The sequence below is a fragment of the Ranitomeya imitator genome, chromosome 2, assembly GCF_032444005.1.
Source record: "Ranitomeya imitator isolate aRanImi1 chromosome 2, aRanImi1.pri, whole genome shotgun sequence".
Taxonomy (NCBI): Eukaryota; Metazoa; Chordata; class Amphibia; order Anura; family Dendrobatidae; genus Ranitomeya; species Ranitomeya imitator.
The window spans coordinates 279,294,933-279,360,817 of record NC_091283.1 but is presented as its reverse complement, the minus strand read 5'-3'; the positions used below and the strand labels follow the sequence as shown (position 1 = coordinate 279,360,817).

The 65,885-nt window shown below is 45.6% G+C and overlaps 1 protein-coding gene across 1 annotated transcript; it reads right to left on the bottom strand.

The window, feature by feature from the left end:
* Positions 1-28,623: 28,623 nt before the first annotated feature.
* LOC138663138 (oocyte zinc finger protein XlCOF22-like) lies at positions 28,624-65,504 on the bottom strand. The gene is made up of 7 exons (XM_069749277.1): positions 65,450-65,504; positions 61,754-61,888; positions 61,448-61,624; positions 61,242-61,365; positions 61,069-61,166; positions 60,780-60,870; positions 28,624-31,229 (listed from the first exon to the last, which is right to left on the bottom strand). The coding sequence occupies exons 2-7, from the start codon at positions 61,829-61,831 to the stop codon at positions 29,836-29,838; spliced, it is 1,962 nt and encodes a 653-aa protein (XP_069605378.1). The 5' UTR covers positions 61,832-61,888; positions 65,450-65,504; the 3' UTR covers positions 28,624-29,835.
* Between the last annotated feature and the right edge of the window lie 381 nt (positions 65,505-65,885).

Genomic DNA, 65,885 nt, shown 5'->3' with positions numbered 1-65,885 from the left:
TTCAAAAGTCGCCGACTTTTGGCGAAGTCGAGTTTCATGAAACCCGATCCGACCCTTGTGCGTGGTCGGCCATGCGGTACGCGACTTTCGCGCCAAAGTCGCGTTTCAATGACGCGAAAAGCGCCATTTCTCAGCCAATGAAGGTAAACGCAGAGTGTGGGCAGCGTGATGACATAGGTCCTGGTCCCCACCATCTTAGAGAAGGGCATTGCAGTGATTGGCTTGCTGTCTGCGGCGTCACAGGGGCTATAAAGGGGAGTTCCCGCCGACCGCCATGTTACTGCTGCTGATCTGAGCTTAGGGAGAGGTTGCTGCCGCTTCGTCAGAAGCAGGGATAGCGTTAGGCAGGGTCCATTAACCACAAAACCGCTTGTGCTGTAGCGATTTCCACTGCCCAACACCACCTTCGGTGTGCAGGGACAGTGGAAGCTCCTTTTTTTTTTTTTTTTCCTCAGCGCTGTAGCTCATTGGGCTGCCCTAGAAGGCTCCCTGATAGCTGCATTGCTGTGTGTACGCCGCTGTGCAAACCAACTGCTTTTTTCAAAGCACAAATCCTCTTGTTCCTTCCTTTCTGCACAGCTATCTTGTTTGTTTGTCCACACTTTTTATTTAATTTGTGCATCAGTCCACTCCTTATTGCTGCCTGCCATACCTGGCTGAGATTACTGCAGGGAGATAGTAATTGAAGGACAGTTCCTTTTTTTTTTTTTTTTGGTGGGAGATTAAGATTGACATTTCTGCTAGAGTGCCATCTCTGTCTGTGTCATCTCTCACTCAGTGGGCCATAGAAAGCCTATTTATTTTTTTGCTTGATTTGGGTTCCAAAATCTACCAGAAAAAATCACAACATCAATCAGTGGGAGAAAAATATTGGCCTCAGGGCTTGTGTGCCACTCCTTACTCCTGTGTGTGCCATCTCTCACTCAGTGGGCCATAGAAAGCCTATTAATTTTTTTGCTTGATTTGGGTTCTAAATTCTACCTGAAAAAATCAATAAATCAATCAGTGGGAGATTAATATTGGCCTTTGGGCTTGTGTGCCAGTCCTAAGCGTGCCATCTCTCTCTCTCTCAGATAGTGGGCCATAGAAAGCCTATTTTTTTATTATTTTATTGGGTTTATAAATTTTCCCTGGAAAAAAAAAAAAAGTGGGAGATTAATATTGGCCTCTGGGCTTGTGTGCCAGTCCTGAGCGTGCCATCTCTCTCACAAATAGTGGGCCATAGAAAGCCTATTTATTTTTTTGGTTGATTTGGGTTCATAATTCTACCTTAAAAAATCAATCAATCAATCAGTGGGAGATTAGTATTGGCCTTTGGGCTTGTGTGCCAGTCCTAAGTGTGCCATCTCTCTCTCTCAGATAGTGGGCCATAGAAAGCCTATTTATTATTATTTTTTTTATTGGGTTTATAAATTTTCCCTGGAAAAAAAAAATGGGAGATTAATATTGGCCTCTGGGCTTGTGTGCCAGTCCTGAGCGTGCCATCTCTCTCACAAATAGTGGGCCATAGAAAGCCTATTAATTTTTTTGCTTGATTTGGGTTCCAAAATCTACCTGAAAAAAATCACTAAATCAATCAGTGGGAGATTAATATTGGCCTCTGGGCTTGTGTGCCACTCCTGACTCCTGTGTGCGTCATCTGTCACTCAGTGGGCCCTAGAAAGCCTATTTTTTGTTTTATTTGTTTTCTAAATTCTCCCTGAAACAATCATTTTATTTTCTTTGGTTTCTAAATTATTCCTGAAAAAAATAATTTTTTTTGTATTTTTTTTTCTCTCAAGTCTCCCTGAAAAAAAAAAAAAAAAAAAAAATCTGTGGGAGATTCATATTGCCCCTTCTGCTTGTGTGCCAGTCTTGACTCCTGGGTGTGCCATCTCTCTCTCTCTCCCCAATTGTGGGCCATAGAAAGCCTATTAATTTTTTTGCTTGATTTGGGTTCCAAAATCTACCAAAAAAAATCACTAAATCAATCAGTGGGAGATTAATATTGGCCTCTGGGCTTGTGTGCCACTCCTGACTCCTGTGTGCGTCATCTGTCACTCAGTGGGCCCTAGAAAGCCTATTTTTTGTTTTATTTGTTTTCTAAATTCTCCCTGAAACAATCATTTTATTTTCTTTGGTTTCTAAATTATTCCTGAAAAAAAATCATTTTTTTTGTATTTTTTTTTCTCTCAAGTCTCCCTGAAAAAAAAAAAAAAAATCTGTGGGAGATTCATATTGCCCCTTCTGCTTGTGTGCCAGTCTTGACTCCTGGGTGTGCCATCTCTCTCTCTCTCCCCAATTGTGGGCCATAGAAAGCCTATTAATTTTTTTGCTTGATTTGGGTTCCAAAATCTACCTGAAAAAAATCACTAAATCAATCAGTGGGAGATTAATATTGGCCTCTGGGCTTGTGTGCCACTCCTGACTCCTGTGTGCGTCATCTGTCACTCAGTGGGCCCTAGAAAGCCTTTTTTTTTTTTTTTTCTCCTAAATTCTCCCTGAAACAATCATTTCATTTTATTTGTTTTATAAATTCTTCTGTAAAAAATAATTTTTTTTTAATTTTTTTTTTTCTGAAGTCTCCCTTTTAAAAAAAACAAACACAAATCAGTGGGAGATAAATATTTACATTTGCGCTTCAGTGACAGTCCTGCGTGTGTGCCATCTCATTTGTTGCCAACAACAACAGAGTGTGTAACATTGTGGCTGATTTTCGTTGTGGTCTCACCCACCTGTAAAGGGGTAGCTAAATCATACTGAAGTTATAGCTCACCGTGTAAGTTGTGTGACAGCAACAAATACCGTTCGTTTGTTAACGTTTTTAAAACAATGAGGAAGTCTGGTGGAAGAGGTCGTGGCCGGGGGCGTTCATTGTCAGCTGGTAATGAGGGTAGTGGTAGTGGTGGAGCATCAGCTGGTCGTGGGAAAAAAAATATTGCACCTAAGTCTGGAGCTGTGGAGCCAGGTTCGTCGTCTGGCTACACAAGGCCTCGAACGCTCCCTTTTCTGGGAGTAGGAAAACCGCTTTTAAAGCCGGAGCAGCAAGAGCAAGTTTTGGCTTATCTTGCTGACTCAGCCTCTAGCTCTTTTGCCTCCTCTCGTGAAACTGGTAAATGTCAAAGCAGCGCGTCGTTAGTGGATGTTCACGGTCAGGGACAAGTCGCTTCCTTGTCCTCTTCAGCAAAAACAACAACAGAGAAGAATGCAGCAGGCGACACAACGGGTTACTCCATGGAGCTCTTTACACATACCGTCCCTGGCTTAGAAAGTGAAGCAGTTAACAGTCCATGCCCATTACAAGTTGAATCTGACATGGAGTGCACTGATGCACAGCCACAGCCAGACTACTATCCTGGTCCTTTGACTCAGACCACAACATTGCCATCGCAGGGTGCTGATCAAGAATCAGACCCTGATGAGACTATGTTGCCCCATCACGAACGCTATACCACCGACCGCCACGGTGACACAGACGAAGTTGCACACGAGCTACAAGAAGAGGTAATAGATGACCCAGTTCTTGACCCCGATTGGCAGCCATTGGGGGAACAGGGTGCAGTTCTGAAGCGGAGGAGGAGGGGCCGCAGCAGGCATCAACATCGCAACAGGTTCCATCTGCCGGGCCCGTATCTTGCCCAAAACGCGTGGCAAAGCTAAAACCTGTTGGAGGACAGCGTGGCCATCCGGTTAAAGCTCAGTCTGCAATGCCTGAAAAGGTATCCGATGCTAGAAAGAGTGCAGTCTGGCATTTTTTTAAACAACATCCAATTGATCAGCGCAAAGTCATCTGTCAAAAATGTTCAACTACCTTAAGCAGAGGACAGAATCTGAAAAGTCTCAATACAAGTTGCATGCATAGACATTTAACCACCATGCATTTGCAAGCCTGGACTAACTACCAAACGTCCCTTAAGGTTGTAGCACCCTCGGCCAATGAAGCTAGTCAGCAACGCAACATCCCTTCCGGCAGTGTAGGGCCACCATTTTCCGCACCACCTGCAGTATCTGTGCAGGTTTCTTTGCCAGGCCAAAGCCTTCAGGGTCAGGGAATCACCAGTTTCGTAGTAGGAAACACTGCATCTAGGGCACCGGTGGCAACAATACCATCTCCCACCGTCTCTCAGTCTGCCATGTCCACCGGCACCCCCGCTAGTTCCACGATCTGCAGCTCTCCAGTCCAGCTCACCCTACATGAGACTATGGTTAGAAAAAGGAAGTACTTAGCCTCGCATCCGCGTACACAGGGTTTGAACGCACACATAGCTAGACTAATCTCGTTAGAGATGATGCCCTACCGGTTAGTTGAAAGCGAAGCTTTCAAAGCCCTGATGGACTACGCTGTACCACGCTACGAGCTACCCAGTCGACACTTTTTTTCCAGAAAAGCCATCCCAGCCCTCCACCAGCATGTTAAAGAGCGCATCGTCCATGCACTCAGGCAATCTGTGAGCACAAAGGTGCACCTGACAACAGATGCATGGACCAGTAGGCATGGCCAGGGACGTTACGTGTCCATCACGGCACACTGGTTAAATGTGGTGGATGCAGGGTCCACAGGGGACAGCAAGTTTGGGACAGTTCTGCCTAGCCCACGGTCTAGGAAACAATTGGCTGTAGCCGTTCGCACCCCCTCCTCCTCCTCTTCGTCCTCCTGCAGAAGCGAGAGCTCGTCCACAGACCGCAGTCGCACAACCACTCCATCCGCAGCTGCCACTGTTGCACACCAGGTCTCCCATTATGGGGCAGCTACTGGCAAACGTCAGCAGGCTGTATTGGCTATGAAGTGTTTGGGCGACAACAGACACACCGCGGAAGTTCTGTCCGAGTTCTTGCAGAAAGAAACGCAGTCGTGGCTGGGCACTGTAGATCTTGAGGCAGGCAAGGTAGTGAGTGATAACGGAAGGAATTTCATGGCTGCCATCTCCCTTTCCCAACTGAAACACATTCCTTGCCTGGCTCACACCTTAAACCTGGTGGTGCAGTGCTTCCTGAAAAGTTATCCGGGGTTATCCGACCTGCTCCTCAAAGTGCGTGGACTTTGCTCACATATCCGCCGTTCGCCCGTACACTCCAGCCGTATGCAGACCTATCAGCGTTCTTTGAACCTTCCCCAGCATCGCCTAATCATAGACGTTGCAACAAGGTGGAACTCAACACTGCACATGCTTCAGAGACTGTGTGAACAGAGGCGGGCTGTTATGTTTTTGTGGGAGGATACACATACACGGGCAGGCAGTAGGATGGCAGACATGGAGTTGTCAGGTGTGCAGTGGTCGAAGATTCAAGACATGTGTCAAGTCCTTCAGTGTTTTGAGGAATGCACACGGCTGGTTAGTGCAGACAACGCCATAATAAGCATGAGCATCCCCCTAATGCGTCTGCTGATGCAAAGTTTGACGCACATAAAGGATCAGGCGTCTGCAGCTGAGGAAGAGGAAAGCCTTGATGACAGTCAGCCATTGTCTGGCCAGGGCAGTGTACAGGACGAGGTAGCGGGCGAAGAGGAGGAGGAGGACGAGGAGGATGATGGGGATGGTTATATTTTTAATGAGGAAGCTTTTCCGGGGCCACTGGAAATTGGTGGCGCGGCAAGGCCGGGTTCTGGTTTTTTGAGGGACACAAGTGACGTGGATTTGCCTGAAACTGCCCCTCAACCAAGCACAACCGCAGATTTGAGAACTGGAACTTTGGCCCACATGGCGGATTATGCCTTACGTATCCTCAAAAGGGACACACGCATAACTAAAATGATGAATGATGACGATTACTGGTTGGCCTGCCTCCTTGATCCTCGCTATAAAGGCAAATTGCAAAATATAATGCCACATGAGAACTTGGAACTAATATTAGCAACCAAACAATCAACTCTTGTTGACCGTTTGCTTCTGGCATTCCCTGCACACAGCGCCCGTGATCGTTCTCACACGAGCTGCAGGGGCCAGCAGACCAGAGGAGTTAGAGGGGCAGAAATCAGAAGTGGCGTTGGCCAGAGGGGTTTTCTGACCAGGTTGTGGAGTGATTTTGCTATGACCGCAGACAGGACAGGTACTGCAGCATCAATTCAAAGTGACAGGAGACAACATTTGTCCAGTATGGTTACAAACTATTTTTCATCCCTTATCGATGTTCTCCCTCAACCGTCATTCCCATTTGATTACTGGGCATCAAAATTAGACACCTGGCCAGAATTGGCAGAATATGCATTGCAGGAGCTTGCTTGCCCGGCAGCTAGTGTCCTATCAGAAAGAGTATTCAGTGCTGCAGGTTCAATACTAACAGAAAAAAGGACTCGTCTGGCTACCCAAAATGTAGATGATCTAACCTTCATTAAAATGAACCACAACTGGATTTCGAAATCTTTTGCCCCACCTTGCCCGGCTGACACCTAGCTTTCCTATGAAAAGGTCTTGCCTGTGGACTATTCTGAATGCCTTTTCCAATCTCGTAATTTTCTGCACCTGATTGTCCAGCATACGACATGTTTACACCTCACTAAATGGCCAAACTCCCCACACGGGGCCGTGGTATCGACACTTGGCGACAGCACCCGTGAGAGTGCAGTTTGTCTGAAGAGGTGGGTGAGCCCGCTTTTGGTCGACGGCACTGCCACTGGGTCCCTCCTAGTACAATAAAGAGTCTCTGGCGGTGGTGGTGCGCACCCAACGTCAGACACACCGTTGTAATATGAGGGGCCCTGGGCCTGTACCGCCGGCCACAAGACAGTTTCCCCCCACCCCAGCTCAAACAGTGCTCTACCACTTGCAAAATTATCTCACAGCTCCACCAATGTTTAGTCTATGCGCTGACATCCTTCAATGCCTGCCACTGACAATACCATTGTATTGACATTTTTGTTATGTTAGGCCTTCGATGCCTGTCTGTGGTCACTCCTTCCACTAGGCCTCCACTGACCACACCACTGCTGCCCGTGTACCCCTGGAACCAATTTAAAATTGCCTACAGCCATGTGTTATTATTTTAGGCCTTCGATGCCTGTCTGCGGTGACTCCTTCCACTAGGCCTCCACTGACCACACCACTGCTGCCCGTGTACCCCTGGAACCAATTTAAAATTGCCTACAGCCATGTGTTATTATTTTAGGCCTTCGATGCCTGTCTGCGGTGACTCCTTCCACTAGGCCTCCACTGACCACACCACTGCTGCCCGTGTACCCCTGGAACCAATTTAAAATTGCCTACAGCCATGTGTTATTATTTTAGGCCTTCGATGCCTGTCTGCGGTGACTCCTTCCACTAGGCCTCCACTGACCACACCACTGCTGCCCGTGTACCCCTGGAACCAATTTAAAATTGCCTACAGCCATGTGTTATTATTTTAGGCCTTCGATGCCTGTCTGCGGTGACTCCTTCCACTAGGCCTCCACTGACCACACCACTGCTGCCCGTGTACCCCTGGAACCAATTTAAAATTGCCTACAGCCATGTGTTATTATTTTAGGCCTTCGATGCCTGTCTGCGGTGACTCCTTCCACTAGGCCTCCACTGACCACACCACTGCTGCCCGTGTACCCCTGGAACCAATTTAAAATTGCCTACAGCCAGCCCAATTTTTTTATTTTAGGCCTTCGATGCCTGTCTGCGGTCCATTTTTTCAACTACTACTACACTGACCAGGGCACTGCTGCCCGTGTACCCCTGGAACCAACATCAGAAAATATAAAAATAAGTATTTTGCTTACAAAAAAGAAAATACTGGAGAGATATCAAATGCAGACATTTTAACATTAAAAACAAACACACAACTAAAATCTGGTACAGTACTAAAAATGGCCACCAGCTACAATTACTTTCTCCTACAAGTAGTTAACTGAAAGGTTTTTTCAATTGAAAACACACATATGGCATCCACCGAGTGTTGTCCTGTCGCGTCTTCTTTATATTATTGCCGAGAAGATGCAAAACAATGAAAATAATAAAATCATTAATTACCAAAATAATAGAGAAAGTCAACACCACATTGCAAATAAACATTCACTCCAAATAAAGAAGCAGGGCGCGTCCGAGGGTGAGTATATACCTAATAAGAATATAATCACCCTCGGATGCGCAATGCTTATTTCCAACAGCCTTCCTTCCTAAGAATCAGCCCTTCCGTGGTGTAGAGAGACGTTGTGTTACACTCCAAGGTGTTCCCCAGGTTGCCTTTCCTGAGCTTCGATCTTCCGGCTCTCGTTTAGTAGTTCTTGGAAACTACACTGCATTAGGCCTTCAAATTGGGTATGGGGTGTAGAGAGAGGGTGTGTTCCACTCCAAGGTGTTCCCCAGGTTGCCTTTCCTGAGCTTCGATCTTCCGGCTCTCGTTTAGTAGTTGTTGGAAACTACGCTGCATTAGGCCTTCAAATTGGGTATGGGGTGTAGAGAGATGGTGTGTTCCACTCCAAGGTGTTCCCCAGGTTGCCTTTCCTGAGCTTCGATCTTCCGGCTCTCGTTTAGTAGTTGTTGGAAACTACGCTGCATTAGGCCTTCAAATTGGGTATGGGGTGTAGAGAGATGGTGTGTTCCACTCCAAGGTGTTCCCCAGGTTGCCTTTCCTGAGCTTCGATCTTCCGGCTCTCGTTTAGTAGTTCTTGGAAACTACACTGCATTAGGCCTTCAAATTGGGTATGGGGTGTAGAGAGAGGGTGTGTTACACTCCAAGGTGTTCCCCAGGTTGCCTTTCCTGAGCTTCGATCTTCCGGCTCTCGTTTAGTAGTTCTTGGAAACTACACTGCATTAGGCCTTCAAATTGGGTATGGGGTGTAGAGAGAGGGTGTGTTACACTCCAAGGTGTTCCCCAGGTTGCCTTTCCTGAGCTTCGATATTCCGGCTCTCGTTTAGTAGTTGTTGGAAACTACACTGCATTAGGCCTACAAATTGGGTATGGGGGAAACATTGGCGCATCTGCGGTCCCTCCTTCCTCTAGGCCTCCACTGACCTGTCTACTGCTGCCCGTGTTCCCCTGGAACCAATTTTAAATTGCCTACAGGCAGCCCAATTTATTATGTTAGGGCTTCGAAGCCTGTCTGCGGTCCCTCCTTCCACTAGGCCTCCACTGACCTGTCTACTGCTGCCCGTGTACCCCTTGAACCAACATCATAAAATAAAAAAAAAAGTATTTTGCTTATAAAAAAGAAAATACTGGTGAGATATCAAATGCAGACATTTTAACATTAAAAACAAACACACAACTAAAATCTGGTACAGTACTAAAAATGGCCACCAGCTACAATTACTTTCTCCTGCAAGTAGTTAACTGAAAGGTTTTTTCAATTGAAAACACACATATGGCATCCACCGAGTGTTGTCCTGTCACGTCTTCTTTATATTATTGCCGAGAAGATGCAAAACAATGAAAATAATAAAATCATTAATTACCAAAATAATAGAGAAAGTCAACACCACATTGCAAATAAACATTCATTCCAAATAAAGAAGCAGGGCGCGTCCGAGGGTGAGTATATACCTAATAAGAATATAATCACCCTCGGACGCGCAATGCTTATTTCCAACAGCCTTCCTTCCTAAGAATCAGCCCTTCCGTGGTGTAGAGAGACGTTGTGTTACACTCCAAGGTGTTCCCCAGGTTGCCTTTCCTGAGCTTAGATCTTCCGGCTCTCGTTTAGTAGTTCTTGGAAACTACACTGCATTAGGCCTTCAAATTGGGTATGGGGCGTAGAGAGAGGGTGTGTTCCACTCCAAGGTGTTCCCCAGGTTGCCTTTCCTGAGCTTCGATCTTCCGGCTCTCGTTTAGTAGTTGTTGGAAACTACGCTGCATTAGGCCTTCAAATTGGGTATGGGGTGTAGAGAGAGGGTGTGTTACACTCCAAGGTGTTCCCCAGGTTGCCTTTCCTGAGCTTCGATCTTCCGGCTCTCGTTTAGTAGTTCTTGGAAACTACACTGCATTAGGCCTACAAATTGGGTATGGGGTGGAGAGAGATGGTGTGTTACACTCCAAGGTGTTCCCCAGGTTTCCTTGCCATTGCTTCGGTCTTCCGACTCTCGTTTAGTGGTTGTAGAAAAGTACACTGCATTAGGCCTACAAAATGGGTATGGGGTGGAGAGAGATGGTGTGTTACACTCCAAGGTGTTCCCCAGGTTGCCTTTCCTGAGCTTCTATCTTCAGGCTCTCATTAAATTGTGGTTAAATGGAACAACTGCATTTGGCGTACTAGTTGGTTTGGGGCCTACTATCGGTGTCTGCCACTCCTTGCTGTTCTCCTGGTTTCCTGTCCTGAAATTCCATTTTCAGGCTCTCGTTAAGTAGTTGTTAATGTTAGACTGCATTTGGCCTACTAGTTGGGTTGGGGCCTACTATCGGTGTCTGCCACTCCTTGCTGTTCTCCTCCACTGAACAAAGCTGTGCCGCCTGTTTACTACGGTTGCCAATTTTGAACTGCATTTCGACTACTTACTGATTTGGCCCTACTCTCTGTGTCAGCCTCTCATTCCAGTTGTCCTCCACTGCAATGCCCCCTGGTTATTCCTGTGTTACCAATTTTGAACTGCATTTAGCCCACTTTATTCTTTGGGCCTATATCTGTGTTTCCACTTCATCGTGCCCATTGCCCAGCCAGTGATAGATGAGTCTGCTGGTACATTGACCCATAACGCAACATTCCCCGTGCATGCTACACAACAACATTGTGACCCTGCTGAAAGTCAGGTTGCTCTTCCCGCATACCATACCACCTTACACGGGGACAAAGAGGAAGGTGCCGATGAAAGTGCAGGTTCCGTCATCAGGTGGGGGGAGGAATACTAGTTGGCGACGTCACTGGCACAGGGCCTCTCATAGTACGCAAAAGTGTTGCTGCCGGTGGGAGGCGCCCCCGCCGTGCAAACACACCGCTGTACTTTGAGGGGCCCTGTGCCAGTGCCAATGCCAACAAGTGGGCCCCCCCTGCTTGCTCAGGATCACAGCACTTGCAAAGTTGAAATACTTACCTCTCCCTGCTCCACTGCCGTGACGTGGTCCAGATTTCCTGGGCCCACTAATTACTTGAACCAGCCCTACCCCACACAACTTTAGCCAAATGACCCCCAATTTCAAATGCCTTCCAATTATTATAAGGTAAATTACGCTTGACAAGCTTCATTAAGAAGAATGGATGGTTTTTACATTAAAATGGGCACTCTAGGTGTTTTCCTGGCCCCAACTCACTGCCGACTATGCTGCCCCATTGACTTGCATTGGGTTTCGTGTTTCGGTCGATCCTGACTTTACGTCATAATCGGCCGATTTCACTCGACCCGACTTTTGAGATAGTCGGGTTTCGCGAAACCCGGCTCGACTCTAAAAAGGTCAAGGTCGCTCAACTCTAACTGCTATCATATTTTAGAGGTTGTAGCGTATTTAACCATATCTCTACTGATGCCTCACATTTTGTGGCCTTAGGCCTAACTATGCTTGCATAGTTTTCAATGTGTTAACTCAATGATTAAATTGTAAAAAAAGGTTCACACAAAGTGTATATGACATTATAAAACGTAAAATATGGCAAACGTTGATTTTTTTACATGTCATGACCAGCATATGCTGACTGCTATTATTAACCCGGCACCCACAAAATATTCAGGCATAGTCCCCCCTTGGAGTGTTTGTGTTTCACATTTTGTGGTGGCCACACCACTGTTTCTGTAAAGACTCTGCGAAATCCAATATTTATTATTAACACCCAGAAAATTAAGAATTCAAGAAGAGAGGAAGTGACGACGTGATGGGAAATTATGTTTTTATTGTGGAGATCCGGGACCCGGGTGGAACTGTGTTATGCAGGTGGTTTTGCATCCATTTCAGCTTTTATGGACTGTGGATCTTCCATGAACTTCATTGACTCAGGCTTCAAGCTTCAGGAGGCTAATTTGCATATTCCAGGTGCCTTCTGGGAGAAGCGAAGTCTCCCTAAGCTAGAAGATCGTTGGGTACAGCCGGGACCAGCTGCTTCGAAAGCATCACCAAACCAGGGATTCAAGCTTCAGGAGGCTAATTTGCATATTCCAGGTGCCTTCTGGGAGAAGCGAAGTCTCCCTAAGCTAGAAGATCGTTGGGTACAGCCGGGACCAGCTGCTTCGAAAGCATCACCAAACCAGGGATTCAAGCTTCAGGAGGCTAATTTGCATATTCCAGGTGCCTTCTGGGAGAAGCAAAGTCTCCCTAAGCTAGAAGATCGTTGGGTACAGCCGGGACCAGCTGCTTTGAAAGCATCACCAAACCAGGGATTCAAGCTTCAGGAGGCTAATTTGCATATTCCAGGTGCCTTCTGGGAAAAGCGAAGTCTCCCTAAGCTAGAAGATCGTTGGGTACAGCCGGGACCAGCTGCTTCGAAAGCATCACCAAACCAGGGATTCAAGCTTCAGGAGGCTAATTTGCATATTCCAGGTGCCTTCTGGGAGAAGCGAAGTCTCCCTAAGCTAGAAGATCGTTGGGTACAGCCGGGACCAGCTGCTTCGAAAGCATCACCAAACCAGGGATTCAAGCTTCAGGAGGCTAATTTGCATATTCCAGGTGCCTTCTGGGAGAAGCGAAGTCTCCCTAAGCTAGAAGATCGTTGGGTACAGCCGGGAACGGGAATTTTTGCCTGTAGGACATTATTGCAAGAGAGCTTGGCTGAGTAGATTACACAAGAAGGAAAACACACAGCAAGTCAGCAGGATCTAGGAGCAACATGGCAGATGTGACAACCTACATGGTGAGCTGCAGCATGTGCTACATGTTCACAGATCGACCAGAAGAAGAATCCAATTTTACCTGTCAGAAGTGTAGACTAGTGGCCCTTTTAGAAGAAAAGGTGCGGGGTCTGGAAGAAAGAATAGCAACTTTGAAACTCATCAAAGAGAATGAAGACTTTCTAGACAGAACAGAAGCATCTCTACTGGTCACAGAAGGTGCAAAAAGTGTCAGAGAACCTCCAAAAGCAGATGAGTGGAAGCATGTGACCAAAAGAAGCAAGAAGACCATGGAGAAATCACCAACCACACAACTGAAGAACCGATATCAAATCTTTGTAGAGGATGAAGATGGCACACCTAAGAATGAAGCAATACCAGCAAGCAAAAAAGAAAAGGGCACACAGCAACAAGTGACAGCAAAAAGTACAGCCAAGAAGCAACGAAGAGTGGTGGTGGTGGGAGACTCACTACTGAGAGGCACCGAAGCAGCCATCTGCAGACCGGACATAACTGCAAGAGAAGTATGCTGCCTTCCAGGTGCGATGATCAAGGATGTTACCGATAGGATACCAAAGCTCTTCAGCTCCAAGGACGTCCACCCATTTCTTCTGATACATGTTGGCACCAATGACACGGCAAGGAAGGACCTACCGACAATCTGCAAGGACTTTGAAGAGTTGGGGAAGAAAGTAAAGGAACTGGATGCACAGGTAGTTTTTTCTTCTATCCTTCCAGTAGACGGGCATGGCACCAGGAGATGGAACAGGATCCTTGATGCAAACAACTGGCTAAGACGATGGTGCAGACAACAAGGATTTGGATTCCTGGACCACGGTGTGAATTACTGGTATGATGGACTCCTCGCCAGAGACTGACTACACCTCAACAAACCTGGGAAACACACATTCGCCAGAAGACTCGCTACACTCATCAGGAGGGCGTTAAACTAGAAGAAGAGGGGACGGGAAGAAAAACATTAGACTCGAACAAAGACGACCCAGGAAAACATACTCAGAAGGGAGGTAAGAACATTTCTAAAACAATCCACAGTGAGGAGATTGGAACAAAACAAAATCCTCTAAACTGCATGCTCGCAAACGCCAGAAGCCTGACAAACAAGATGGAAGAACTAGAAGCAGAAATATCTACAGGTAACTTTGACATAGTGGGAATAACCGAGACATGGTTAGATGAAAGCTATGACTGGGCAGTTAACTTACAGGGTTACAGTCTGTTTAGAAAGGATCGTAAAAATCGGAGAGGAGGAGGGGTTTGTCTCTATGTAAAGTCTTGTCTAAAGTCCACTTTAAGGGAGGATATTAGCGAAGGGAATGAGGATGTCGAGTCCATATGGGTTGAAATTCATGGAGGGAAAAATGGTAACAAAATTCTCATTGGGGTCTGTTACAAACCCCCAAATATAACAGAAAGCATGGAAAGTCTACTTCTAAAGCAGATAGATGAAGCTGCAACCCATAATGAGGTCCTGGTTATGGGGGACTTTAACTACCCGGATATTAACTGGGAAACAGAAACCTGTGAAACCCATAAAGGCAACAGGTTTCTGCTAATAACCAAGAAAAATTATCTTTCACAATTGGTGCAGAATCCAACCAGAGGAGCAGCACTTTTAGACCTAATACTATCTAATAGACCTGACAGAATAACAAATCTGCAGGTGGTTGGGCATTTAGGAAATAGCGACCACAATATTGTGCAGTTTCACCTGTCTTTCACTAGGGGGACTTGTCAGGGAGTCACAAAAACATTGAACTTTAGGAAGGCAAAGTTTGAACAGCTTAGAGATGCCCTTAATCTGGTAGACTGGGACAATATCCTCAGAAATGAGAATACAGATAATAAATGGGAAATGTTTAAGAACATCCTAAATAGGCAGTGTAAGCGGTTTATACCTTGTGGGAATAAAAGGACTAGAAATAGGAAAAACCCAATGTGGCTAAACAAAGAAGTAAGACAGGCAATTAACAGTAAAAAGAAAGCATTTGCACTACTAAAGCAGGATGGCACCATTGAAGCTCTAAAAAACTATAGGGAGAAAAATACTTTATCTAAAAAACTAATTAAAGCTGCCAAAAAGGAAACAGAGAAGCACATTGCTAAGGAGAGTAAAACTAATCCCAAACTGTTCTTCAACTATATCAATAGTAAAAGAATAAAAACTGAAAATGTAGGCCCCTTAAAAAATAGTGAGGAAAGAATGGTTGTAGATGACGAGGAAAAAGCTAACATATTAAACACCTTCTTCTCCACGGTATTCACGGTGGAAAATGAAATGCTAGGTGAAATCCCAAGAAACAATGAAAACCCTATATTAAGGGTCACCAATCTAACCCAAGAAGAGGTGCGAAACCGGCTAAATAAGATTAAAATAGATAAATCTCCGGGTCCGGATGGCATACACCCACGAGTACTAAGAGAACTAAGTAATGTAATAGATAAACCATTATTTCTTATTTTTAGTGACTCTATAGCGACAGGGTCTGTTCCGCAGGACTGGCGCATAGCAAATGTGGTGCCAATATTCAAAAAGGGCTCTAAAAGTGAACCTGGAAATTATAGACCAGTAAGTCTAACCTCTATTGTTGGTAAAATATTTGAAGGGTTTCTGAGGGATGTTATTCTGGATTATCTCAATGAGAATAACTGTTTAACTCCATATCAGCATGGGTTTATGAGAAATCGCTCCTGTCAAACCAATCTAATCAGTTTTTATGAAGAGGTAAGCTATAGACTGGACCACGGTGAGTCATTGGACGTGGTATATCTCGATTTTTCCAAAGCGTTTGATACCGTGCCGCACAAGAGGTTGGTACACAAAATGAGAATGCTTGGTCTGGGGGAAAATGTGTGTAAATGGGTTAGTAACTGGCTTAGTGATAGAAAGCAGAGGGTGGTTATAAATGGTATAGTCTCTAACTGGGTCGCTGTGACCAGTGGGGTACCGCAGGGGTCAGTATTGGGACCTGTTCTCTTCAACATATTCATTAATGATCTGGTAGAAGGTTTACACAGTAAAATATCGATATTTGCAGATGATACAAAACTATGTAAAGCAGTTAATACAAGAGAAGATAGTATTCTGCTACAGATGGATCTGGATAAGTTGGAAACTTGGGCTGAAAGGTGGCAGATGAGGTTTAACAATGATAAATGTAAGGTTATACACATGGGAAGAGGGAATCAATATCACCATTACACACTGAACGGGAAACCACTGGGTAAATCTGACAGGGAGAAGGACTTGGGGATCCTAGTTAATGATAAACTTACCTGGAGCAGCCAGTGCCAGGCAGCAGCTGCCAAGGCAAACAGGATCATGGGGTGCATTAAAAGAGGTCTGGATACACATGATGAGAGCATTATACTGCCTCTGTACAAATCCCTAGTTAGACCGCACATGGAGTACTGTGTCCAGTTTTGGGCACCGGTGCTCAGGAAGGATATAATGGAACTAGAGAGAGTACAAAGGAGGGCAACAAAATTAATAAAGGGGATGGGAGAACTACAATACCCAGATAGATTAGGGAAATTAGGATTATTTAGTCTAGAAAAAAGACGACTGAGGGGCGATCTAATAACCATGTATAAGTATATAAGGGGACAATACAAATATCTCGCTGAGGATCTGTTTATACCAAGGAAGGTGACGGGCACAAGGGGGCATTCTTTGCGTCTGGAGGAGAGAAGGTTTTTCCACCAACATAGAAGAGGATTCTTTACTGTTAGGGCAGTGAGAATCTGGAATTGCTTGCCTGAGGAGGTGGTGATGGCGAACTCAGTCGAGGGGTTCAAGAGAGGCCTGGAAGTCTTCCTGGAGCAGAAGAATATTGTATCATACAATTATTAGGTTCTGTAGAAGGACGTAGATCTGGGTATTTATTATGATGGAATATAGGCTGAACTGGATGGACAAATGTCTTTTTTCGGCCTTACTAACTATGTTACTATGTTACTATGACTCTAGTCTGGTATCCAAGTAAAAGTTAGGGACAGTTAGGTTAGAGACTCCCATCCATATCGTTGCCATTGATAAGACACCGTTGGCTCAAAATGTCCTTAAGTTTGTCTCTGAGGAGTTCCTCCTCAAGGTGGGTTCCTTGCACCAGGAACGAATTTCATGTTGTGTTATGAATTATCTTCCTGCGGGACTGCTGTTGGGGTTCCCCTGGCTGCAGAGGCATAATCTTGTTATAGACTCTAGGGATCTCTTGATATTGTTAAATGGGGTTCTAATTGTTCCAATGGTTGTCTTTCTGCTGTTTTGGTGTCTACCATTAGTCCGGAGGGTATTCTAGAGTACCTAAAGGACTTTGGGGACGTGTTTTCCGAAAAAGAGGCTGAGGTTTTGCCATCACATCATCCTTATGATTGTACCATTAATCTTATTCCGGGTTCTAAATTGCCCAAAGCCCGTTTGTACAATCTTTCTGGCCCGGAACGTACCGCTATGAAAAACTATATATCTGATAGTCTATGCAAAGGTCACATCCGTCCCTCTGTCTCACCTGTGGCCGCAAGATTCTTTTTTGTCAAGAAAAAAGATGTGGTTTACATACATGTCTCGATTTCCGGGAACTAAATAAAATTACCGTGAGAAAGACCTACCCTCTCCCACTCATTCCTGACCTCTATAACCAATTGTCTGGGGCTACGTGGTTTTCCAAGCTTGATCTCAGGGGAGGATATAACCTTATCCGCATTCAGGAAGGGGATGAGTGGAAAACGGCATTTCTCACCTCCGAGGGTCTGTTTGAAAATTTGATCATGCCCTTTGGTCTCACGAACGCTCCTGCGGTGTTTCAGAACTTCATGAATGATGTTTTTTCTGATTTTATCAGGCGCTTTTTGGTTGCATACCTGGATGATATCCTTCTTTTCTCACCTGCCAAGGAATCCCACGTTGGTCTTTTACGTGCTGTTCTTCCCAGGTTATGAGGAAATTCAGTGGCTTATTTTGCTGTTTTTTTCTGTGTCTTTATTTACCATATAAGTATAGGATTAGTAATGGAAAAGTGTCTTATAGACGCCTCTCCATTACTAAGCCGTGGGGTTGATGTCACCTGACAATGCAAAGGTGACATTAACCCCACTTGCCACCACTACAGAGTAAGAGGGAAGAGCTGGGCAAAGCACCAGAATTGGCGCATCAAATAGATGTGCCATTTCTGAACATCTGCGGGCTGCTGTTTTAAGGTTGAGGGTACCTATATAAATGGTCCCTTAGCAGCCTGAGAATACCAGCCCCCCAGCTGTGAGCTTTAGCAAGGCTGGGTGTTAAAAATGGGGCGGACCCCACGCCAATTTTTTACATATTTATTTAAATAATTTAAAAAAACAGCGTGGGGACCCCTCTATTCTTGATAACTAACCTTGCTGTTGCTGACGGTTGCAGCCCCCAGTTGTGAGTTTTGCCTGGTTGGTTCAAGAAAATGGGGGGAACCTACGTCGGGTTTTTCATTCATTTATTTAGTTATTTTGCAGGCGGCAGCTGAGGAATACCCGATCACCTGCTTATGCTATCATTGTTATTAGCTGCAGCAGGTGTTGGATGATGGGAGTAAGAGTCCCAGAAGCCCCCACCTGTCATTGTTCTGATTTTAAAATAACTCATTTTCTTCTGCCGGCAGAGTAGGGGAGAATGATGAGAGCAGTCTTCAGCACCTGCCGCCGAGGAACAGCGCTTACTGTAGCACTTCTTCCACAGCGGCCGTCCGTGTGGTACTAATGCGGCACATGGACGGCCATCCATGTGTGGTACGTGTTTACATGGACTCCGTGTGATCCGTGCAGCTGCACAAAAATGGACATGTCTACGTTTGGGGCACACTGACAGAAGGTCTGGGAAAAAAACACAGATATGTGCTGTGGAGGGTATCGCACAGACAGAGGTCTGTTGTGGTCTAAATCCAGGACAGGTGGCTGGGGTTTGTAGTCCCACAAACCTGTATGTCAAGTTAAGGGCTGGATTTAGGGGTAACCAGATGTGATGGATGGGACTGGTTAACCACACACCTCCTAAGCGGTGTTCTCCTGCAAAGACAGGAAGGAATTTTGTTTCCTGTGTGCAGCACATGGGAGAGGCCCATGGGTAAGACTGGAGAGGTCGAGTGCTCCTGTGGAGTCCAGGAGGCACTGAGGAACTGGGCTGACAGGACCTATATGAAGCCAGGCTGGGAAACCTGAGAACCTCGTAAGCAGGTAACCCTGAGAACTGTGACTCTGATGGAGCAAAGTCCTGTTTATGGACATTGTTGTTTTTGTTTTGTTGGATCTAAAGGCTGTTTTACTTTGTGTTTGTGCTGCTGGGGTTATGGAGCAATAAACCCAGGTGAACTTTTAAAGAAATACAGTCCTCCTGCATGTTTTATCGCTGCCAAGTAAGTACACCCCAACCGGCTAGTGACTGAAATGTCACAGTGCACAGAGACATTCATTTGAATGGGTCTGTGTGTGTCAGTGTCTCCGGTACGTGTGAAAGCTGTCACCATGTGTACTGGAGGCACTGACGTGTGAAAGAGGCCTAAGGCTATGTTCACACTTTGCGGATTTTGCTGCGGACCCGCAGCGGATTTGACCGCTGCGGATCTGCAGCAGTTTCCCATGAGTTTACAGTACAATGTAAACCTATGGGAAACAAAAAACGCTGTGCACATGCAGCGGAAAAAAACGCGCGGAAACGCAGTGGATTACATTCCGCAGCATGTCACTTCTTTTCTGCGGATTTTCACCTGCCCCAATAGGAAACCGCAGTAAAAACCGCGATAAATCCGCAGTAAAAACCGCAACAGGTTTTCTCTGCGGATTTTGGAATTGTGCTGCGGAAAAATCCGCAGTGGAATCCGCAAAGTGTGAATATAGCCTTAAAGTGAGGAAGGTGATTAAATCTTTGGGCATTCAAGTTTCAACAAATGTTAGATCATTTATACCTCTGAATTTTGATCCGCTATACATGAAATTCCAAGCAATAATCAACACCTGGTGTAAATGATTCTCATGCCCCAGCTGTTATATGTCATCCATAACGCCCCGGGGTGGATTCCTCTGAAACATTTATACAAATTTCAAGCTATACTCAGAGAATTAATTTGGAAAAAAGGCACAGCTCGGATTAAATGACACATTACAGAGGCTGGAGGATTGTCCGCCCCTAACCCATGGCTGGATTTTCTAGCCTCACAATTGCAGCATCTTACACTGCTTCAGAGCTCTATAGCTTCCATTGTCCGGGGGTATACAGGGGAAACCCAATTATCTCATTTTTGGAAGCAGTTTATTTGGGGGGAAAATAAGATGAAGCTCCCTACTCTAGTTCTCATGATTAAAACCAGGGAAAAACTAAGCAGCTCCTCAATATTGATTGGTTTACTCCAGTTACTCCTATATGGCAAAACCCAAAGTTGATGTTGGGGTAAATGACAATGATCAGTGGGATGACATATTATCCTCGATTCCCCGCTGTCCACTAGTGAGGCACAAAGGCCTCACAGATGTACCTGCTGCATCGGGTACACAGGACTCTCAAATTCCTGCATAAAATTGGGGTAAGGGAGGAGGACTTATGCCGGAGATGCGGTTCAGGCTCCTGTCGATTTGCTACATACAGGGCCATGCGAAAGTATTCAGCTCCCTGGAACTTTTACACCTTTTCCCACATATCATGCTTCAAACATAAAGATACCAAATGTAAATGTTTGGTGAAGAATCAACAAGTGGAATACAATCGTGAAGTTGAACGAAATGTATTGTTTTTTTTTAATTTTTGTGGAAATTCAAAAACTAAAAAGTGGGGCGTGCAATATTATTCGGCCCCTTTAACTTAATACTTTGTTGCTCCACCTTTTGCTGCGATTACAGCTGCAAGTCGCTTGGGGTATGTCTCTATCAGTTTTGTAAATTGAGAGACTGAAATTCTAGCTCATTCTTCCTTGGCAAACAGCTCGAGTTCAGTGAGGTTTGATGGAGATCGTTTGTGAACAGCAGTTTTCAGCTTTTTTCACAGATTCTCAATTGGATTGAGGTCTGGACTTTAACTTGGCCATTCTAACACCTGGATACGTTTATTTGTGAACCATTCCATTGTAGATTTTGCTTTATGTTTGGGATCACTGTCTTGCAGGAAGACAAATCTCCATTCCAGTCTCAGGTCTTATGCAGACTCCAACAGGTTTTCTTCAAGAATGGTCCCGTATTTGGCTCCATGTTGTGAATTCTGCTTTTGGGCTCCCTCCGGTGGTTGTAGGTGGTAATGCAGTTGTCCCTGGGCTGCAGTCTTGGACAGGTGTATCTGCTGATTGCAATTCTGACTGGGGTATTTAGGTTTGCAGGACTCATTAGTCCTTGCCAGTTGTCAATGTTTCTTGGGAAGTGTTGGATCTGTCTGGCTTCTCCTGCTTAGCTGCCAATTCAGCAAATATAAGTGTCTGTTTCTTTTTCTATGGCACACAAGCTGTGTGCTTGTTTTTTTTATTGTATTCCTGCTCTGTGTGTAGGAGTCTCTGGAGTTGCAGATATACGTTCCACGTCTTTAGTTAGATGGAGGAATTTTTTGTATAATCTGCTGTGGATATTTTTGGAAGGGTTTTAATACTGACCGCACAGAACTCTGTCCTATCCTTTCCTATTTTAGCTAGAGTGGCCTCTTGTGCTAAACCCTGTTTTCTGACTGTGTGTGTCTTTCCTCTCCTACTTACAGCCAATATTTGTGGGGGGCTGCCTATCCTTTGGGGTTCTGCTCTGAGGCAAGGTAGAATTCCTATTTCCATCTTTAGGGGTATTTAGTCCTCCGGCTGTGACGAGGTATCTAGGGCTTGTTAGGTACACCCCACGGCTACGTCTAGTTGCGGTGTTAAGATCAGGATTTGCGGTCAGTATAGTTACCACCTACTCCAGTGAAAGTTTTCATGCTGCTCCAAGGTCACCGGATCATAACAGCTCCATCCATCTTCCCATCAATTTTAACCATCTTCCCTGTTCCTGCTGAAGAAAAGCAGACCCAAACCATGATGCTGCCACCACCATGTTTGACAGTGGGGATGGTGTGTTCAGGGTGATGAGCCGTGTTGCCTTTACGCCAAACATATCATTTGGCATTTTTGCCAAAAAGTTCGATTTTGGTTTCATCTGACCAGAGCACCTTCTTCCACATATTTGGTGCGTCTCCCAGGTGGCTTGTTGCAAACTTTAAACAACACTTTTTATGGATACCTTTGAGAAATGGCTTTCTTTTTAGAACTCTTCCATAAAGGCCAGATTTATGCAGTGTACGACTGATTGACAGACTGTCCCACCTCAGCTGTAGATCTCTGCAGTTCATCCAGAGTGGTCATGGGCCTCTTGGCTGCATCTCTTATCAGTCTTCTCCTTGTTTGAGATGAAAGTTTAGAGGGACAACCGGATCTTGGTAGATTTGCAGTGGTATGATACTCCTTCCATTTCAATATAATCGCTTGCACAGTGCTCATTGGAATGTTAAAAGTTTTGGAAATCATTTTGTATCCAAATCCGGCTTAAAACTTCTCCACAACAGTATCACGGACCTGCCTGTTGTGTTTCTTGGTCTTCATGATGCTCTCTGTGCTTCAAACAGAACCCTGAGACTATCACAGAGCAGGTGCATTTATACGGAGACTTGATTATACACAGGTGGATTATATTTATCATCACTAGGAATTTAGGACAACATTGGATCATTCAGAGATCCACAATGAACTTCTGGAGTGAGTTTGCTGCACTGAAAGTAAAGGGGCCAAATAATATTGCATGCCCCACTTTTCAGTTTTTCAATTTCAAAAAAAAAATTAAAATAAGCAATAAATTTCATTCAACTTCACAATTGGGTTCCACTTCTTGTTGATTCTTCACCAAAAATTTACATTTGGTATCTTTATGTTTGAAGCATGATATGTGGGAAAAGGTTGAAAAGTTCCAGGGAGCCGAATACTTTTGCAATGCACTGTATGTTTTGGTCATGTGGTGTCAGCTAGGATTTCTGGTCATAAGTCATAGACCACATAAACACGGTGTTTAGGATTGATTCCTACACATCCTCTGGTTTGTGTCTTGTGGACGGGGTTACTGAAGATGCAAACATAAGGTTGGCACTTAAAAGAACGTTATAACAAAATTATAGCAGAACACTAGTTGGACATGGCGCCACCTACGTTTTGGGGATTTATGGAAAAAATGAATCTACTGCTACATCTGTAAGAAGTATATAAAAAGTGGAGAGCCCAGCATTAATTCTGTAAAATAAGGGAGGCCTGGAAAATTCACCAAGGCATGGATATTATGTACTTACCTGAGGGTGCTGGGTAATATTACCGTATATACTCAATTAAAAGCCAACCTGAGTATAAAGCCGAGGCACCTAATTTTGCCACGGAAAACTGGGTAAGCTTATTGACTTAAGTATTAGCCGGGAATGCATACCTCATCCCTGTCCTGGTATGCGTGGCTCCCCCATCGCTGTTCTAGTGTGCATGGCTCCCCCATCCCTGTCCTGGTATGCATAGCTCCCCTCGTCTCTGTCCTGGTATGCGTGACTGCCCTCATTGCTGTCCCGGTATGTGTGGCTCCCCCCGTCGCTGTCCTGGTATGCGTGGCTCACCCCGTCACTGTCCTGGTATGTGTGGCTTCCCCTGTCGCAGTCCTGGTATGCGTGACTTCCGCCGTCGCTGTCCTGGTATGCATGCTTCATATTACAAAAAAAAAATAGAATTATTCTTACCGTTAATTCGGTTTCTAGGAACCTTCCACGACGGCATATGGAGGTTGTCTCTTTGCCCTAATGGGGAACAGGAAACACAGAGAGGTTTAAAAGGACCTCCCACCTCCCACCTGCCAGTGACTTACAACTGAACCCATAGCACCGGTTTACCTTCCGAATCCCAGAACTAATCCAGGAATATATATCGGGTGGGAAATTAGTGCCGTCGTGGAAGGTTCCTAGAAACCGAATTAACGGTAAGAATAATTCTATTTTCTCTAGTCACCTTCCACGACGGCATATGGAGGAATACCAACTAATTTGGCACTAGGGAGGGACAACGGCCTGCAGAACTTTACGGCCGAAGACTAAGTCCTTATTGGACAATACATCTAATCTGTAATGTTTAGAGAAAGTATGAAGTGAAGACCACGTTGCTGCCCTGCAGATCTGCTCTGGGGATGCACCTGCTCTTTCTGCCCAGGAGACTGACGTAGATCTTGTTGAATGGGCCTTGATCCCTACTGGAGGTATTTTGTTTTGAGCAAGGTAGGCTTCCGTTATAGCCTTTTTGATCCATGTAGCAATGGTACTTTTAGCTACTTTTTTACCCTTATTTTGCCCAGAGGGATGGACAAAGAGGTTATGATCGATTCTGAAAGCACGGGTCTGATCTAAGTATTGCAGCACAATACGTCGGACGTCCAGAGTGTTGAATCTTCTTTCTTCCGAATTTGCAGGACTATGGCAAAAGGTTGGTAGAACAATCTCTTGGGAACGATGAAAATCAGAGACTACCTTCGGAAGAAAAGAAGGATCTAGACGAAGTACTATTGAGTCATCTCTCACTAGAAGATACGGCTCTCTTATAGATAAGGCTTGTAGTTCACCCACTCTTCTAGCCGAAGTTATGGCTACCAAAAACACAGTTTTGTATGCAAGATTTTGAAGAGAGCAGGAGGAAAAAGGTTCAAAAGGCGGGCCTGTAAGACCTTGAAGCACCACATTCAGATCCCATGGGGGAACTATTATCTGTTTTCTAGGATTCATCCTAGTTGCTGATGTTAAAAATCTTTTGATCCAGCGATGGCCTGCTAGATCTTGATCAAAAAAGGAGCTAAGTGCCGAGACCTGGACTCTGAGAGTACTGGGCCTAAGACCCATTCCTAAGCCTTTTTGCAAAAAATCTAAGATGTTAGGTATATTAGGCTTGAGAGGGTCTGGAAGGTTAGGTAGACAAAAAGACGAAAACTTTTTCCAGATTTTGTTGTAGATGGCGTTGGTTACTGGCTTTCTCGATTTTTGGAGAGTAGCTATGACAGAGTCCGATAGTCCTTTTGCTTTCAAGACCTGGGCTTCAGTAACCACGCCGCTAAATTCCATTTCTGAGGGTCTGCATGGAGAATAGGACCCTGAGAGAGGAGATCGTTTTTTAGAGGTAACATTACTGGTCCATCCACTTGTAGTTGGATGATCAAGTTGAACCAACTTCTTTTGGGCCAAAAAGGGGCTATCAGGATAGTCGGAGTTCCTTCTATTCGTATCTTCCTTAGAACCTTTGCCAGGATTGGGATTGGTGGAAATGCGTAGACAAGCTGGAAGTGCCAATCTTGGACTAGGGCATCCACTCCTCTGGGATTGCCTCTTGGGTTCAAGGAAAAAAAGGTTTTGACTTTTGCGTTCTGGTGAGAGGCAAAGAGGTCGACTTCTGGAAGACCCCACTTTTGTACTAGCATATTGAACGTTTGAAGGTCCAGGCTCCACTCGCCAGGATGAATGTCCTGGCGACTCAGGTAGTCTGCTTGAATATTTGCAGTACCTTTTAGATGAATTGCTGTCAGTGACAGTAAGTGTTTCTCGGCCCAATAAAAAATTCGAGCGGAGATCTTTTTCAAACTGAGGAATTTTGTGCCGCCCTGATGCCTGATATGCGCCACCGTGGTCATGTTGTCTGAATAGATCTGGACATGTTGACCGGAAATCTGACGGCTTGCTGCTAACAGGGCCTCTTCCACAGCTTTGAGTTCTCTGAAATTTGACGATTTCTCGCTGATCGACTGGTTCCAAAGACCTTGGTAAGGAACATGATTTACTATGGCTCCCCAGCCTCTCCTGCTGGCATCTGTCTTGATCGTAGTTATCGGGAGCTGAATCCAGCTCACCCCCTTCAGGAGGTTTCTGGAATTCATCCACCATGTTAAGGATGCTTTCACTCGACCTGGTGTGTGAATCTTTCTTGTTAGAGTGCCAGGTTGACCATCCCACCTGTCTAGAATGTGGGTTTGGAGAATTCTGGAGTGAGCTTGAGCCCAAGCCACTGATTGTATACAGGCTGTCATGGAGCCTAAGAGAGACATTCCTTCTCGAAGAGTAGGACATCTCATCTCCTTGAATTTTCTGACTTTTGCTACTAATGGTAGCCTGTGATCGTCTGGGAGAAAGGACATCTGTTTTGTTGAGTCCAGAACCACCCCCAAGAACTTTCTGGTTCTTGAGGGTTGAAGCTGAGACTTCTTCATGTTTGGAATCCAACCCAGAGACTTCAATATCTCCAAAGTGGTTGACACATGGGATATCAGGGTCATCTCGGTGGGGGCAACTACCAGTAGATCGTCCAAGTAGGGCACTATACAGACACCTTGACTCCGGATAAATGACACTGCCTCTGCCATGATCTTGGAGAATACCCTTGGTGCTGAGGAAATGCCGAAGGGAAGGACTCCATACTGATAGTGCTCCACTCGATGACTCCCCCGTATCGCAAACCTGAGGTATTTTCTGTGTCTCGGGTGGATAGGAATGTGAAAATATGCATCCCTTAGGTCGATGGTTGCCATAAAGGACTGATGTCCTATCAGAGGAATTGCAGATCTTACAGACTCCATCTTGAACTTGCGATATTTCACATGTCGGTTTAGACCTTTTAGGTTTATAATAATTCTTACGTCCCCTGAGGGTTTGGGTACTAAGAATAGACGGGAATAATGTCCTTTTCCTTGTTCCAGATGTGGAACTGGTGAGATCACATTTGATTTCATAAGATCTCTGAGACCCAATGTCAACAAATTGTGATCTCTTGAAGACGTAAGGGTAGTAACTTTCAGATCCTGAGGGGGGGAAGAAATTAACTCTATTAATAGGCCCTCCTTGATGACATTGAGGACCCAGTGGGAACTGGTGATATTTTCCCACTGACCCACATATTTTGAGAGTCTCCCCCCTACCGGGTCGGAGTCATTGCTTGTCCTGTTGGGACTGTTGCTGCTGCTGCTGGGGGACAAAAATATTTTTCCCTCTACCTTTGGCGTAACTCCACCTGCCGGTTTTGCCTTTCCCTCTTTGAGGGGGCTGAGACTGTGGGGCACGAAAAAACCGTTTTCTCGGTTGTTTTTGCTCCGGGAGTGCCTTTTTCTTGTCAGTAGCCTTGTCAAGAATATCGTCTAAGGCTGGACCGAAAACATAATCTCCCTTAAAAGGTATAGCACACAACTTGGCTTTTGAAGTGATATCACCGCTCCATATTTTAAGCCAGAGGGCTCTTCTAGCAGAGTTGGAGAGTACGAGAGATCTGGCAGCCACTCTAACAGATTCTAGAGAAGCGTCAGCCAGAAACCCAGAGGCTCTATGCAGGATGGGAAGTGAATCTAATAACTCACCTCTCGGGGTACCCTGAGATATATGAGACTCTAATTTCTCCAACCAGCAGGAGAGGGCCCTGGCAACACAAGTGGAAGCGACATTGGCCTTAAGGCTAGACGTTGAAGTTTCCCAAGACTTTTTTAGGAGGCTTTCAATCTTTCTGTCCATAGGATCCTTTAATTGTGAGGAATTTAGTAGAACAGACTGGGCACTTCTTTTTAATAGCGGCTTTAGGGGCAGACTTCTCTCCCTGAAATGACAAGGGAGAGGGGAGTGAGGACATTAAAACCCCCTATAGGTACCACCTCCCGGATCCTATCCCTGCAAAACACTTACTGTAGCAGGGGTAGCGCTGGGCTCCGCAGATGCAGGGCACAAGGAACCATCCATACTGGGAAAATTAGTCTTACCTCAGTGGTGGTTCAGCAGGGTTTAAGAACGCTGTCCGCACCTGCCTCCAGCAATCAGCAGTTCCCCCTCCCCCTCCGGGATCCATGTGAGGGGACGCCATCAGTCCGACACGCCGGCCGGTGAACCCGGAAGAAGCGGCTTCCAGGAGAACGAGAGACCGGAAGTGACGCGCGAGACCGCCGACATCACATCCGGAACGCCGAGCCGGCAATGGAGGGGGAGAACGCTGAGCAGCTCATGGAGGAGCCCGGCGAGGGATCCCAGGCCTGCTTTGCCCTCGTGGGGGCGCGGGAAGGCCGGGAGGGGGTCCCTGAGGCACCTGCATAGCAGGACGACGGGAGCAGCAGGGGAGGAGGCGGAACGCGACCACCAGCTGCCCGGCTACAACAGGCAGAGCCTGCACAAAGGTACCGCAGTCGCCGGCCACAACAGCACCTGGAGACCTCTCCCTGTCCCATGGGGAACAGGAAAGACACTGGCAGGTGGGAGGTGGGAGGTCCTTTTAAACCTCTCTGTGTTTCCTGTTCCCCATTAGGGCAAAGAGACAACCTCCATATGCCGTCGTGGAAGGTGACTAGAGAAAAAAAATTCTACTCACCCTCCTCCAGTGCGCCTTCACAGCATCTCATTGGTGACAGCTTCCGACAGCCCTTCCTGTGCATAGCGATCGCGTGGCATCGCTCATTAAGGTAATGAATATTCCCTCCACGCCTATGGGAGTAGAGACACGTGCATATTCATTACCTAATGAGCGGTGCCACAAGATCGCTCAGCATAGGAAGAGCTGCTTGAAGCCATCATCAACGAGTTGCTGTGAGGGCACGCTGGAGGGCAAGTAGGATGTCTCCTGGAAGATAGCGGCTGCGGGTGTCACTGTGCGCACTATAAGTACTATAAGAGAAATGAATATTAATTTCTCTTTAGCAGCGGCACAAGCTTTAGCCATAGCCGCCGGCTCCTGCTTTCTGGGACAATGACTCGTGTATAAGTCGAGGGGGGGGGGGGGCGTTTTCAACACCAAAAAAATGTGCTGAAATACTCGGCTTATACACGAGTATATACGATATTACTTGTGTCGAGCGAAATATGTCAGATTAAGGTCCTTGGAGTGAAGCATATAAAATCTGTTCCCATAATGTCCTTCCTGTTTCAGGCGAAAACTAAAGAACTTGGAGACTTGGGACTTATCTTTCATAATGTTTATTTCCACATGAGTGCACAGATTGCTGTATTCAGATTAAATATGTTGATTAATATAATAAGATACTTGCTCATTGCTACGGGGTCCGGAACAAGGAGGGGGAGGGGGTTTGGATGGGTGTTGTCATTTGTTGTATATTGAAAAATTCAAGAAAAATCTGATTTAAAAAAAAAAGATTTTACAAAGGGGACAAACAATACAGCATATGCAGTGCATGAAATAAACAAGATTAAAACAGGAAACTTACTATGGTGATCACTGAGATGATTTGCCTTAGCAAAGGAGAGCACTGCGATTGGGAACGTCCAGTGAACGGAATCGAACATACATTGATATACTGTATATCTTTCTGCATGAAACCAGATCATAATTAACCTTGACCTTTTATCAGCACCTAAGTTACACCCAGACACCCCTCCTTGATGACCTTACGTGGGCCGGGTTGTGGAATGTTCTCAGCCCTTCAAGATTTTATAAAATTCCCAACATTAACAATAGCTTCACTCCTGAAGACCGCAGAAGTTCAAGATCACCGCTATGTTTTTAATCGCGATTTTAACTTTCCATATAAATAGTAAACATGACATGGCTGTTGTCTGCGATCTGAACACTACTGATTTGAGGTTTATAGGCAGGTATTGCTGTATGGATTTTAATATTTTTTATAACAGTGTCTTATAGTCAAAAAACTATGGTAAGTTGTAAAGTAATTTCCTTTTCTTATTTAATTATACGACTGTCTGTTATATCTTTTTGTACAATTTGTCAATTGTTTCTCCCGTCTGAGTTATTTTTAACGGTCAATAAAATATGATTTTCCAGTAATTCATTTTCACACTCTAGGTATGGTAATGAATTCTCTATGTGTGGCATTTTCCAGCGGTGTCGGCACTTGCGTTCCCTGGGTTCATGTGAGGTTGTTACATCATGTGAAACCTGCTCCCAATCAGAACTGGCGTCACCATCACCACCTTCAGACAAATCAAAAATCACGAAGAAGTCAGAGAGCAGCCGCAGCCCTGGCTTTCAGTTGATATTCAATACATCTAAAGGCAGGGACAGTACAGCGGCACTGATTGAAAGCAGGGATCATGTGATGTAACAACCTCACTTGAGCCTCGGGAATATGAGTACCGACACCGCTGGAATGGGGCCAGCACAGAAGCTGAGATGAGTGTTTTTATTTTAACTAGGCCAAACATGAGGAATCACAAGGGGCTGTTGTCGGTTAAATCATTTCCAACATTCTGAACATAAAAAAGCTTCTCCTCTGTGTGTGTCCTCTGATGTGTATCAAGATTTGATTTAGCAACAAAAGATTTCCCACATTCTGAACATGAAAATGGCTTCACCCCTGTGTGAGTTCTCTGATGTGTATCAAGATTTGGTTTAGCAACAAAAGATTTCCCACATTCTGAACATACAAATGGCTTCACCCCTGTGTGAGTTCTTTGGTGTCTATCAAGATGCATTTTCCGGTTAAAACATTTCCCACATTCTGAACATGAAAAAGGCTTCTCCCCTGTGTGAGTTCTCTGATGTTTGAGAAGACTTGATTTCTCTGTAAAACATTTCACACATTCTGAACATGAAAAAGGCTTCTCCCCTGTGTGAGTTCTCTGATGTTTGAGAAGATTTGATTTCACTGTAAAACATTTCCCACATTCTGAACATAAAAATGGTTTCTCCCCTGTGTGAGTTCTTTGGTGTCTATCAAGATGCGTTTTCCTGTTAAAACATTTCCCACATTCTGAACATGAAAATGGCTTCTCCCCTGTGTGAATTCTCTGATGTTTGAGAAGATTTGATTTCGATGTAAAACATTTCCCACATTCTGGACATAAAAATGGTTTCACCCCTGTGTGAATTCTTTGGTGTCTATCAAGATGCATTTTCCGCTTAAAACATTTCCCACATTCTGAACATGAAAAAGGCTTCTCTCCTGTGTGGGTTCGCTGATGTTCAGTAAGACATGATTTCATTGTAAAACATTTTCCACATTCTGAACATGAAAATGGCTTCTCCCCTGTGTGCGTTCTCTGATGTTTGATAAGATATGATATATCTGTAAAACATTTCACACATTCTGAACATGAAAATGGCTTCTCCCCTGTGTGATTTTTTTGGTGAATAACCAGATTTGATTTCTTGATAAAACATTTCCCACAATCTGAACATGAAAATGGCTTCTCCCCTGTGTGAATTCTCTGATGACTAACCAGATTTGATTTCTTGTTAAAACACTTCCCACACTTGGAACAAGAATAGGTATTCTGTACTGTGTGAATTTTATCATGTTTAGGAAAAGATTTTTCAAAAGGAAAACTATTTCCATATTCTAAACCTGAAAATGAATTTTTTGCTTTATGAGCAGTTAGTTCTTTAATGCTTATTTTGTGACTTTGATTTTCCTTATGAATCTGTAATGAATCAGAAGACAGGACCTGTTTGAAAGAATCAGATGAGAGCTCATCGCTGTGAAGTGAAGATGGTATATCTGGAGTAATGGCAGTCGCTTTAATTGTATCCTGTAGAATCTCAAGATCATCTGATTTAAAAATTGAAGATGGCAGCTGTCTCTCTGATATCCTGGTACAGTCATCTGCCAAGAACAAAATCAATTATTAATTTTGAACAAAATATTCTTGACTTATATTGTTGAAAATTTCTACTTATTAATAAAAATAATAATCTTTATTTTTAAACAACGCTAAGATATTCAGTTTGCACAATTATCATCGCTGTCCCCAATGGATATATAGTGTATAAAGAAGGGTGCACTCTAGCTGTAAAGAAAATCCGAGGTGTGCAGAGCCAAGTCCAATATAATAGATAGCAAACTAGGCAAAAGAAAAGAATGGACTACAAAAAGGCCCGCACAACCAAATATCAAGAAAAATAACACAATAATGTTTATTCAAACACCACGACAACAAACATGATAAAAACATTTAAAATACAGTACCATGTACAAAAAACACCCCTATACAGTAGTAACTAATGCATTGGATACCTGTGGCCATAAAGCATATAAGCACAATAGAGTGGGTAAACAATAGGTATAGGATAACAAAACTAGCTCAGCCAAAGAGATAATGCACAGTGGCTATGTTGCATAGGACCAGAGTCTCATAATAAAGCCCTAACCGAGAGGTAAGGTGAGATGAAATACCTACTGAGACCTAACGCAGAGACAGCTATATGCGTATCCAGCTGAATCAGCAAAAGGCTGGGCTAGAACCCGCACCCAATCTGGCCATAGGATCTCGACCCAAGTCCTTGCCTAGAAATATGGCATCGGGATGCAAAATGGGGTGAGCAGAGAAAACCCACGCGTATCGCCGCCGCTGACGAAGCCGCAGCGGCGGCTACCAAGACAATGACAGTTCATAGGCTAATAGAAAACCTCATAAGATGCACTAGTAGATCGTGGTGCTCAAGTGTTTGTTCACTCTGCTTCCAAATATCAAATAAAAAGCCACCAAGCTGTATCGTAGACAAAAATAATACCAATAAAAACCTCTAGTCATCTGAAAAAAAGTCCCCACTCAGGTCCATCATCTGTCAGTGGAAAAACAGGTTTCCACATTATTAGTGGCTCAAAGTCTTTTGAAAAGCAACATAGCTTCTACAAACCAATCCAGCAATATTGGCTCTGCTGGAAGGTGCCAGATACATCCTTATTCTCCTCTGGTTCAGTCCTCTGTAGTGATGGGCGAGCACTAAAATGCTCGGGTGCTCAATGCTTGGGTCGAGCAAATTGGAATGCTCAGGTGCTTGAACTGAGCAACAAGCCCAATCTAAGTCTATGGGAAACTCTAGCATTTTTCTGGCAGCCCCTCCTGGCGATCTTTAGATGGACTAGAAATTGCGTAAATCGATGGCAACAGTGTTCAAATGATTCCCATTTCTGACTCCCAGGTCACTGCTGTGAACAATGTTGTCAGAGTCTTACACCACTTTTACAGGCTCATAATAAAACATACAAACACTAAACCAAAATGGATTCTCCTGGGAAATATGTTAAGAAACATCCTTTCCCGGGTAATGACTCGTATAAAAGGCAAAATAAATAACGAAAAACAAAAAATGCTCCTCCACACCTTGGGCTATGTTCACACGTAGACTTTTTGATGCGTTTTTGATTTTTAGCTTTGCTTTCAACCAAGACGAATGCATTCACTAATAAATGTCATTTTATCATTTTACAACCTTGGCTGGCCATGTGGTGTATGACACATCATCAGACACATCCTGTTTCATTTAGGAAGGAGGAATTCAAAGTCACAAAGCCAATTTTTATAGTGCAATCAGGCGACCTTTAAATTCTTAGAGATCCATCAGCCGGCTATGCTTTGTTGTTCCCATTATTAAACAGTGGGTTTCCTATACTGTTATTGCCTATGCAGTGAGTGGCAGGGATTCCAAAAATTAGGACGCACCCCAAAACTCCTTTGACAAGACATAAAGGAGGGCCTCCTAAAAACACAAAGGTTACTTACCTGTAGCCGTTTTTTACGGAACCCGTGACAGCACACCTGAGAGAGGGATCCGCCCAGCCAGGACAGGAAACCTACTGAAAATAAAAGGGTGGTACCTCTCTCTCACTTCAGTTGGTTTACAGAGCATGAGAGGTCCCCCTGGTTAGTTCACATGGCAAACTATCACCACATTATATTATCAAAAAAAGCACCCAACAAAAGTGCACACCAAAGAGTGAAAAAAGGGGGGAATATATGGGTGCTGTCATGGGTTCCGGAAAAATCGGCTACCGGTAAGTAACCTTGGTGTTTTCCCTTCACCCATGACAGCACACCTGAGAGATTTTTGGAGAATGAAACTGTCACGGTCAGCTGCAGCCGCAGATGCGGCCCAGCCCATAGACGCCCCCAAGCCGACCAACCTCAGAAGGCATGGGGCGTTCATCCCCCGGGGATGAAATACGGACCCTTTAAACCGCAGAGGGGGACTCGGCCTACCCAAACTAGCGACCGGGGTTCTGTGGCAGCTGCGCATGTGGACAAGGAAAGAAACACGTAGGACATGATTACACCGATACTCCAGGTATAGAGAAAGTAAAGTTTACTAAAGTCACACAGTACATAAACAAAACATGACGATGTCAGGCTCCCGATTCCACACCTCAGAAGGGTACCACCCAGTGGACCCCAAGGCACCAACGGATCACCGAGTCACAGATAGGCGGGACATCAGGACCCAGGCAGAACATCAGGGTACACGAGAACATCAGGGTACAGGCAAGACATCAGGATACAAACAGGACATCAGGACATCTGGACTCAGGAAAGACCTCAGGACATCAGGACACAGGCAGAGCATCAGGACATCAGGGAACAGACAGGATATCAGGACATCAGGGTCCATGATGTCATAGTAACATAGTAACATAGTAACATAGTTAGTAAGGCCGAAAAAAGACATTTGTCCATCCAGTTCAGCCTATATTCCATCATAATAAATACCCAGATCTACGTCCTTCTACAGAACCTAATAATTGTATGATACAATATTGTTCTGCTCCAGGAAGACATCCAGGCCTCTCTTGAACCCCTCGACTGAGTTCGCCATCACCACCTCCTCAGGCAAGCAATTCCAGATTCTCACTGCCCTAACAGTAAAGAATCCTCTTCTATGTTGGTGGAAAAACCTTCTCTCCTCCAGACGCAAAGAATGCCCCCTTGTGCCCGTCACCTTCCTTGGTATAAACAGATCCTCAGCGAGATATTTGTATTGTCCCCTTATATACTTATACATGGTTATTAGATCGCCCCTCAGTCGTCTTTTTTCTAGACTAAATAATCCTACTTTCTCTAATCTATCTGGGTATTGTAGTTCTCCCATCCCCTTTATTAATTTTGTTGCCCTCCTTTGTACTCTCTCTAGTTCCATTATATCCTTCCTGAGCACCGGTGCCCAAAACTGGACACAGTACTCCATGTGCGGTCTAACTAGGGATTTGTACAGAGGCAGTATAATGCTCTCATCATGTGTATCCAGACCTCTTTTAATGCACCCCATGATCCTGTTTACCTTGGCAGCTGCTGCCTGGCACTGGCTGCTCCAGGTAAGTTTATCATTAACTAGGATCCCCAAGTCCTTCTCCCTGTCAGATTTACCCAGTGGTTTCCCGTTCAGTGTGTAATGGTGATATTGATTCCCTCTTCCCATGTGTATAACCTTACATTTATCATTGTTAAACCTCATCTGCCACCTTTCAGCCCAAGTTTCCAACTTATCCAGATCCATCTGTAGCAGAATACTATCTTCTCTTGTATTAACTGCTTTACATAGTTTTGTATCATCTGCAAATATCGATATTTTACTGTGTAAACCTTCTACCAGATCATTAATGAATATGTTGAAGAGAACAGGTCCCAATACTGACCCCTGCGGTACCCCACTGGTCACAGCGACCCAGTTAGAGACTATACCATTTATAACCACCCTCTGCTTTCTATCACTAAGCCAGTTACTAACCCATTTACACACATTTTCCCCCAGACCAAGCATTCTCATTTTGTGTACCAACCTCTTGTGCGGCACGGTATCAAACGCTTTGGAAAAATCGAGATATACCACGTCCAATGACTCACCGTGGTCCAGTCTATAGCTTACCTCTTCATAAAAACTGATTAGATTGGTTTGACAGGAGCGATTTCTCATAAACCCATGCTGATATGGAGTTAAACAGTTATTCTCATTGAGATAATCCAGAATAACATCCCTCAGAAACCCTTCAAATATGTTACCAACAATAGAGGTTAGACTTACTGGCCTATAATTTCCAGGTTCACTTTTAGAGCCCTTTTTGAATATTGGCACCACATTTGCTATGCGCCAGTCCTGCGGAACAGACCCTGTCGCTATAGAGTCACTAAAAATAAGAAATAATGGTTTATCTATTACATTACTTAGTTCTCTTAGTACTCGTGGGTGTATGCCATCCGGACCCGGAGATTTATCTATTTTAATCTTATTTAGCCGGTTTCGCACCTCTTCTTGGGTTAGATTGGTGACCCTTAATATAGGGTTTTCATTGTTTCTTGGGATTTCACCTAGCATTTCATTTTCCACCGTGAATACCGTGGAGAAGAAGGTGTTTAATATGTTAGCTTTTTCCTCGTCATCTACAACCATTCTTTCCTCACTATTTTTTAAGGGGCCTACATTTTCAGTTTTTATTCTTTTACTATTGATATAGTTGAAGAACAGTTTGGGATTAGTTTTACTCTCCTTAGCAATGTGCTTCTCTGTTTCCTTTTTGGCAGCTTTAATTAGTTTTTTAGATAAAGTATTTTTCTCCCTATAGTTTTTTAGAGCTTCAATGGTGCCATCCTGCTTTAGTAGTGCAAATGCTTTCTTTTTACTGTTAATTGCCTGTCTTACTTCTTTGTTTAGCCACATTGGGTTTTTCCTATTTCTAGTCCTTTTATTCCCACAAGGTATAAACCGCTTACACTGCCTATTTAGGATGTTCTTAAACATTTCCCATTTATTATCTGTATTCTCATTTCTGAGGATATTGTCCCAGTCTACCAGATTAAGGGCATCTCTAAGATGTTCAAACTTTGCCTTCCTAAAGTTCAGTGTTTTTGTGACTCCCTGACAAGTCCCCCTAGTGAAAGACAGGTGAAACTGCACAATATTGTGGTCGCTATTTCCTAAATGCCCGACCACCTGCAGATTTGTTATTCTGTCAGGTCTATTAGATAGTATTAGGTCTAAAAGTGCTGCTCCTCTGGTTGGATTCTGCACCAATTGTGAAAGATAATTTTTCTTGGTTATTAGCAGAAACCTGTTGCCTTTATGGGTTTCACAGGTTTCTGTTTCCCAGTTAATATCCGGGTAGTTAAAGTCCCCCATAACCAGGACCTCATTATGGGTTGCAGCTTCATCTATCTGCTTTAGAAGTAGACTTTCCATGGTTTCTGTTATATTTGGGGGTTTGTAACAGACCCCAATGAGAATTTTGTTACCATTTTTCCCTCCATGAATTTCAACCCATATGGACTCGACATCCTCATTCCCTTCGCTAATATCCTCCCTTAAAGTGGACTTAAGACCAGACTTTACATAGAGACAAACCCCTCCTCCTCTCCGATTTTTACGATCCTTTCTAAACAGACTGTAACCCTGTAAGTTAACTGCCCAGTCATAGCTTTCATCTAACCATGTCTCGGTTATTCCCACTATGTCAAAGTTACCTGTAGATATTTCTGCTTCTAGTTCTTCCATCTTGTTTGTCAGGCTTCTGGCGTTTGCGAGCATGCAGTTTAGAGGATTTTGTTTTGTTCCAATCTCCTCACTGTGGATTGTTTTAGAAATGTTCTTACCTCCCTTCTGAGTATGTTTTCCTGGGTCGTCTTTGTTCGAGTCTAATGTTTTTCTTCCCGTCCCCTCTTCTTCTAGTTTAACGCCCTCCTGATGAGTGTAGCGAGTCTTCTGGCGAATGTGTGTTTCCCAGGTTTGTTGAGGTGTAGTCCGTCTCTGGCGAGGAGTCCATCATACCAGTAATTCACACCGTGGTCCAGGAATCCAAATCCTTGTTGTCTGCACCATCGTCTTAGCCAGTTGTTTGCATCAAGGATCCTGTTCCATCTCCTGGTGCCATGCCCGTCTACTGGAAGGATAGAAGAAAAAACTACCTGTGCATCCAGTTCCTTTACTTTCTTCCCCAACTCTTCAAAGTCCTTGCAGATTGTCGGTAGGTCCTTCCTTGCCGTGTCATTGGTGCCAACATGTATCAGAAGAAATGGGTGGACGTCCTTGGAGCTGAAGAGCTTTGGTATCCTATCGGTCACATCCTTGATCATCGCACCTGGAAGGCAGCATACTTCTCTTGCAGTTATGTCCGGTCTGCAGATGGCTGCTTCGGTGCCTCTCAGTAGTGAGTCTCCCACCACCACCACTCTTCGTTGCTTCTTGGCTGTACTTTTTGCTGTCACTTGTTGCTGTGTGCCCTTTTCTTTTTTGCTTGCTGGTATTGCTTCATTCTTAGGTGTGCCATCTTCATCCTCTACAAAGATTTGATATCGGTTCTTCAGTTGTGTGGTTGGTGATTTCTCCATGGTCTTCTTGCTTCTTTTGGTCACATGCTTCCACTCATCTGCTTTTGGAGGTTCTCTGACACTTTTTGCACCTTCTGTGACCAGTAGAGATGCTTCTGTTCTGTCTAGAAAGTCTTCATTCTCTTTGATGGTGAAATTGGATTCTTCTTCTGGTCGATCTGTGAACATGTAGCACATGCTGCAGCTCACGATGTAGGTTGTCACATCTGCCATGTTGCTCCTAGATCCTGCTGACTTGCTGTGTGTTTTCCTTCTTGTGTAATCTACTCAGCCAAGCTCTCTTGCAATAATGTCCTACAGGCAAAAATTCGCGCGCCTTACGGCGCGCGGTTTGGTGATGCTTTCGAAGCAGCTGGTCCCGGCTGTACCCAACGATCTTCTAGCTTAGGGAGACTTCGCTTCTCCCAGAAGGCACCTGGAATATGCAAATTAGCCTCCTGAAGCTTGAATCCCTGGTTTGGTGATGCTTTCGAAGCAGCTGGTCCCGGCTGTACCCAACGATCTTCTAGCTTAGGGAGACTTCGCTTCTCCCAGAAGGCACCTGGAATATGCAAATTAGCCTCCTGAAGCTTGAATCCCTGGTTTGGTGATGCTTTCGAAGCAGCTGGTCCCGGCTGTACCCAACGATCTTCTAGCTTAGGGAGACTTCGCTTCTCCCAGAAGGCACCTGGAATATGCAAATTAGCCTCCTGAAGCTTGAATCCCTGGTTTGGTGATGCTTTCGAAGCAGCTGGTCCCGGCTGTACCCAACGATCTTCTAGCTTAGGGAGACTTCGCTTCTCCCAGAAGGCACCTGGAATATGCAAATTAGCCTCCTGAAGCTTGAATCCCTGGTTTGGTGATGCTTTCGAAGCAGCTGGTCCCGGCTGTACCCAACGATCTTCTAGCTTAGGGAGACTTCGCTTCTCCCAGAAGGCACCTGGAATATGCAAATTAGCCTCCTGAAGCTTGAATCCCTGGTTTGGTGATGCTTTCGAAGCAGCTGGTCCCGGCTGTACCCAACGATCTTCTAGCTTAGGGAGACTTCGCTTCTCCCAGAAGGCACCTGGAATATGCAAATTAGCCTCCTGAAGCTTGAATCCCTGGTTTGGTGATGCTTTCGAAGCAGCTGGTCCCGGCTGTACCCAACGATCTTCTAGCTTAGGGAGACTTCGCTTCTCCCAGAAGGCACCTGGAATATGCAAATTAGCCTCCTGAAGCTTGAATCCCTGGTTTGGTGATGCTTTCGAAGCAGCTGGTCCCGGCTGTCATCAAGACACAGGCAGGACATCAGGGTACAGACAGAACATCAGGACATCTGGACCCAGGGTCACCGGCAGACATCAGACAGGAGTCGTTTGGCTCCGGACATCCGACACGACCTACAGTCACCACCAGAGACATCAGGCTCCAAGCTCCAGAAAGCGGTCATGAGGTTCCAGACTGCGGTCGTCAGGCTCCGGACATAGGACCTAGGAAGGAACTCAAGCGTGATGGTGCAGACACCGCCGTACTGGACATGAGCCAGACGGGGTTAACACCGCATGGTAGTCAGAGCACAGAGTAGTTGATGCTCAGCAGAAACACCGGTTTCAAGAGACTCAAAGTCACTGAGAGTGAGGCTCCAGATGCAAAGGGATTCCAGGAACATAATCACAGCAGACACAGTTCAGACAGGTTCAGGTACAGGACAGGTACAGGATCAAGGATTCGGGCCTGGATTTACCACCTCCAGGACAGGCGCCAGAACAGGACAAAACAGGAATCAAGGCAAGGACTTTGGTACCAAAACATAGACAGGAGAGGTGCAGGAACACAAACGCACATAGCAAAGTTCAAGAGCTTTGTGAGTGTAGCTCAGGCCCCGCCCATAGGGCAGGGGAGCATTATATAGGAGCTGCCCCTCAGCAATTGGCTGGGACAGCATTTGAAGTACACACCCTAACCCTGATAAAAGCAGGGGAGGTGTGGCCGCGCACGCCCTAAGCACACACAGAAACCATTACAGCACACACAGTGCAGGATCTAAGGCTCAGGGCACCTGGTTGAGACTGCATGCACTGAGCCACATGGAAAGTCATGCACCAGCCGCAAATGACCTCACAACCCGCGGACAGCTTCACAGCAGCAACCAGGGACCGCACATGAGGAAGGTATGCAGCAGGGCAAATACCTAAATGGCCATGTACGACTGCGCAGCAGAGCAGGGAACTGAGAAGGCTCCATTAAGGTAACAGCCAGCAGTGTCCCAGCTCAAATTAGGGGGAAAAGAGTAAAGGGTTAAAGCAAACATATGCATTGTCATGCCAAAAAACAGAAACAGACAGAATGGCATGACAGAAACATCTTAGGGAGGGACCACTGCTTGCAGCACCCTTCTACCTTCCGTAATGTTTAAAGAAGGTAGATGGTGAGGACCAGGTAACGGCCTTACATATCTGATCAATCGATACCTCAGCCTTCTCTGCCCAGGAAGTAGCCACAGCTCTGGTGGAGTGAGCCTTGATGCCTTCAGGAACCGGAGCACCACACGCAGCATAGGACAAGCTAATGGCCTCCCTGATCCATCTGGCAATGGTACTCTTGGATACCCCGTACCCTTTCTGCTACCCTGGAAGGCTACAAATAGGGACTGATTTCCTCCATTGACTAGTCATGGGGCGCGTTCCTGCTCGCATCAACATGACCACACAGGTAATTATTTTCTACGGCACTACTCAACCCTACTAAGCAATTTGTGGTTCCTTTGCCTAGATGCTGCATCGCCACTACGGCTACCATTTACACAGCACCTAGGCTTCTTGGCGCAATTATGGACATCTTATACCTAGCAGATTTGAGATTTTTTTTGCATTGCTGTATTTCTCTTTAGGCTATTACTTACATTGAATCTCCAGTCCTCCTGCCTTAGTACGGATATCTTTTTTTTCCATATGCACATGCACTTTATTGCCACTTTGCTTTTCATTCGTGTAGCTTACCTGTTTTACACTAAGGGGTACATGCCATGTCTATACTTTATCACATGTATTTTTTAACTGACACACTTGTTTTTCTTGATTATTCAGTGCTAGTTGTCTACAATCTTTGCAGGCTACATGATTTAGTGTTATTTATTATTTCCATTTACTATTTCAGCTACAATATAAATATACCTGCAAAGTTACCAGTGCACAGAAATTACCATTCTTACTACATGGTGCACTTAGCACCATTTTTTTCATTTTTTTGTATCATTGTGTCATATATCATTTTTCAGTTATACATGAGTTGTTCCTCAGGTCTGTTGTGTTCCACGGGTAAACATACACTTCGTGTTGTCATTATCATGTTACTACCCCTTGCTTCCTTTTTTTTTCTTTAAAGGGACACTGTCACCTGAATTTGGAGGGAACAATCTTCAGCCATGGAGGCGGGGTTTTGGGGTTTTTGATTCACCCTTTCCTTACCCACTGGCTGCATGCTGGCTGCAATATTGGATTGAAGTTCATTCTCTGTCCTCCGTAGTACATGCCTGCACAAGGCAATCTTGCCTTGCGCAGGCGTGTACTATGGAGGACAGAGAATGAACTTCAATCCAATATTGCAGCCAGCATGCAGCCAAAGGGTAAGGAAAGGGTGAATCAAAAACCCCCAAACCCCGCCTCCATGGCTGAAGATTGTTCCCTCCAAATTCAGGTGACAGTGTCCCTTTAATAATAATAATAATCTTTTTTTTTATTTAGCGCCAACATATTCCGCAGTTTATGGGAGGAAACTGGAGTATCCGGAGGAAACCCATGCAAACACGGGGAGAACATACAAGGTGTTGTCCAAGGTGGGATTAGAACCCAGGACCCCAGCGCTGCAAGGCTGCAGTGCTATCCACTGAGCCACCATGCTGCCCCTATCATATACATTTATTGGTTTTAATTTTCATTCATTGGACCCCACAGTTCGTTTTTTTTCTCTTTTGTTGCAATTTGATCACCGGCAAATGGTCTGCCAGTCACTCCACAGCAAGCATTAGATGATCCTTGTTGTGTATTACTACTGGATATTCACCATTCTCGTTGCTTGCCAAGTGCATAATCTCTTCAACTTATCACAGAATGAGGGCAATATGATCTGCTGGCTCATATGGAACTTAAGAACTACCTTGGGGAGATAGGCCGGATCTGGTCTTTGAACCACCCTGTCTTCAAATACCTGTGTGTAGGGACATCGCCTTTCTCATTGCAATACAGCAGCCCGTAATGACTTACAGTGTGAGACCCTTTATTATGACTATTTTGTTCTCCGGTAGGAGGCATTGCTGGCGCTCGGAGCCCAGAACCAAGCGGAGGAAGGATTGTACTTTCTCCGGTGCTAGCCTCGACTTGAGGGTATTTACCTTCTAGCCTAGTTCTTTTAGGGTCACAGTCAGTTCTTCTACTTGGTTCACACAGTGATCTACCGACTATAAGGAAGTCGTCCAAATACGAGATAACTAGGTCCCGAGAATGAAGGAAGGACATGACCTCCGACAGTACCTTGGTAAATAGTCTTGGCGCTATAGACAGACCGAATGGGAGGGCTGCATACCGATAGTGCCCGATCTATCCTTGGACATACAGAGCTACTCTTAGGAATTTTTGATGGTCTTGATGGATTGGGACGTGATAATAGGCATCTTTTAAAGTCTATGACCGCCATGAAGCAGTCCTGAAACAACATCTTTATCGCCGTATTTACCAACTCCATCTTGAAGGAGCAATTCACAACGCACTGGTTGAGCTTCCACAGACTGACAACAGTTCTTAGTGAACCGTCCGGTTTTTGCATCAAAAGAGGGGGGAATAAAATCCCCTTTCTTCTTCTTCTTCCCTCTGGACTTCTCGTAGAACCTGTGTTTGCACCAGTCCCAACACCTCCTCCTCCAGGGCTAGTTGTTCTCCTGGGGACTTTCTGCAGGGTGTCAACACAAAAATCTTCCGGGGTGTATGAATGAAATCTATCTTTAGGCGGTCTCTGATGACACTCAGTACCCAAGGATTGGGGGAGATGTTCACCCACGCAAGGAGAAAGAGAGCCTCCTCCCTACCTCTGACCTGATGTCATTGGGAGGGCTTTATTGACGATGTAGAGGGTTCTCTAAACATGTAACCAGACCTTTTTCTGTCTTTGAAGTCCCAGCTCTTCCTCTTCCCAGGGGGACGGTCTCTATTAAATTTCCTTCTCCGAATAAAAGGTTTCCTGGTCTCCGCCGGAATTCGAGGGAATCCCTTCTTTTTATCCCCTGTTTTTTCTAAGATGTTCTCCAGCTTCTGACCCAAGAGGAATTGACCGTCACATGGGATGGAACAGAGTCTATTCTTTGAAGGTAGGTCCCCGGGAAACCCCTTTAGCCATAAGGCTCGTCTAGCTGCATTAGACAGGCCTGCTGCCCTAGCTGCCAGTCTCACAGAATCTGCTGAGGAGTCTGCTAGGAAGGCTGCTGCTGCTTGCACCAAGATCATATTGGCCAGGATCTCATCCCTTGGAACTGTACTCCTCAGCCGTTCCTCTCTGTGCTGCAGCAAGACCATAAGGGAGCGTGCAGTACAGGTCCCAGCTATTGCCAGTTTCAGACCCCAGCGGCCGCCACCCAGGTGTGCCTCAAGAACCCATCTGCTTTCTTGTCCAATGGGTCTCTTAGCATGCCAGAGTCCTCTAAGGGCAGGGACAACTTCTTAGATGACCTGGCCATGGCCCATCAATTTTAGGGATTTTATTCCATCCTTCTGAGTCTTTCCTCAAAGTGATATCTTCTTTTAGAAGATGAGGGCAGGCTGACTGATTTCTCTTGCTTCTTACACTCCTTCTCTATGAGCACTTTAACCCTAGCGTTAACTGGGAAGGCGCGCTTCCTTTTTTCCTCCAGACCTCCGAATATAACATCCTCTAAGGATTTAGGCGTCTTCTCCTCCTTTAGGCCCATCGTAGGCCTGACTGCTTTAACCAGTCTATCCATGTAGGAGGCCGACCGTGCCATCTGGCCGAGGACATCACTGTCCGAGGAGGAGTCAGAGGGAGATAGCGGTTCTCCATAACATTCCGGATTGTGAGGCTTCAGAATCTGTGACAAGCCCACGGCATCTTTTGCTCCCCCTTTAAAGGCTGATTTTAAGGAACCTTTAACTTCCTCCCTAATCATGGCCCTAAGGCTTTTGGCGAAGTCAGGGATCTCTTCCTGAACAGTCTTTTGTATACAGTCATCGCAGAGATTCTTCTGCCACTGAACTGCTAGCGGGACTTTACAAAGGGAACATTCTTTGTTCTTTGATTTGGCACTAGCCTTCCTTGGCCCTTGGTAATTAAGCAGAAGATGGAGCCCATTACCACGAAGGTGACATTCACGAAGATCGCTCACCACCTGCTGACAATCAAGGGTACCGGAATTGGAGAGTACTGTAAGGGCTGCTGCTGATGTCCACTGTGATACTCCATAGTGGGGAGCTTCGGACAAGAGCGTTTCCTCTGTAGTCATCTCTTCATTTAAGAAGGGATCCACTGTGCTCTCTGCCTCCTCCGATGCCCGTTCCATGCCCCTCCCCCTCTGCACAATGTCAGGACACGTCTTAAGTCCACGCACTCTGTCAGCGTTTTCGCCATGGGCGCTGCCCTCTTGGATCTGGTGCACAGTCACTGACATTACGCGGGCGCGCCCATTCCCAGCGTGCCTTCCGAACGACGCCAGCAGCGCAGACCCGGAAGTCAGCTCCGTGGAGCAGCAGGAAACCGGCAGGGGAGGGAGAGCAGTGCAGCAGCCGAAGAAGAGCCCCAAGACCCCTGACTGCGCTGCTCCTACTCCCGCACATGCAACAAGGCTCCACAGAGCACACGGACGGCGTTTCCACCACCTGAAGGCCGGCATACAGATGCTCTGCCTATTCTTCTAGGGCCGGGACAGGCGTGGGCGAGTGGAAAAAATGTCTGCAAAACCACCGTGTTTTCAGCACTAGGGTCCCTGTCTGGACAGGAAACCCAACTGAAGCGAGGGAGAGGTATCGCCCTTTTATTTTCAGCAGGTTTCCAGTCCTGGCTGGGTGGATCCCTCTCTCAGGTGTGCTGTCATGGGTGAAGGGAAAACAATGTTCCCATTATTAGGAAGTTGGTCTCCCATACTGTTTGCCTATGCAGTGAATGCAAAAGCTGCCAAAAATTGGGACGCACCCCAATACACCTTGGAAAAGATGTGGAGGGGAGCCTCATAAAACAATGTTCTGTAGTGTGGCAAAGGGTCGCATAGTTGATGGGAGGTATGTGTCACAGAGATAGCTTGTCTCTGTGATGAAGCCCGGAATGTTTCTCTAGTACATGAAAGCACTAAGGAGGCTAGTTTTTTGCACCTGAGTCCAGGTTGCGGGTAGCTATGAGAGATGGGCGGGTTTGGCTACCCACATTCCTCACCTCTCTGTGTGGTTACAGCCTATATAATGGAGGCTGTTTGGCACATGGTCTGTATTGGGAGGGAGAAGGCCTCCTGTGTGTGTGAGGCTCCAGAACGAGCCTGAAGTACTGGACATCATCCAAGCCTATGTGCCCACAGGCCTGGAGGAGCAGATCCCTGCTATGGGCATTTATACTTTGTTTTGCTTGAGCTAAAGGCTATTATCTGTTTGTGCTTCTGGGGTTTATGAAGGAATAAACCCAAATGAACTTTTAAAGGAACATGCCTCCTGTTTTCCTCCTGTCGCACCTGAGCGAGTACGACCCCTACAATTGGTGGAGAATGTGGACAGCGTTCCCAGCAGAAATGCGAAACTGCTACAGGAAGGACTGCATGTCCTGGGTCAAGTCTGTCGCAAGCCAGCAAGCATCGGCAGACATGGAGGACCTGCTGAAATACCTGGTCCAATCGCAGCAGCAGCAAGAAACCAACAGGATGTTGTTACAACAGATCCAGCAGAGCAAGCAGGAGCAGCGGCTGCAGGTGCAGCTTCTGGTGACCGCCATCCAGGGCAGGATGAGCACCCAACCCCAGGTCCAGCTGATGATGCCCTCGCTCGGAAGGCGGTAAGACAGGCTTTGCAAAAAATTACTCCCAGGGATGAGGTGGAGGCTGAAGAACCTGCAGTGGAGAATTGCAATATTTAAGCTGAAGAACCTGCAGTGATTTGCAGTGTTGAGGCAGAAGAACCTGCATTGGGGAATTTCAATGTTGAGGCTGAAGAACCTGCAGTAGAGAACTGCATTGATGAGGCTGATGAATCTGCAATGGAGAATTGCAATGTTGGGGCTTTCCTGACAGTGTTTGGAAGGGTCGCCGAGAGGGAGAATCTCCTGCCAGAGCAGTGGGAGAAGGAGCTGGCACCATACTTGATGGGGGAACCCCAGAAAGCATACTATGATTTAGCTTTTCAGGATGCTATAGATAATGGCAAGGTAAAAATGGAGATTCTTGCACAATTGGGGGAAACAATGACTCAGGGCACAGTGGGTTCACCGTTGGGCGTATTACCGGGACAAACCACCGCGCTCCCAAATGTTTGACCTGTTGCACCTGGTCCAAAAGTGACTGCAGCCAGAGTCCTCTACGCCTGTGCAGATGGTAAAACGGGAGGTGATGAACCAGCTTGTGAACTCCCTGCCGAGACCCGTACAGACTTGGGTTGCCCAGGGTGATCCCCGGAATGCCGATGAACTGGTCAGACTGGTTGTGAGATACCAGAGGATGGAAGGTTCTGTTGGAAAGCAGCCCACTCCATATTGGGGGGTCCCCAACAGGGGGCGGAGGCCCAAAAGGGGGTAAGGCGTCCATACTGTTTGCCTATGCAGTGAATGCAAGAGCTACCAAAATTTGGACACACCCCAATACCCCTTGGAAGAGACTACAGCAGGGCCTCCTGAAAACAATGTTCCCATTATTAGGAAGTGGGTCTCCCATACTGTTTACCTATGCAGTGAATGCAAGGCCTGGCAACAATTTGGAGGCACTCCAATGCCCTTTGGAAGAGACGTGGAGAAGGGCCTCATAATAAAATGTTCCATTAGAAAGGAGCAGGTGTCATATACTTGTAATGCCCATGCACTAAGTGTATGGACTGACAAACATTTACCCCTGGGGGTATACATAAACATACTGTATAACCATTTTTTTGTACGGGCATCTTATACACCCTTTAAAAAAAATTATGCATGGTCACCCTAGTGATCTGGTGGTGGAGGATGAGGAGAAGGAGGAAGACAACAGCAAATAGCCAAAATCAGGAAATGTATACCCATGTGTGGGTGTGAAGAGGTGCATGGGAATAGACCTCCCAAAAAAAGACACTGGATTTGAGTTTATGTTACGCTGCTATCATTCGGTGGTGTTGAGAAGTCTGGCCCAATCCAGCCCTTGTTCATTTTTATAAGAGTCAGCCTGTCAGCATCTTCAGTTGAAAGGCGGATGCGCTTATCAGTTATAATTCCACCAGTGGCACTAGAAACCCGCTCTGACAAAATGCTAGCGGCAGGGCAGGCCAGGACCTTCAAGGCAGTTCATGTCACGTGACCAGCTTGGATATCGAATAATTATAAGGCCCAGAGGAATCACGGAGGACGTTGGTAGAAAGGTACTCCCCCAGCATCTTCCAATAAACTTTTCACTCCTTGTGAGAGTACCCCTTGCCGATGAGCCAGGGTGATGGGAGGGTCTGAGAAAACTCTCCCAGAACTTTGCCAGTGTTCCCCTGCCTCTGTTGTGTGTCTATCTCGCCTGTACTCCTTGGTTGTCCAACAAACTGTGACCTCTGCTGCCAGCGTTTTCAGAGGGAAATTTCTTTAACAACAACAAGGGCCCTCTGATACTGCCCCATTTTAGTAGACCTGTCCGCCTCGGGAATAAGAGATAGGAAGTTCTCCTTGTAGCGTGGGTCTAGAAGTGTAACCAACCAGTAATGACTGCCACCCAAAATTTTGAGAATGCGAGAGTCACGGGAAAGGCAGTGTAACAAACTCAGCCATGTGTGCCAGACTGCCAACCAACAGGCAAGACTTCCATGTCCTCATCAAGAGGATGACTGACCATGCCCTCCTCCTCCTCCCTGTCCTCAGGCCATCCATGCTGAATAGACAGTATGACACTAGTATGACACTAGTGCTTGTAGTACCATCTATAGCACATGAAACTAGCTCCTGTTCTTCCTCCTTCAGCTCCTCTTCCTCATTGTCACCCAATCCACGTTGGGATGAGATGAGGCTGGGCTGTGTGTAATCACCCTGTGTGGTTCCTTGCTCCATCTCATCGAGCTCCGCCTGAAATGCATGCTCTTTGGGTTCTGAAATGCTCACAGTCAGAGAAGCAGGATGCAGATGCAAATTATGGCATCATCGCCGCTCACCATCTTGGTGGACTCCTCAAAGCTTTGGAGGATGGTACATATGTCTGACATCCATGTCTACTCCTAAGGTCTTATGTGTGCAGTCTGAACTGAATACCGACGGCCTTGTTGATGCTGATAATCAACAACTGTCCTCTTCTGCTCAAAAATCCTTTCCAACATCTCCAGGATAGAGTTCCAACATGTGGGGACATCACACACCAGTTGGTGAGCTGGAAGCTGCAAATGCTGCTGAAGTACGGCACGCAGGCAGCGTACTTTGACAAGCAGAACCGGCACCTCTGAGTAGGTTTTGAGAAAATTCTGAACCATGAGGTTAAGCACATGGGCCAGGCATGGCACGTGTGTGAGCTCGCCTCGGAGCCTCCACCAGGTTCCGGCCATTGTCATACACGACCATGCCTGGCTGTAGGTTCAGCAGTGGTGGCCACAGATCTGCCTGCTCTTTCAGAGATGTCCACAACTCTTCAGCATTGTGCTGCTTGTCACCTAAGCATATTAGCTTCAGCACAGCCTGTTGCCACTTGGCTGAGGCAGTGCTTCCAGCTTGTGACTGATGTGGTCATTTAAGAGATGGAGCATGAAGAGGAGGAGGATAAGGTGCAGGAGCTCTAGACTGTGGGGGCAACCCTGATTGACCTAGAGCCCGCAATCCTCGGCGTCGGGAGGACGTGTTCCATCCCAAGGTCCGACTGGGTCTCGGCTTCCACTATGTTAACCCAGTGTGCCATCAGAGAGATGTATCGTCCCTGCCCACAAGCACTTGTCCACGTATCCGTGGTTAGGTGGACATTCCCAGTAACAGCATTATTGAGGGCATGGCTAATGTTGTGCGACACGTGCTTGAGTAATGCGAGAGCGGCACACCAGGAGAAACAGTGGCGGCTGGGGACCGAGTACCGAGGGACAGCCGCCGCCATCAGGTTGCGGAAAGCTTCCATCTCCGGGAGCCTAAAAGGCAACATTTCGAGCGCAAGCAGTCATGAAATGTGGGAGTTTAGTAGTGTGGCCTGTGGAGCGTTGGCTGTGTATTTGCGCTTGTGTTCCAAGGACAGGGGTGTTATGATCTGGTGGCCTAGGAGCAGCATGAGACGTACTCTGGAGAAGGTGGTACCTGTACTGACCGCAGACCCTGAACTTAGCACCGCAACTAGAAGTAGCCGTGGGATGTACCTAACACTCCCTAGACACCTCGACACAGCCTAAGAACTAACTTCCCCTAAAGATAGAAACGGGAAAACTATCTTGCCTCAGAAAATCCCCAAAGGAAAGACAGCCCCCCACAAATATTGACTGTGAGAGGAGAAGGAAATGACATACGCAGACTGAAATCAGGATTTAGCAAAGGAGGCCTTTCTAGCTAAAAAGAAAGAATAGCACAGAGTACTATGCGGTCAATATTAAAACGCTAGAAAATATCCACCACAGAATATACAAATCTCCACATCTGACTAAAGACATGGAGGGTATATCTGCATCTCCAGAGATACAGCTTGGCTGCAAACAATCCCTACACAGACAAAGCTGGACAAGACAAAACATGAAAATGCACTGAACTATAAGGCCCACAGCATGTGGACAGCGAAAACAAAGCCAGAACTTATCTTTGTAGAAAATCACAGCAAAACAGGAGAGACCAGGTAGGGATGTAAATCCTCCAAAAACAATGGACAACTGGCACTGACTAAAGGATCAATCAAGACTAAACAGCCCAGTCCAAATTGCAATAAGTGGACACACCTGATAAATGCTGCGATCCAAAGACAGCAGCACTACCAATCATAACCACTGGAGGGAGCCCAAGAGCAGAATTCACAACAGTACCCCCCCTTGAGGAGGGGTCACCGAACCCTCACCAGAGCCCCCAGGCCGATCAGGACGAGCCAAATGAAAGGCACGAACCAAATCGTCAGCATGAACATCGGAGGCAACAACCCAAGAATTATCCTCCTGGCCATAACCCTTCCATTTGACAAGATACTGAAGCTTCCGCCTCAAAAAATGAGAATCCAAAATCTTCTCAACCACATACTCCAACTCCCCATCAATCAACACCGGGGCCGGAGGATCAACAGAGGGAACAACGGGCACCACATACTTCCGCAACAAAGATCTATGGAAAACATTATGGATGGAAAAAGAGGCTGGAAGGGCCAAACGAAAAGACACTGGATTGATAATCTCATAAATCCTATAAGGACCAATAAACCGAGGCTTGAACTTAGGGGAAGAAACCTTCATAGGAACATGACGGGAAGACAACCAGACCAAATCCCCAATCCGAAGCCGGGAACCAACACACCGACGATGGTTAGCAAAACGCTGAGCCTCCTCCTGAGACAACACCAAATTGTCCACCACATGAGCACAAATTTGCTGCAGCCTGTCAACCACATAATCCACACCAGGACAATCAGAAGGCTCAACCTGCCCTGAAGAAAAACGAGGATGAAAACCAAAATTACAAAGAAAAGGCGAAACCAAGGTAGCAGAACTAGCCCGATTATTAAGGGCAAACTCGGCCAATGGCAAGAAAGCCACCCAATCATCCTGATCAGCAGACACAAAGCATCTCAAATAAGTTTCCAAAGTCTGATTAGTTCGCTCGGTTTGGCCATTTGTCTGAGGATGAAATGCGGAAGAAAAAGACAAATCAATGTCCAGCCTAGCACAAAAGGCCCACCAAAACCTAGAAACAAACTGGGAACCTCTATCGGACACAATATTCTCTGGAATGCCATGCAAACGAACCACATGCTGAAAAAACAACAGAACCAAATCAGAAGAGGAAGGCAATTTAGGCAAAGGTACCAAATGAACCATCTTAGAAAACCAATCACAAACCACCCAGATAACCGACATCCTCTGGGAAACCGGAAGATCTGAAATAAAATCCATAGAAATATGCGTCCAAGGCCTCTCAGGGACCGACAAAGGCAGAAGCAACCCACTAGCACGGGAACAACAAGGCTTGGCCCGTGCACAAGTCCCACAGGACTGCACAAAAGAACGCACATCCCGCGACAAAGAAGGCCACCAAAAGGACCTACCAACCAAATCTCTGGTACCAAAAATTCCAGGATGGCCAGCCAACACAGAACAATGAACCTTAGAAATCACTTTACTAGTCCATCTATCAGGAACAAACAGCTTCCCCACTGGACAGCGGTCAGGTTTATCAGCCTGAAATTCCTGAAGAGCCCGTCGTAAATCAGGGGAGATGGCAGAAAGAATCACCCCTTCCTTCAGAATGCCGACCGGCTCAAGGACCCCAGGAGAATCAGGCAAAAAACTCCTAGAGAGGGCATCAGCCTTAACATTCTTAGAACCCGGAAGATACAAGACCACAAAATCAAAACGGGAGAAAAACAGGGACCATTGAGCCTGTCTAGGGTTCAGTCGTTTGGCAGACTCGAGGTAAATCAGATTCTTATGATCGGTCAGGACCACAATACGGTGCTTGGCCCCCCTCAAGCCAATGTCGCCACTCCTCAAATGCCCACTTCATAGCCAACAACTCCCGATTGCCGACATCATAATTGCGTTCCGCAGGCGAAAACTTCCGAGAAAAGAAGGCACACGGTTTCATCAATGAACCATCAGAATTCCTCTGAGACAAAATGGCTCCTGCCCCAATCTCAGACGCGTCAACCTCAACCTGAAATGGAAGAGAAACATCCGGCTGACGCAACACCGGGGCAGAAGTAAATCGGCGTTTAAGCTCCTGAAAGGCAGAAACAGCCGCGGTGGACCAATTTGTCACATCAGCGCCTTTCTTCGTCAAATCGGTCAGAGGTTTAACCACCCTGGAGAAGTTGGCAATGAAACGACGGTAAAAATTAGCAAAGCCCAAGAATTTCTGAAGGTTCTTCACAGATGTGGGCTGAATCCAATCATGAATGGCCTGAACCTTAACCGGATCCATTTCTATAGATGAGGGAGAAAAAATGAAGCCCAAAAAAGAAACCTTCTGCACTCCAAAGAGGCACTTAGACCCTTTCACAAATAAAGCATTTTCATGGAGGATCTGAAATACCATCCTGACCTGTTTCACATGAGACTGCCAATCATCGGAAAAGATCAAAATATCATCCAAATATACAATCATGAATTTATCAAGATAACTCCAAAAGATATCATGCATGAAAGACTGGAACACAGATGGGGCATTAGAGAGTCCGAATGGCATCACAAGGTATTCAAAAAGGCCTTCGGGCGTATTAAATGCAGTTTTCCATTCGTCACCCTGCTTAATACGAACAAGATTATATGCCCCTCGAAGGTCAATCTTAGTAAACCAACTAGCCCCCTTAATCCTAGCAAACAAATCAGTAAGCAAAGGCAAAGGGTATTGAAATTTGACCGTGATCTTATTCAAGAGGCGATAATCAATACAGGGTCTCAAGGAGTCATCCTTCTTGGCAACAAAAAAAAACCTGCTCCCAATGGTGAAGAAGATGGCCGAATATGCCCCTTCTCCCAAGACTCCTTAATATAGCTCCGCATGGCGGCATGTTCTGGCACAGACAGGTTGAAAAGTCGGCCCTTAGGGAACTTACAACCTGGAATCAAGTCAATAGCACAATCACAGTCTCTATGCGGTGGAAGGGAAGTGGATTTGGGCTCATCGAATACATCCTGGAAATCTGACAAAAACTCAGGAATTTCAGAAGAGGGGGAAAGAGGAAATTGACATCAAAGGAACGTGACCATGAACCCCCTCACAACCCCAACTAGTCACAGACATAGATTTCCAATCTAACACCGGATTATGTACCTGTAACCATGGAAAACCCAGCACAATAGCATCATGCAAATTATGCAACACCAGAAAACGACAATCTTCCTGATGGGCTGGCGCCATGCACATGGTCAGCTGTGTCCAAAACTGAGGTTTATTTTTAGCCAACGGTGTAGCATCAATGCCTCTTAAAGGAATAGGGTTCTGCAAAGGCTGCAAGGGGAAACCACAACGTCTGGCAAATTCTAAGTCCATTAAGTTCAGAGCGGCACCTGAATCCACAAATGCCATGACAGAAAATGACGATAATGAGCAGATCAAGGTCACAGATAACAGAAATTTAGGTTGTACAGTACTGATGGTAACAGAACTAGCGATTCCTTTTGTACGCTTAGGGCAATCAGAAATAACATGAGCAGAATCGCCGCAGTAAAAACACAACCTATTCTGACGCCTGGATCTTTGTCAATCAGCTCTAGACAAAATCCTATCACACTGCATAGGCTCAGGGCTCCGCTCGGAGGACAACGCCACAGTGTGCACAACTCTGCGCCCGCGCAAGCGCCGATCAATCTGAATGGCCAGAGACATAGAATCACTCAGACCAGCAGGTGTGGGGAACCTCACCATAACATCAGACCCTTTCTGAAAATTGCCGCCAAGCTATCCTCATTCCATTTAGTCAATACAGACCATTTTCTAAATTTCTGGCAATACGATTCTGCCGCTTCTTGACCCTGACACAGGGCCAACAAGGTCTTCTCTGCATGATCCACTGAATTAGGTTCATCATACAATAACTCTCAAATTAATGTATGAAAATGGGCTTCTATTAAGTTAGGAATCATATAGACCCAGAAAAAATCTTTATTATTCTAGATTTAAAAATGCCACCAACCTGTGGCTGCACCAAGAAAAAATCAAAAAGCAAACACACAAAAAACACCGTGGAAAAACTAGGGTGGGGGAAAGGACAATCCCTAGACAATACCTGGGTCGCCCCTGCCTAACAGTGGGGGTTGGCACCCTATGGGGCTATTAAGGAACAGTGGGCTGACGGCGCATCACTTCATGATGTGTATCGATATATATATATATATATATATATATATATATATGCCTATATCTGCTAATAGCATCCTGATGGACATTGGATTATGAGGCACAGATCGATCACTTGCATTGTTTGTGGTAGGGTGGAATTTTACAGGTGTATGCCCTCCACAGTGCTGATAGAAGCATATGCAGTATTATCTGCTTAAGTGAGGCTTTGCTCCAAAGATCACGGATTATACGTGACAATGGCAAAATGCGGTCGTCAAATAGCCCTCTGCATGTTCTCATATTGTTTTTAATACACAGGTGTGGGGTCTGAGGCTTCCCTAGATTTAGTTGCTATTTGTTTAGCTTTTAGGGGTACCTTTAGTACACCATCGTGTGGGTAGAGGGACCATTTGGGATTATTAGGGTTTATCAGGGACCCTAGGGTCAGCCGACGCGGAGGGGGGGCGCCATAACGTTCCCCATAGGGTGCCAACCCCCGCTGTTAGGCAGGGGCGACCCAGGTATTGTCTAGGGATTGTCCTTTCCCCCACCCTAGTTTTTCCACGGTGTTTTTGTGTGTTTGCTTTTTGATTTTTTCTTGGTGCAGCCACAGGTTGGTGGCATTTTTAAATCTAGAATAATAAAGATTTTTTCTGGGTCTATATGATTCCTATCACCATACAATAACCCTAGCGCCTGAAAAAAGGTGTCTACATTAAGCAAAGCAGGATTCCCAGATTCCAGGGAAAATGCCCAATCCTGAGGATCACCATGCAGCAGGGAAATAACAATTTTAACCTGCTGAATTGGATCACCAGAAGAACGGGGTTTCAGAGCAAAAAACAGTTTACAGTTATTTTTAAAGCTCAAAACTTTGGACCTGTCCCCAAAAAACAAATCAGGAGTTGGAATTCTAGGCTCTAAAACCGGAGTCTGAACGATATACTCGGAAATACCCTGTACTCTAGCAGCAAGTTGGTCCACACGAGAAACCAATTCCTGAACCTCCATGCCAGCACCAAACTCCTGAGCCCCCAGAGGGAAAGAGGGAAGAAAAGACAAAACAGACTACAGAAAAAAAATGGCTCAGCACTTTTCTTCCCTTCTTTTGAGATGCGTTTAACTCATTGTTGGCCAGTTGTACTGTTATGATCTGGTGGCCTAGGAGCAGCATGAGACGTACTCTGGAGAAGGTGGTACCTGTAGTGACCGCAGACCCTAAACTTAGCACCGCAACTAGAAGTAGCCGTGGGATGTACCTAACACTCCCTAGACACCTCGACACAGCCGAAGAACTAACTTCCCCTAAAGATAGAAACGGGAAAACTATCTTGCCTCAGAGAAAATCCCCAAAGGAAAGACAGTCCCCCACAAATATTGACTGTGAGAGGAGAAGGAAATGACATACGCAGACTGAAATCAGGATTTAGCAAAGGAGGCCTTTCTAGCTAAAAAGAAAGAATAGGACAGAGTACTATGCAGTCAGTATTAAAACGCTAGAAAATATCCACCACAGAAAATAAGAATCTCCACATCTGACTAAAGACATGGAGGGTATATCTGCATCTCCAGAGATACAGCTTCGCTGCAAAAAATCCCTACACAGACAAAGCTGGACAAGACAAAACATGAAAATGCACTGAACTATAAGGCCCACAGCATGTGGACAGCGAAAACAAAGCCAGAACTTATCTTTGTAGAAAAGCACAGCAAAACAGGAGAGACCAGGTAGGGATGTGAATCCTCCAAAAACAATGGACAACTGGCACTGACTAAAGGATCAATCAAGACTAAATAGCCCAGTCCAAATTGCAATAAGTGGACACACCTGATAAATGCTGCGATCCAAAGACAGCAGCACTACCACTCATAACCACCGGAGGGAGCCCAAGAGCAGAATTCACAACACAGGGGTATGGACAACTGAACGCTGCGCTGGGACAAGGATGTGGACGTGCTTTCTGATGGTTCTAGTTGAAAGTGTATAATGACAGGTTAAGGGCAAGAGGCATCTTGGCATGCACCATGACAGGGGATTGGCTTGCACGCACAACAGCGGAGGAAGCAGTGCTGTCACCTACAGACACTGTTCCTGGACCCTGGGGTTCGACCCACAAAGTCGGGTGCCTTGCTGCCATGTGCCTGATCATGGTAGTGGTGGTCAGGCTGGCCTGGCAGGTGGTGCACATGACCATTTTTAGGTAGAGTCTTTAAAAAAAAAAAAAACACAACACAACCAGACTAGGGAAGACCTAACAGTTGGACTTACAACTTCCATCATGTTTGTGCTATGGGGAACGGTTGCCCGTCTTCTATCTGCAGCCACCACACTGCTTCTTCTAGCCTGTTGGGGTGCTACACCTCCCTCCCCCTGTGTGCTGCTGTTCTCACTCTGCATGTCCTCCTGCCAGCTTGGGTCAGTTACTATATCATCCACCACCTCATCTTCCACATCCACACCCTGGTCCTCCTCCTGACTTTCTGGCAATTGTGTCTCATCATTGTACACCTCTGGTGACACTTTGTCACTGTCGCTTTTGTGTGGCCGTGGCTGCTCAAATATTTGGGCATCGCCACATCGCCAACTTATATGTGATCCATGTGACGGACAAGCCACAGTTTGAAATAGCTGGCCTGTAAAAAAATGATTCCTGGTCCCTGATACCTGGAACTATGTCTACAAATGTCTGTAATAGCAGCAGCAAAAGAACTGGAATTGACCCTCTTGCTATATGCACAGCAGTCTGCCACAAACACTGCCTACCTGCCTAGCACTAATATCTATGCAGCTTTATTAGTCCTCAGAAGGACTGTTAGATGAGATGGATATGTATATTAGATATGGTATACCAACACCAAGTTAGAACCAAGCAAATCTCTCCCTAGCACAGCAGCAACTCTCCCTACACTGCCTGATTCTGGAGCAGACTGTGAAGAGCATGGCGGCGTCAGGTTTGATATCGACCTGATGACGCTGTGCGTCCGGCCAATCCATATAATGCCACAATCAACATGGCTTCGGCATTAGAGTGTGTGGCAGACAATCCCTGCATGTTCATTGGCTCTCTAAAGAGCGCCAAACGTGCAGGGCGGGGACCCGAACTCCCACCAAACAACACCGAAAATTCTCGGTGAGCTCCGAGCATCTTGACCAGTGTGTTGCTTGGGCGAGCACCGAGCAGTGGAGAGCATGCTCGCTCATCACTAGTAATGACGGAAAGCTGCCAAGTAAAAGTTTGACTGTTTTAACCAATTCAGGGGATTGTTTGTTCTGAAGATTCTGGAAGATGGATGCATGGAGTCAGTGGAGGAATATGGGTAACAAGTAAGTGTGATGCACCCACACACAGCAACACTCTAGGACTGAGACACATTTTGTCAGTAGGGTGCCAGAGTGTGCAGAAGCAGCAACTCACCCACGACTACCTCGCTCAGTCACCTTACACAAGCAAGCTACATGTGTGAGCTTGCTAGGTTGTAGGGTCTGCAGCGAGGGCCACAGATCTGTCTGGTCTGTTATTCCTTTCAATAACTCTGCCGCGGAGTGCGGTTTGTCTCCTAGAAAAATTAGCTTCAGCAGAGTCTGTTTCCGCTTTGCTAAGGCAGTGCTGCAGATCTCCCAGCTTCCGGCTGATGTGGACAACGTGCTCTGAGATAGCAAATCAAAGATGACAGATGAGAAGTAGGGGCTGCAGGAACTGGAGTAGGAAGTGGAGGAAACCCTGATAGAAGTAGGGTCAGTAATCCTCCGTGTCGGTAGCACATGTGCCATGCCAGGGTGGTACTCGGGCCCAACCTCCACAATATTCACTCAGTGTGCCATCAGGGAAATGCTGCATCCCAGAGCACAAGTGATTGTCCACGTGTTGGACGTTAAGTGGACAATCACAGTAACCATGTTGGTAAGGGCACGGGTGATAATAGTGGACACATGCTGGTATAAGATGGGTACGCCACACCAGGACAAATAGTGGCGGCTGGGGACTGAGTAGCGAAGGACCAAATGTGTACACCTGTAGCAGACCATTTTTTTTATTTATTTCTAACTACGGAAATTTCACACAAACCAAGATCTACAGTATATATGACAATAGTCCATTTTAGAACAACCAAATTTGTAGACCTGAAGCAGGACAATTTTTCTTTTTTATTTCAAAACAAACAAAATTTCACCCAAAGCAAGTTATACCTTATATATGACAGAAAAGTACTTTTTTGGAGCAAACATATTTGGGGAATTGTACCAGTCCAAGTTTTTTTTTATTTTTTAGTTTAAAACACCGTAATATTACACAAAGCACATTGAACTGTATGGATGAATAATTGAATCCAGAAATGTTTTTTTTTTAAAGTAAATATTTTGCAAGTGTAGTTTATGTACTTCTACACTCAAAGGCTTAGCAGAAAGTTCAAATCAAGGAAAACAATATAAGGAAGTTCATCCATAGAACCCTAAAAGGCAACAACTGGCGGGCCTCATTCAAAGATGTATTTGATGTACTCCTACACTCAAAAGCTTTGCAGAACTTGCAAAGCCAGGAAAAAATTATAGGGAGGGTAATACAATAATCCTTTTCAGGTGTGAGCTGCTTCTTCTCATTCCTCAAGAGGTTTGAGGGACTGCCTCCACCCCGATTCCCAGGTGCCTGGGGTGTAAGTGACCTGACTATTGGCAGTGCCAGAGCCCCAACATATAGAAATGGGCAGCAGAACTATGTGTCACTTGCACCATCGCCTGCTCCAGCATAGGAGGTGGAGAACCCCCAAGGACAGTACGATCTCTCGGGAGTGGTCTCGAGCAGCATCGAGGAGCTTCTCCCATGCTCTTTCATTCCTCAAGAATGGTTAATTCTGCTCCCTTCCTTCTGGGATCACACCCACCACATACCAGCGATGTTGCCCCTCCATTTTGAAGAACATGATAACTGGTTCCAGCAATCAGCCTTCAAGGCAAGTGTTCTACCTCTACAGCCCACTGGTTGAATGAGATGTGATGAAAGGTCCTAAACTCTTCTATGGACTCACATCTCCGCTGCTAGTGGTACGCAGCGACCTCACCCGAGATGCCAACTGTCGGTACCTTGTGGCTAGTGGGCCCGACAGCATTTCTCTAGCCCTGGTTTGTCTCCTTGTCTCTTCTGACCACCCTAGGTCCCGCAGTCCACTCACCACTTCCTTGATCCTGGCTCTCCCAATTGCAGTCCACAAGACCCCAGCAGTAAAGGCTGCAGCCTCGATTATTCCTTCGTGGTTCCAGGAAAGCATTTGGCTCCCATCCCCCCTGCTGTTGTGCAAGCTTTCTCTGGCTCCGACATTCCTCTGGTCACTACCTTGGGAGTCTCACGTGATTCCATCATCTTTATTGCCCACTAAGCAAGTTACACTGTATGGATGACTAACTGAATCCAGAAAATATTTCGAACACATTTTTGGAGTGATATATATGTAACCCAGAGCATGTAAACAATACTCTGCTGGGTTAAATTACTTACCCATAAAAAAATGTTACCTTTTTTGGAGTGTTACATGGCACAAAAATATACCCAAGAGCACGAAATTCTCCATGGATGAGTAAGTGAATACAGAGAAAAAATGTGAACACTTTTTTGGAGTGTTACATACAAAATGTACCACACAGCACATAATACTCTAAGAATCACAATATATAAAACATTTTCTTACACAAAAAATAAAAAAAAACTACCACAGCTATGTACTGAGCAACTGACTGCAAAGCCCTAATCACTGCCTACAGACTGTATTCAGCCACTCTCCCTGCTCCTGCAACTCTCCCTTCCTCCCTAGGCTAAAAGCAGATTGTATCTGATACAAATGTCAAAGCACAAGATTAGCCCTTAGAATGGCTGTTAGTATGATGGTTCAGCTTCAGAACCAGTATCTACGCTACAGGACTCTGATTCGTTGTACTGTGCACACACACACACACACACGCCTGTACAAGCACTCTCTCCCTCCAATTACAACTGTCACCGAGCTGTGCAATGGCGTCAGTGTGCCGAGCCTGACGCCGCCTACCTTTTTTAATATAAACATAAGGATGAATGACCTCGGGGAGATCAAAACATCCAACACTGCGGAGACACCATCACCTTGTTTCTCAACGCAGTGATCCAGAACACTGCCCCCATCCCTTATCGGAAATATGCAAATGCATGTTGAAAAGTCGCAGAGACACCATCACGTGTTTCTCAACGCAAGCAATAAATAGCCAGGTCTATTTCACCCAGATAATCAAGTGATATCCGAATATCACAGAGCACATTCACTCATTCCTATTTGGGATTCTAGGAAGCCAACAGCATCATTACCCTCCGCTTTCTCTTACAGGCCCATCATAATATTTTTCTTCAAGTTATTTTCTAACTTGTCAACATGTTCTGCGTACGATGTTATTTGGCTTTGTATTTTACAGAACTGGGCAGGTAATGGTCATAATCTTCTAATCTCTTGAGGTAAGTGGATCCTCCAGGTAGTAAGTTCAATAGGAAAGGGCTTTCACAAATTCACAAAATCATTTGGACATTTTTGGATGGAGGAGAAGGTTCTACTCTAGAGGCAAATTGGTGATCACACGATCATGATACTGCCGAACTACTACACTGATAAAGCAGCCACAGCCGGTGACTGAGAAGAATCCGTGACTTATAATAATAATCTTTATTTTTTATATAGCGCTAACATATTCCGCAGCGCTTTACAGTTTTGCACACATTATCATCACTGTCCCCAATGGGGCTCACAATCTAAATTCCCTATCAGTATGTCTTTGGAATGTGGGAGGAAACCGGAGTGCCCGGAGGAAACCCACGCAAACACGGAGAGAACATACAAACTCTTTGCAGATGTTGTCCTGGGTGGGATTAGAACCCAGGACCCCAGCGCTGCAAGGCTGCAGTGCTAACCACTACACCACCGTGCTGCCCCCTTCTCTGTATTTAGTGGTCACTACTCACCTGGGTAGCCATATGTAGGAATCTCCTCTTTACACCACTCATCACCCCTCACATATGTCTCTGTAGTATTAATATTGGTCAGATCTTCACCCTGAAACAAATATTGTAAAAGTCACAGACAGATGGAGAAGTCACATCTATGATCAGCTCTAATCCTGCCATCTCCACCGTTCTCATTACACAAGTATAAAACATAGAATACTGGTGGATAAAACAAGACTGAGCTCAAGACCTTCACAGCCGTCTACACATCATAGGGGAGATCTCATGACACCTTCTCTCTATCTACCTGATGATCCTGAGGAACATTGGGATCTTCTTGTTTACATTCCTGTGGAAGAAGAGTACGGGGACATCTCTCTGGTGTTGTCCTCTTACTGGATAGATCTGGAGGAAACACATACAGGGACTGAATTCATTCTTTACATACAGATAAAGTGTGAATTTAGTCTGGTCTATTACCTGGTGATGTGAGGGGCTGGGGAACCTCCATCATGACATCCTTGTACAGATTTTTGTGTCCTTCTAAATACTCCCACTCCTCCATGGAGAAATAGACGGAGACATCCTGACACCTTATAGGAACCTGACACATACAATGATACCGTCATCCCCCGATCCCTTCATAGTGTTACTGTATAATGTCCCAGCATTCCCAGCAGTGTCACCTCTCCAGTCAGCAGCTCAACCATCTTGTAGGTGAGTTCTAGGATCTTCTGGTCATTGATGTCCTCATGTATCAGGTGAGATGTAGGCCCCGTGATTGGGCTCAGGGGTCTTCCCCATCCCTCAGACACCGGGTCCTGACAACGCTCACTAGAGGTCTTCTTCACTACTGTGTAATCCTGGTTATGGAGAGACACATGAATAAATCTGACTACAGACATTTCCAGAGTCCTTACCTCTCCAGTTCTGTCCATCTGTTATTCCCATAGATAAGAATGATGTAATGTGACATCATCAGAATCTCTCACCTCTCCAGTAAGCCGGAAGAGGATCTCTAGGGTGAGGTGTAATATCCTCTCCGCCATCTGGTCCCTGTCCATATCCATCCTTGATGATTATTTCAGAAAAATTGTCTCAGTATACAAGATGTCCACTGAGAGGATCTGATATTGCAGGGAAATGAAAAGGAAGAAAATGAGCCAATGTAACATCATAAAGAATGACAACAAGGGGAAACATATCAGGAGATAGAACGTGTAGATGTTGTATTCTCTAGTCTTATTCGGACTGGAACACAAGTTGTATTACTGACTAAGACATGTCCTCCATGCTCCCAATCACTGGCTATGTTGGCCATTGCATCAGCAACTTATTGGCTGCAGGAATCACACATTTGTTGGGACTGACCAGGATGTGCTGCAAAAGACTGGAGAAGATGGAGGTCTGCTGAGACCAGCTGTGTCTGTGAAAAGTCATCATGTCATCTAGACAAGATGGAGATCGAAAGAAAGAAAACTCTAGAGAAGATTTAATCCATAGTATACCTGGATGTAAACGATTATTGTATGGTCCACAGTGTGATGATGGCTGTCATGTATTCATATACCTATGGTGGTTCTGGTGGCGTATTCACGTACCGATGGAGGTTCTGGTGACGTATCAATTTAATGATGATGGTTCTGGTGGTGTAGTCAAGTACTGATGGGTCTGTTCATGTATTCATGTACTGATGGTGGTTCAGATAATTACCTGGGTATTTAGCCAGCTCTCTGCCTCAGACTAGTACAAATTGTAGCATCTTGCTCACTGGTGTATGTTTGCCTTGTTTCACTGTGCTCTGTTCTACTGCTGCCTGACCTGGGACTGTGCTCTGAATCAATGCGTTTTCAACCTTTTCTTGATCCGCTATCTTCCTGGTATTTTGACTCCTGGACCATGAACTGATGATTTTTTTGTATTACCCCTCTGTCTAGGACGTACCCTCCTGGCTTCTGACCTCAGACCTTTTGATTACCCAGCCTCGTGGCTTGTCCATGAGTAGTGACTAGCGTCACACATATACAGTGTATGGGGGGGATGGCGATAGTATGGGAACACTATACTGTGTGGGGGAATGGCTGTTCTGTGAGAACCATAGTGACCTATAATGCTTCGATCTCAGAACAAGGCTCCATAGGTTGTACTATGATGGTGAATGAAGGACTGTCTCTTGTCTAAATTCATTTAATTCTACCTTTTTAGGTTTTTCAGGTTGCCATTTGTGGGCTATGTTGGAATCCATTGACTCCTTCGAACCAGCATGGCTTTTTAATTTATTTTTACATTTGGTGAACTAGGAGGTAGGGAAGTTGTTTTTTTTTTTTTACAAATAAAATATTTTTCTGAGTGTTTTTTCTTTCAGCTTACTGGGTTAGTAATGGGGGTGTCTGACAGATGTCTCTCCAACACTAACCCCTAGGATTGATGCCAGATGACATAAACCCCCAAAATATTACCCCGATTGCCAGTGCACCAAGGCAATCGTGAAGAGCTAGGCAAAGTAGCAGAATTGGCGCATCTAATGTAATGCACCACTTCTAGGGTGGCTGAAAGCTGATATTTTTAGGATGGGAAGGGGCGAATATCCAAGAACCTTGCCAGCCTGATATCAGCCCCCAGCTGTCTGCCTTACCTTGGCCGGTTATTAAAAAGGAGGGGGACCCCACATCACTTATTTAAATAAATGTATTTAATAAGATTAAAAAGGTTAAATACCCTATAGTGCCAGATGAAAGGCACCCAAGAGTGCACCTTCATAATATTTAGGTGTGGCTGACAATCTAAGCTCTCCCTCCTATAACAACTCTCCCTGCTTCCTGAGAACGGTGTATTGAGCATCGCGTCTCCGGATCTTCTATAAGACCAACATGACTACAGCGTTACTGTGTATGGGGGACAATCCCCACATGTTTTTTGGCTGTCTAACAGTCGCAAATTATACAGGCCAAGGTCTGCAGCACCCACGGTCCTCGATCATGTAATGAGCGCACTCAAGCTCCCCAATGCCTGATCGAATAGTGGAGAACGTGGTCATCACTGGTATTTAATTTATTGTGCTGGAGCAGAACTAGGAGAGAAATAATCACATTCTGTGAGAACTTCTTTGGTCTTCTGTCCTCTCATCCTGCAGTTATCTGAATGGATCTAATGTGGACTTGGGAACCAGCAAAGCCGCATTCTGTCCACAGCTGTTACATCCCCCTGACGATGGCAAAAGCGCCGAAACGCACGTTGGGGAGGATGCCATCCAGGTGCCAGGGCTGCATAGCTTCACTGTAAGTGACATAGTACACTTTTACCACATGTGTTATATCCCTGTTACCTATCTGCATTGTTCCTAAGTCACTATATATTGGCATATCCGCCCTCACTCGTTTCACTTGATTGTAGTGACCTATCGTTTTTGCTTTGTGCGTTTACTTTGGTTCACACCGCTTTCACCATTTTTTCATCATTTTTATTCTTAATTTAATGTTGGTATTTGAATATGGTTTTAGTATTTTACACCGCTTAATTTATTTAGGGCTATATATGCGAGATATGCGACACTCTTTGCTACTGCCCTCCCTTTCACCTCTCAGCACAAACCCGCTACTTACATGATACCCATGTATGTGTCTTAGTTTTCATCCTGGATGTGCTTCCCTTTTTTATAATCTATACAACTCTGTGGTAACTATTTGGTTTTTGGCATTGTGGCCGGCAATAATTTTTAAATCTACTTTTTACCTGTATTTATTTTTCCCGTATTGTTTACTATCTTCTACTTGTACTTTATATTAATAAAAATTAACATTATTGGACTGCTTGGTCGGCTTTTGTTGCTTTCGTGTGTTGTCTATGTTTCCGACTGTCCTTATACATATAGAAAAACTAGTCCAGCTTCTTGGTAGTATTTACTTTTTTTATTATTCACCTTTGTATTTGATACCAGTGTTTCGTCACTACCACGTTGCGTACTCCTTTGCTAAAGTATTTATCCGATGCCTGATCGAGTAGTGGAGAGAGCGGTCATCACTGGTATCTACATTATTGTGCTGGAGCACAACTAGGAGGGAAACAATCACATTTTGTGAGAACTTCTTTGGGCTTCTGTCCTCTCATCCTGCAGGTGTCTGAATGGATCTAATGTGGAACCAGCTAAGCCGCATTCTGTCCACAGCTGTTACATCACTGTTCACACCACAGAGACCCCAAAAGAGTCTCCTCAGTGCTGAAGGGGTTAATGTCCTCCACGTCCAGTAATGGAGAAACTCCACATTCCCAATTCGCTTCCAAGTCGGCTGGACCACCACCAGAATCCATGATCCGGTACCCTGGACTGTGGCTGCCTGAATCATACAGTAAAGAGACTGCAACCCTGTGTCCTCTGTTTCCTTCTACACCACCTATCACCATCTTCATCTACTACACTGGGAGCCCTGGGGACCCAGCTTCACCTGTGGGAAGCCACACTATCCCTGCTGCCATAACATCAGCCCAGTGGACCCCTTTAAGCAGCGTCGGTCACCCCTGACTGAATACCACAGGTGGCGTCACAAATTATTATTATTCAACTAACCCCTTTAAAGACCGCCTCTTTAACATGGGCGCCCAGGGCCACGGACCGGGTAGCCACCGCCGTGACACATCCCTTTAAGTACCAATTACCAAACGACCCTGGCAGGTGTTTCAAAAGCACCTACCTCCACCCGAAGAGCAGCACTCCACACATATATGGCTTTTCTGTGTGCACAGGACCTGTGATGAGGTCACAGGAGGGGAGGAGTCAGGGGTCACATGATCAGGGGCCTCAGTGTATGCAGGACTCTGCTGTGCTGGTTGTCATGGTGCTGGATGAGGGGAAGTTTCTGTGTGGGGTCAGGAGGGGTTTACAGTGTGGATGTAGCAGAGCCGTGTGTGTACGAGGTGTACGGAGCGGAGCCGTGTGTGTACGAGGTGTACGGAGCGGAGCCGTGTGTGTACGAGGTGTACGGCGCGGAGCCGTGTGTGTACGAGGTGTACGGAGCGGAGCCGTGTGTGTGTACAGTGCTGCACGGAACGGAGCTGTGTGTGTACGAGGTGTACGGAGCAAAGCCGTGTGTGTACAGTGCTGTATGGAGCAGAGCCGTGTGTGAGGTG

Coding starts and splice junctions, on each gene's coding strand:
- LOC138663138 (XM_069749277.1), bottom strand. CDS start 61,831: ATGGATATGGACAGGGACCAGATGGCGGAGAGGATATTACACCTCACC. Junction 61,366..61,447: donor TTGAGCTGCTGACTGGAGAG/GTGACACTGCTG, acceptor TGTATGTGTCAG/GTTCCTATAAGGTGTCAGGA. Junction 60,871..61,068: donor ATGTTCCTCAGGATCATCAG/GTAGATAGAGAG, acceptor TATTTGTTTCAG/GGTGAAGATCTGACCAATAT.